Raw genomic sequence first — 72,089 nt, 5'->3', positions numbered from 1 at the left:
CCACGGTAAGTAGTAGACATCTTACTTTTGCTGGTAGATGGTCTATCTTCAGCAGATGATAATGGAGCTTTGCCACCTTCCCCACGGACAAACCCTTTTTTTCCTTTTCCACCACGCCTCTTCCCCTTTCCACCAGCATCTGTCATTTTGCCACTCATGTTGATTGCGACAAGATTGTGCACTGAAAATGTGGTAGTAAAAATTGAGAGGTGGTGTAGATTGCAGCGGTGGTCTAGCTTTATTAACAGCAGAATAATAAAGAATAAATATCCCTGACAATGCAACTACGGCCCTTAAACTGGCAGCATAAATTGCTAGTATAATGGCTTAGTAACTATCAGTTTGAGTGTGCAATGCAGGCAGACGTGCTGCAAATATCTGTGCACTACTGGGACTATACAGAAGTCCAATAGCCACGTTTAGGATGACACTAGGTACACTCAGTGTTTGCTAGTATAATGGCTTAGTTATAATGAGTTGGAGTGTGCAATGCAGGCAGAGGTGCTGCAAATATCTGTGCACTAGTGGGACTATACAGAAGTCCAATAACCACGTTTAGGATGACACTAGGTACACTAAGTGTTTGCTAGTATAATGGCTTAGTAACTATCAGTTTGAGTGTGCAATTCAGGCAGACGTGCTGCAAATATCTGTGCACTACTGGGACTATACAGAAGTCCAACAGCCACGTTTAGGATGACACTAAGTTCACTCAGTGTTTTCTAGTATAATGGCTTAGTAACTATCAGTTTGAGTGTGCAATGCAGGCAGAGGTGCTGCAAATATCTGTGCACTAGTGGGACTATGCAGAAGTCCAATAGCCACGTTTAGGATGACACTAGGTACACTCAGTGTTTGCTAGTATAATGGCTTAGTTATAATGAGTTGGAGTGTGCAATGCAGGCAGACGTGCTGCAAATATCTGTGCACTACTGGGACTATACAGAAGTCCAACAGGCACGTTTAGGATGACACTAAGTTCACTCAGTGTTTGCTAGTATAATGGCTTAGTTATAATGAGTTGGAGTGTGCAGAGGACAGGAGGGTACATTGCCAGGATTGTGGGGCTCTGGGTAGAGGAAAGGAAGCCTGCCTTTCTATTCCCTCCTAATGGGGAAATGCAGCGAGGAAATCCCTGACCTTAGCTACACAGACGCTGTCTCTGTTTTCAGGACCTGTCACCTATGGCTCTGACCCTGCCGGTACGAGCCCTTAAAAGGAATGATAGAAAGTGCTATCCCTAAGCTGTCCAGCGCTGTGTATGGAGCGCATACAGCAGTATCGGCGATAGGACAAAGGACGGAGCTGCGCCAGTGATGTCTGACACCAAGGACGCAGAAGAGATAATGGCGTCCGGACGGGCAGATACTCGTTTTTATAATGCAGGGACATGTGACATGGACATCCTATCACACATGCCGTTGCTTCTCTGGCTAAAAGTCCACTTAGCTGTGTGTGTGTCTGGGATTGGCTGACATGCTGGCCCTCCCCACTACACGCGCGCGCTTAGGGAAGGAAGACAAGGAAAAAAAAAAAAATGGCGATCGCCATTATACAAACAGCAGTGATCTGAAGGCGCTGTTCCCGCACACTATACACTGAAATTTCATAATAGTGTGAGTCACAGAGTGACTTACACTATTACAGCGGAAAGCCAGCTAGGAATTAGCTGTTTTTTTGCTGCTAGAACCGTTCTCGAATGTTTCTAGAACTATCGAGCTTTTGCAAAAAGCTCGAGTTCTAGTTCGATCTAGAACAGGCCCCAAAATCACTCGAGCCTAGAACTGGAGAACCTCGAACCGCGAACCGCGCTCAACTCTAGCGGCTACCACCACAGGGGATCGGCCCACTCGGGGACCGGACGGTACATGGGGTTCTCCTTCCATAGGCAGTTCAGTCCAGAACCACTGATGGCCGTTAGGAACAGTGGCGGGGGCAGCGTGCTCGGTACCCCCTCCTCCATCAGCGGCATTCTCTCTGGACCTCCAGCTGCGGTGCTGGCCCCCGGCTCCCACGCAATCAGGGCTGGTTCTGGAGTTTGGGTGGACTGGTCGCGGCGCGGCACGGTTGCAGCGGCCCCTTGCTCACGGGCCCCCACTACGGCAACCATTCTGCGCATCTCCGCCTTCCAATCCAGCAGCTGCTGCAGGCTCTGCGCCTTCACTTTCAAGCAGAACCGGCTTAGTTCCCGCTCCAGCCATGCAGCGGTCCCGGCGGCGAGCTCACCCGGGCCGCCGTCTTCAAAGGCTACTCCTCCTTGGTTCCCCCAGAGCTTAGACGCCCCGGTGGCGGGTGCTCCCGTGCTCCAATTCGAGGACGCCGCCATCTTTCCATCCGCATACCCCTTAGTCTTTTTCCGGCTCCTCCTCTACAGGTGCGGGGTTTCGGCTTTCGCGCCTCCACTACTCGGGAAGATGCTCGAGTGGGGACTTTTCGCGCCCAAAATGGAGGCTTCTCAAGTTTTTCGGCCGGACACCTACGGCGGTCACAAGGCACACCTCTACCAGACGGCAGAGCGGTAAGATCCTGTTCGTGACGCCAAGTTGTCGCGGGCGGAGGAGGGGACGCTGCGCTCACCCACTGCTCGGGTCCGGCTGCTGCTGCTACTCGGTGTTGGCTCGAGCGGTGGGCCGGATCCCGGGGACTCGAGCAGTGTTCCTCGCCCGTGAGTGAAAGGGGGGTGGTTTGGTTGAGGGATATTGTCTGTGACGCCACCCACGGTTGTGGTGAGATTGGTGACACCACCGCTCCTCTGGACGGGGATCCTGGGAGTGATGACAGGCAGCAGCTTTGATGTTGGTTCTCCCCTCCGTGGGTAGGGGGGTTAGTTGTCCCGGGGCCCGGTGAAGATTAAGGATGGCAGGCGGGTTACGGGGCCTGGTGAGGTGCAGGGTCGCGGGGGCAGCGCTGTGCTGCATGGCACGGTGGTACTCACTCAGCCAGTAATTCAAACGGAGTCTCTAGTCAAACAAACGGCTGGATGGACGGGTCCCACAGGCGGCTGCGGTTGTTCTCCTCCCAGTAGGTTGATGGGGACTGCCTTTCCCTGCACCTGTGTTGTGTTATGGTTCCAATGGCTTCCCACCGGTAACCCGCTCCCCAGCTTGGATGGATGCTGAAGGAGCCCCTTTTGCCTGCAGGCTCTGGCCCTGGGAACTGTAGCCTTGGCGGTGACTGTGTTTCCCTCTACGGTGTGAGCTGTTGCCTTCAATCGGGTCTTGACTGCTGGGAAACCCCGGAGGTTCCCTTCGCTAACGGATTTGACCAGTTTTACGGCGACTCCTAGCCTGGTCGGGGTCCGTAAGCCCTGCCGGATGCTGCTGGCTTCTCTTTGCTCTCCGATCCAGTACCGTCGGGCCACCGCACGTCCATGGTCCTTATGGTTCGCTCTAATAAGGCTCTCCTGCAGACGGTCACCACCGTCTACCAACCTTGCTGTATGTGCCCGGGCCACGCACCCGGATACCGTCAGTCTCCTCTACCACTTCACTTCACTACTCCTCAACTCCTCTCCAAAACTCATATCTCTCCTTTTCCCGCCTCCAGGACTGTGAACTCCTTGGTGGGCAGGACCAACCGCCTGGCCCACCCCCTGGTGTGGACATCAGCCCCTGGAGGAAGGCAACAAGGTTTTTGTGTTTGGCTTCGGTGTGCCTAACCGGGGTGTGGGGTGTGTTGGTGTAGTTCTGTGACGACCTGGCTTGTCCAGGGCGCCACACAGACAGTTTGACCATGATCAAAAGGAACCATAGATGGATTGCCCTAGAGTATCTCAGGCCGCCTGTTAACAATACCCAATAATAAGTGTAGCCTCAAAATTTGTATTTCTTAAGTTCAAATAAGTTCCACTGTTTCTCATTCAAGACTATTTTGGCTTCTATCATCTAATGTCACCGCATGACTAACTTGTTATGCTGCTGCGATGTAATTGTTTGCAAACCAGAGAACAAAGAGAGGGTGAAGGAAAACCCCATAGTATATATTCAAGGAAACACTTGTAAACTGAGTCTGGTGCAAAAAGTCATAGAAAATCTTTATTCAATACAAAAAAGATCCAGATAAAATAACACCAAGACAGTGATCCAAGAGATTATCAACAAACATTAGTAAAACCAGGCAAAAAGATAAAAACCCAGAGCACATATGGGGGCAGTCAGTCCAGAGGAATCACCATGAGAAAGAGCAGTGTCATTAGATCACACATGCGGGGAAAGCTCCCAGTGTATGACACATGTGGATAGGAAAAACCTTAAAGTGATTTACTTACTCATGGTGAAGTCCCAGCTGACCGTGCGCCACCACACACCTGTAGTGTAGTTCTGTGACGACCTGGCTTGTCCAGGGCGCCACACAGACAGTTTGACCATGATCAAAAGGAACCATAGATGGATTGCCCTAGAGTATCTCAGGCCGCCTGTTAACAATACCCAATAATAAGTGTAGCCTCAAAATTTGTATTTCTTAAGTTCAAATAAGTTCCACTGTTTCTCATTCAAGACTATTTTGGCTTCTATCATCTAATGTCACCGCATGACTAACTTGTTATGCTGCTGCGATGTAATTGTTTGGCCCAATCACCCAGGGCAATATTTTTCAAGCCTTTGTACATTATAGTTACATAGTTACATAGTTACTAAGGTTGAAAAAAGACCTAGGTCCATCTAGTTCAACCTTCCTCCACCAGTTCTACATTTGGTCACTAAGTCATTTATAACCAACAATGTTGTGTGTACTGAGGAAATCATCCAGCCCTTTTTTGAAAGCTGTTATAGTATCTGCCATTACTACCTCTTGTGGTAGGGCATTCCACAGTCTGACTGCTCTAACTGTAAAGAACCCTTTCCTATTTAGCTGTCGGAATCGCTTTTCTTCCACTCGCAGTGAGTGCCCCCTGGTCCTTAGTATTGTCTTTGGAAGAAATAAGTCATGTACCAGTCCTTTATATTGACCACACATGTATTTATACTTATAAATGAGATCTCCTCTGAGACGTCTTTTTTCTAAGCTAAACATATCTAACTTTTTCAACCGGTCATCATATGGGAGGCCTTCCATTCCTTGTAGTAGTCTAGTTGCCTGCCTTTGAACTGACTCTAACTTCTGAATGTCCTTTTTAAAATGTGGAGTCCAAAACTGGATCCCATATTCCAGATGTGGCCTTACAAGTGATTTATAGAGGGGTAATAATACGTTGGGATCGCGGGATCTAATCTCTCCTTTTATACACCCTAGAATCTTGTTTGCTTTAGCAGCTGCTGCCTGACATTGAGTGCTGCTGCTCAGCTTATTTGTAATGAGAATACCCAAGTCCTTCTCCTGTTCTGTAGTCCCGAGTTTACTTCCATTTAATGTATACGCAGTTATAGGATTACTCCGTCCTAGGTGCATTACTTTACATTTATCAACATTAAATCTCATTTGCCAAGTATCTGCCCATTCTGACATCTTATCCAGATCTTTTTGTAATATTATACTATCAAGGTCAGTTTTTAATATCCTACATATTTTGGTGTCATCAGCAAAGACTGACACTTTACTATCAATCCCATCCACAAGGTCATTAATAAACAGATTAAAAAGAATTGGTCCTAGCACAGATCCCTGTGGCACCCCACTGCTGACTATGGCCCATTTAGAGAATGTTCCATTTATGACTACTCTTTGTTTCCTATCTTTTAGCCAATTCCTTACCCAGTTGCATATAGTTTCCCCCAGTCCTTGCTTCTGGAGCTTTAGTATAAGCCTATTATGTGGTACAGTATCAAATGCCTTTGCAAAGTCCAAATAAATCACATCAGCTGCATTACCAATATCCAGGTTTGCACTTACGCCCTCATAGAACCCCAACAGGTTGGTTAGACACGACTTATCTTTCATGAATCTATGCTGTCTGTCAGTTATTATATTATTTTCTGCAACATATTTTTGCATGTCATCCCTTAAAATGCCCTCAAAAACTTTGCATACTACTGATGTCAGGCTTACTGGACGGTAGTTGCCTGGATCTACCCTCTTACCTTTCTTAAATATCGGTACCACATCAGCAATCCTCCAATCCTGAGGCACCAACCCTGTTACAAGCGAGTCTAAAAAGATGAGATACAGTGGTCTGTCAATTACGGAGCTCAATTCCCTCAATATCCGTGGATGAATGCCATCTGGCCCTGGGGATTTGTCAATGTTTAATTTACTCAGACGAAGGCGTACTTCTTCTTGTGTTAAATTGATTATATCTGGTGGGGAACTTTGATTTTTCACTTGTTGAATGATTCCTGGTACAGTCAGTTCCTTGGTGAACACAGATGAGAAATGCCTATTTAATATCTCAGTCTTTTGTTTGTCCTCTATAACTAACTTGTTATTATATTTTAAGGGGCCAATACTATCCTTTGTTTTCCTTTTGGCATTAATGTATTTATAAAAGATTTTGGGATTTATTTTAATGACATTGGCGATTTTTGTTTCAGTAGCTAGTTTTGCTTGTTTGATTTCTTTTTTGCATTGCCCATTGATATCTTTCTACTCCTGCAATGCTATTTCTGTATTCTCAGCCTTCAAGATTTTAAACGCACTTTGTTTTTGTTTTATTATACGTTGTACAGTCTTATTTATCCATAGTGGTTTCTTTTTATTCCGGGACGTTTTATTACCAGAGGGTATAAGTTTTTTACAGGACTCTAGCAATATATCCTTAAACTTTCCCCATTTATGCTCAGTATCCCCAGTTACCATGACTTTGTCCCAATCTACACATTTAAGCTCTTCCCTTAATTTGTTGAAATCAGCTTTCCTAAAATTCCAGGTTTTAGCATTTCCCCTTTGAAATGCACTGGCACAATCACTGTCGAGGCTACACTGTCTAGAGCAATTGGTCAGGCAGTCTCTATTTGTGTTCTTTATTGATACTGTGCTCCACGGTGTGTTACACATGGCCCCCTGCAGAATCAGAATTTTTTTTAGCTCCTTGGCATGTTATGCTCTGTTGCAAATCCTACCAGTTTTTTATAAAAAAGATGTTGAGAGTGTGGCGCCCTGGACAAGCCAGGGGCCTCAGAGCAGAACACCACACACCCCACTCTCCCGGTCAAGCACACCGAAGTCAGACACAAAACCCTTGTTGCCTTCCTCCAGGGGCTGATGTCCACACCAGGGGGTGGGCCAGGCGGTTGGCCCCACCCACCGAGGAGTACACAGTCCTGGAGGCGGGAAAAGTAAACAGTTTAGTTTTGGAGGTGAAAGTGAGAGGAAGGAAAGTGGTAGTGGAGCAACTAACTGACAGCGTCCGGGTGTGTGGCCCGGGCGGTACAGCAAGGTTGACAGACGGTGGTGACTGTCTGCAGGAGTGGCCTATCGGAGTCTACCGTAAGGACCGTGGACGGGCGGTGGCCCGGCGGTACCGAACCGGTACACAAAGAGAAGCCAGCACCATCTGGCAGGGGCTTACGGACCCCGGCAAGGTTAGGAGTCGCCGTGAATTTGCCGAATTCGTTAGTGAAGGGAACCTCCTGGGTTTCCCAGCAGCCAGGTCCCGACAGAAGGCAACAGTCCAGCCAAGAGAGGGAGACACCGCCACCGCCAAGGCAACCGTTTCCCAGGGCCAGAGCCTGCGGGCAAAAGGGGCTCCTCCGGCCCATATCCAAGCTGGGAAGCGGGTTGCCGGTGGGAACCCATTGGAACCAACTACCGTACATAGGTGCAGGGAAAGGCAGTCACCATCAATCTGCCGGGAGAAACAACGCCGCAGCCATCTGTGGAACCCGTCCATCCAGCGGTGTGTTTTACCGAGAACTGTGTCCTCATCATTGGCTGAGTGAGTGCCACCGTGCCGTGCGGCACAGCGCTGCCCCCGTGACCCTGCACCTCACCAGGCCCCGTAACCCGCCTGTCATCCATCCCTACCCCATCACCGGGCCCCGGGACAACCAACCCCCTACCCACGGAGGGGAGAACTAACAACAAAGCTGCTCCCTGTCATCGCTCCCGGGATCCCCGTCCAGAGCAGCGGTGGTGTCACCAATATCACCCCAACCGTGGGTGGCATCATGGACAATATCCAATCCCCACAATCAAATCCCCTTTTCACTCACGGGCGAGGAACGCCGCTCGAGTCCCCGGGATCCGGCCCACCACTTGAGCCACCACCGAGCAGCAGCAGCAGCAGCCGGACCCGAGCAGTGGGAGAGCGTGGCGTCCCCTCCTCCGCCCGCGACAACTTGGTGTAACGAACAGGATCCTACCGTTCTACCAACTGGTAGAAGTGCGCCTTGTGTGACCGCCGGAGGTGTCCGGCCGAAGAATTTGTGAGGCCGCCGTCTTGGGCGCGAAGAATTCCCACTCGAGCATCTCCTCGAGTAGTGGAGGCGCGGAGACCGAAACCCCGCCCCTGTAGAGGAGGAGCCGGAAAGAGACTAAGGGGCATGGAAACAAGATGTCTGCGCCCGACAGAGCCGCAGGAAGAGCAGCGGACGCAGCCGCAGGAGCGCCTGTAGAATGGAATGGGCCTGCCCAGGTCCCGGCCGCGCTGGCGGGGGGCGCCGCGGCCCCAGCTCTCGCTCAGGTGATGCCGTTCTCTTTGCCTTATGTGCCCGGAGCTGCCTGGCTACCGCAGTACGATGAGAGACCTGATGCCTTGCAGGTTTTCCGGAAAAAACTTAGTCCGCTACTAGAACTGTACCCCCTGACTGATAAGCAACGTGCAGCGCTAGTGCTGGGGCAGCTAACCGGCGCGGCTGAGCAAGAGGCAGAGACCTGGGCCGAGGGGGACCGGTCCTCTGTAGCCACCATATTTGAAAAGCTGCAGACTGCATTTGAGACCCGTACCGAGGCCGAGTTGCGGATGCAGTTCTATCAATGCCGGCAATGGCCCGCAGATAGCATTCGGGACTATGCTCTGCGCCTGCAAACCGCACTCCGCACACTGAAGCGGGTGGACACCATCAACAGTGTGGACAGTAACAAAATGTTAAGTGAGCAGTTTGTGCAAGGGATGAGGTCCTCGGAGGACCGCAAACAGCTTCGGCTGTGGGCCCTAGAACACCCTGATGTGGACTTTGCCATATTAAAGGAATGGGCCATCAAAGCTCTGCAACCCCCTGCATTTGAAGCTCCTGAGCCAGCCCCGTGGCCGGTCGAGACTGCTCCCGTCGTGGTGGCCCCTACCCCATCAGCACCTCCAGTGCCTGCAGCTCCAAGCGGAGCGATGGAAGAGCTCGTTGCTCAAGTTCGCCGCATGGATGGGGACCTCGCTAAGATCCTTGCCGCACTCCAGCCTCCGACCAGATCCCAGGCCCTGGTGAAGGTGCAGCTCGCCGACAGCCCTGAGGACGTCCCCTGGATGCAGCGGAGAAGGGCCAATGACTCACGGAAGGGACCCCCAATCTGTTACAGGTGCAGCAAACCCAGCCACTACTTCCGACGGTGTCTGTTAAACGAGCAACCCCTGGGGCCACGGGCCAATCCTCAGGAGTAGAACCCCATGGCCCCCCAGACTGGCGGGACCGGTACATCGGGGCCCGGCCCATCATCCCCATGGCTGTGGACGGCATACCGGTGAAGGCTCTCCTGGACACTGGATCACAGGTAACCACCATACCATACACACTGTATCAACAGTATTGGGGAAAAGATGAGCTGGCTCCCCCAGATGCCAGTATAGCACTGATTGCTGCTGATGGACTCCCATTGACCCAAGTGGGATACAAACAAGTGGCCATGACTGTGGGGCGAGCTGAACTGCAACACCAGGGTATGATTGTGATAATGAATGAACCCAGTGATCATAACCCGAAGGTAGTGCTAGGGACCAACGTGATGGAGCACTGTATAAGTGACGTGCTGACCCTACTGCAGCAGCTGGCCGCCACGGCGGCGGGGAGCCGACAGAGAGCTGTACAGCGTGAGATCCGAGCCTTGATGTACCGCCAACATGTGAACTCGACAGGAGGAGAGATTGGTGCGGTGAGAGTGATGGATGTTGCCCTTTTGATTGTGCCTCCCAGAAGCGAGATGATGTTTTGGTGTAGGGCAGCGTTAGGGCCCCAGGGGCGTGACTACCCCACCATGATAGAGCCCTCTGAACACTGGCCCACAGTAATGACCGCCCGAGGGGTGGTAGATGTAAAGAAGGGGAGAGTGCCCATGAGGGTGCTGAACTGCGGGGAGGAAGAAGTCAGGCTTCCCCGGTACGCTACCCTTGCCAAGTTGTTCACCTTGGATCCCCACACCATCCACGAGGCCATTCCCACAACCTCACCACCTACTGCCAGCACTCACCCATCCCAAGGGGAGTTAGACGAGTGATGCCGACAGCTACACGTTGGCACTGACGATACCCCTACACATCACAAAGAAGGGGTATACCGGGTGGTACGGGAGTATGAGCGGGTTTTTAGAAAACATCCCCTAGACTTTGGGCAGATTAAAGGGGTCCAACACCATATCCCCACCGGGGAGCATTCCCCTATCAGAGAGAGGTACAGGCCTATTCCCCCTGCACACTACCAATGTGCCAAGGACATGTTGAGGAACATGAAGGAGGCAGGGGTTAATAGGGACAGCTGTAGTCCCTGGGCCGCCCCATTGGTACTGGTTAAGAAGAAGGATGGCACCATGCGGATGTGTGTGGATTACCGAAAAATTAATCAGATAACACATAAGGACGCTTACCCTCTGCCCCGCATTGAGGAATCTCTGGCTGCGCTGAGAACCGCTAATTACTTTCCCACCCTTGACCTCAAGTCACCAGTGGGTAATGGCAGGTGGCTGTGGCACCAGAAGACCGAGAGAAGACTGCATTTGCTACCCCTATGGGACTCTGTGAGTTTAATAGCATGCCGTTCGGGCTGTGCAATGCCCCTGGAACCTTCCAACGGCTGATGGAATGCTGTCTGGGGCATCTAAACTTTAAGACCGTCCTGCTGTACCTGGATGATGTGATTGTGTACTCTCAGACATATGAAGCCCACCTGGAGCACCTAGCCGAGGTGTTCGCGTCCCTTGCCAAATATGGGATGAAGTTGAAGCCCTCAAAGTGTAATCTGCTGAAACCCAAAGTGCAGTACCTAGGGCATGTGGTCAGTGCAGAGGGTGTCGCCCCTGACCCTGATAAAATCACCGCCATTCAGGACTGGCCAAGGCCGACCACGGTGAAGGAGGTGAGGCAGTTTCTGGGCCTGGTGGGGTATTACTGTCGCTTCATCAAGGGGTACACGAAGATGGCTGCCCCCATGCAAGACCTCCTCGTGGGACAGACCAAAGGTGGTAGACCCCTAGGAGTCCCATTGGTGTGGGAAGAGCGGCCCTGACCGGAGAAGAAATCCTATCATACCCTGATTACAACAACCCCTTCATACTTTACACCGATGCCAGCAATGGAGGCTTAGGGGCAGTCCTATCTAAGGTCCAAGACGGAAAAGAAAAAGTGATTGCTTATGCTAGCCGAAGGCTTCGACCGACTGAGAGGAACCCCGAGAACTACAGCTCTTTCAAGCTTGAACTCCTGGCACTGGTGTGGGCTATCACCGAGCGGTTCCGCCATTACCTGGCAGCGGCTAAGTTCACCGCTTTCACGGATAATAACCCGCTGACCGACCTGGACACCGCTGGGCGTGTTGGAACAGTGGTGGGTGGCTAGGCTAGCCAACTACGACTTCACTATCAAGTACAGGGCTGGCCGTGCCAATGTTAATGCCGTTGCACTCTCTCGGATGCCCCACTTGTTGGAAGAAGGGCCTGAGGATGACGACCTCGAAGAGATTGAACTGCCCGCATTTCATCAGCCACCGACTGAGAAGGTCCATGTCTATCAACAACGGGTAAACCTGGACCCGCTGCCCAGCCAGGAATTGCAAGAAGCTATGGACTAGGCACCCGCTGTTCGCTTAGTCAAGATCTTGGTGGAACAAGGCGCTGCTGGAATAGACCCTGTCGCCCCTGCTGAAGCCCAACGCCTGTGGCGAGAACGGACCCGGCTGTATCTACACCAGGGGAAGTTGTACCATGAGCTAATTAACCCAAAGACTCATGAGAAAATCCACCAGTTGGTGATTCCCCAGGCTAACGTGCCCACCGTCCTGCAAGCATACCATGATGGTGCTGGACACTTCGGATGGAAGAAACTGGAAATGCTGTTGAGAGAGCGGTTCTATTGGAGTGGGATGCGGGAATCTGTAGAGGCCTGGTGCCGAGAGTGTGGCCCTTGCACGCTGAGAAGGAAGGACGAGGCCAGCCAGAAGGTGCCCCTACACCCGATCGTTACACATCAACCGCTGGAGCTGGTCGCCCTGGACCATGTAAAGCTCACCCCCAGCCGAAGTGGGTACACCTACGCTCTAACCATTGTAGACCACTATTCAAGATTCATGGTGGTTGTCCCAGTCAAAGACCTAACTGGCCGTACCGCCGCTAGAGCGTTCCAGGCTTATTTCTACCGACCACATGGATACCCTGAGAAGGTGCTTACTGACCAAGGCCCGGCCTTTGAAGCGGAGGTGTTCCATGAATTTTGTCAGTTGTACGGCTGCAAGAAGATCCGGACCACGCCTTACCATGCCCAAACCAACGGCATGTGTGAAAAGATGAACCACCTGGTCCTGGGCCTCCTCAAGACGTTGCCGCTAGAAGAGCGGAACCTGTGGCCGGAGAAGCTACCTGACTTGGTCGATATGTACAACAATATCCCTTCCAGCTCAATGAAATGCACCCCAGCATACCTGATGAGGGCTCGCCCCGGTCGGCTACCAGTGGATCTGGACATGGGATTGGAAACCCCAGAAGCACTCCCTTCGACAGCTGAATGGGACACTCGGCGGAGGGTGCAGTACCGACAGATTCAGGAATATGTTGAGAAGAACTTGAGTCGGAGTCGGGAACAACAGGAGCAGCGCTTCAACCAGAAGGCGTCTGCTGGCCCTTTCCAGCCTCTAGATGTAGTGCTGAAGCGAAAGAGGAGGACCCACAAGCTGGATGATCAATGGGAGCAAACCCCATATGTCATACAACCCACAGGATGGGAAGATGGGAAGGCCTACCAGATCAGTCGTAACCAAGGGGGCACTTTAGCCACGGTCTCCCGGGACCATCTGAAGAGGTGCCCACCAGCATTGAGGGCAGCGGCTTAAGTTCCGGTTCCTAAACCGGCGGAGAAGGCAAAAGAGGTAATCCACACCATGATGGGTGACTTCCCGGCGAACTGGCCTACACAGAATGGTGCAGTGATTCTTCCAGTGATACTGTTCCCACAACCCGTGGATGAGGAAGTGATGGAAGTGGTCGACCATGAGCCAGTGCCCAGGGATGAACCTGTACCCAGCTCCCCTATGCCTCCGCCTGCCCCACACGATAGCAGTGAAGAGGAACTGATTGTTTCCTCTGCCCCACTGCCTGTCCCCACTGACACTGGACCCCGGAGGTCCACTCGTCCCAACCTAGGTAGACCCCCACTTAGGTACAGGGAAACTGTTCTTTAAAGGGGAAAAATTGTGTGTGTTGAAAGTACCGTTAAAATGTTTGAAAAAGAATGATAAGTGAAGGATCAACCGAGATGTCATCTGATTTGCTACCTGATTGTCAGCCTGATTAGAACCGGTCGTTGCCGGCAACAGGTCCCCGTTGGGACCCCCTTTTCAAATTATGCGTAGAAACTACTACGGACAAGCCCGAGAACAGGCAGGGCAACCACAAACTTGTGGCATGCAAATAATGTTGTTATGGCTTTTACCGTTACCGCCTCCGGAGAGGCAGATTGGAGGAAGGGCCCGCAGTGGAGCAGGCTGGGGCCCAGCCACCACCGGAACCGGTGGCGATCCTCTGGGGGTTTCAGGGGCTCCCCATGGAGTGGGTCCCCTGAAAAGGACAGAACCCGCTCGGGCAACTTGTGCAGGACTGGGGTCAAGGGGTGCTGCCTGTTTGCTTAGGGGCAGCATCAGGGCCAGGTTGCTTGGGTGGGAGAGAGCGGAAGCCGTACCGTTACGCAACATTTAAGTAAGAGTACCTCCCGATGTGGGAAGATGTTATTTTAATTGTAATCCCTGTTTTACTGTTTTTCTATTTTTCAGTTGTGAAAATAAAACCGGTGATGGACGGGCAGCCCGCGGACGGTCTGCATTTAACTAAGGGGGAATGTGGCGCCCTGGACAAGCCAGGGGCCACAGAGCACAACACCACACACCCCACACTCCCGGTCAGGCACACCGAAGTCAGACACAAAACCCTTGTTGCCTTCCTCCAGGGGCTGATGTCCACACCAGGGGGTGGGCCAGGCAGTTGCCCCCGCCCACCGAGGAGTACACAGTCCTTGAGGCGGGAAAAGTAAACAGTTTAGTTTTGGAGGTGAAAGTGAGAGAAAGGAAAGTGGTAGTGGAGCAACTAACTGACAGCGTCCGGGTGTGTGGCCCGGGCGGTACAGCAAGGTTGGCAGACGGTGGTGACCATCTGCAGGAGTGGCCTATCGGAGTCTACTGCAAGGACCGTGGACGGGCGGTGGCCCGGCGGTACCGGACCGGTACACAAAGAGAAGCCAGCACCATCTGGCAGGGGCTAACGGACCCCGGCAAGGCTAGGAGTCGCCGTGAATTTGCCGAATTCGTTAGTGAAGGGAACCTCCTGGGTTTCCCAGCAGCCAGGTCCCGACAGAAGGCAACAGTCCAACCGAGAGAGGGAGACACCGCCACCGCCAAGGCAACCGTTTCCCAGGGCCAGAGCCTGCGGGCAAAAGGGACTCCTCTGGCCCATATCCAAGCTGGGGAGCGGGTTGCCGGTGGGAACCCATTGGAACCAACTACCATACATAGGTGCAGGGAAAGGCAGTCACCATCAACCTGCCAGGAGAAACAACGCCGCAGCCGTCTGTGGGACCCGTCCATCCAGCGGTGTGTGTTACCGAGAACTGTGTCCTCATCATTGGCTGAGTGAGTGCCACCGTGCCGTGCGACACAGCGCTGCCCCCGCGACCCTGCACCTCACCAGGCCCCGTAACCCACCTGTCATCCATCCCTACCCCATCACCGGGCCCCGGGACAACCAACCCCCTACCCACGGAGGGGAGAACTAACAACAAAGCTGCTCCCTGTCATCGCTCCCAGGATCCCCGTCCAGAGCAGCGGTGGTGTCACCAATATCACCACAACCGTGGGTGGCGTCATGGACAATATCCAATCCCCACAATCAAATCCCCTTTTCACTCACGGGCGAGGAACGCCACTCGAGTTCCCGCGATCCGGCCCACCGCTCGAGCCACCACCGAGCAGCAGCAGCAGCCGGACCCGAGCAGTGGGAGAGCGCAGCGTCCCCTCCTCCGCCCGCGACAAGAGCTATTGGGAGTACCTTCTGATGCTGTGCTCCATGGTGTCTGAACCATTATTCCCTGGGGAAACTGAATTTATTAAACTCCTTGGCATGTTATGCCCTGTTACTTATCCTACCAATTTTTTTTTAAAAAAAAAGATGTTTGGAGCTGTTGGGAGTACCTTGTGATGTTGTGCTATATGGTGTTTGAATTATTCCCCCCTGGGGAAACTGAATTTTTTTAAATTCTCGGTGTTAGCTAGTGGAATAAAGCCTGAGTTCCAGAGTGAAAAAACTGCCACTTCCACGGTGCTGCATGCTTCCCAAACTGCGGTCTAGGAAGCAGGTGATGATGCCTCCTGCTCCCAAACTGCTTTTGGGCAGATGCAATCATCATCAACGACATCAGCTTTGATGTGCCAGCGTTGCGTTCATTTGTCCATAAAACATACATTTCTGAATCATATGAATAGAATTTGAATAGAGGGCCATTGGAGCCGGTGGTGTTGGTGGAGGTGGAGGAGGTGGAGGAGGAGGAGGAGGAGGAAGGCAAGACCAACACCCAAATTGAACCTTATCCCCCCTGGGGAAACAGAATTTTTTGAAATCCTTGGAATGAAGCCTGAGTTACAGAGTGAAACAACTGCCACTTCCACCGTGCTGCATGCTTCACAAACTGTGGTCTAGGCAGCAGGCAATGATGCCTCCTCCTCCCAACCTGCTTTTGGTCAGATGCAATTGTACCGCCCCGCGCTCGGCTGCAGCCGAGCTGCTCGGAACCGGGCTCCTTGGTGGGTGGCTCGAGCGCCTACGGACCCAGGGTCACTTCGCTCTGAAAGGGTGCTGGCGCTACTTAGGGGGGTGGTAGGTAGGTGTACGGCCGGAGCCGTGTTTGAGTTCGTGACGCCACCCACAGGATGTGGTGAAGGTGTAGACACCACCGCTGCTGTTACGGGGCACCCGGGGGAGATAGTGATGCAGCAAGATGTTAATCCCTCCGTGGGCAGGGATGATGGCCCCGGGACCCGTTGGGGAGAGAAGCTGGGTGGTGCAGGGCGGTGCGCAGCCGGAATGCACTGTTGTACTCACTGTTATTGACACACACAAGTCTCTGGTAAACAAAGTTGATAGTGGTCAGTGCCCGCAGCCGGCTGCATCTGGTCCCCCACCCGGTTCGGTGGTTTTTGCCTTTCTCCTGCACCATGTAGTGTAGGTTTAGACTGCCTGTGCTTCAGCGACGGGAGTTCACTCCACGGCTGTATGTATGTCGGGTAAGCCCGTTTGCCCACAGACGCTGGCCCGTGGGATCTCTCTGCCTCTGCGGTGGCTTTCTATCCCCCTCGGTGGGCTGTTGTCTTCAGTCGGGGCTTGCATAAGAAAGGACCTATAGTCAGACCGCAATCAGTTAATAACTCAGTCCAGTGGATTCTGGACCTCGTTTCAGGGTCTGAGTACCCCCCTGTGTGCTCCGGTTTCCAGTCAGTTCCCCGGGTCGGTACCGGCAGGCCACTACGCTGTCCCGGTCCACCACGGTTCCACTGAGCTGTCTTCCCGGCTCCTGCAGGCTAGGCCACCATATGCCTCCTAGCCAAGTTGTGCAGGCTACGACCCTCACACCTGTCAGTCTCCTGCACTCTTCACTCAACTGACATTCTTTTCAGACTGCACTTGAACTCAAACTTGAACTGACTGCACTTCCTGCTTCAGGCCCTCTGAACTCCTCGGTGGGCGTGGCCAACCACCTGGCTCCACCCCCTGATGTGTCCATTAAGCTCTGAGGGAGGTTACTAGGGTTTATGGGGTTTGGCTGGTGTTACCTTGTGTGGGACTGGTGTTGTGCGGGGCGCTATCTGTGATGACCTGGCTAGTCCAGGGCATCACACAATCATCATCAACGACATCAGCTTCGATGTCCCAGCGTGGCCTTCATTTGTCCATAAAACAAACATTTCTGAATTATTTGAATAGAATTTGAATAGAGGGCCACTGGAGCCAGTGGTGCTGGTGGAGGAGGAGGAGGAGGAGGAAGATGGCAAGGCCAACATCGAAATGGCTACATTGGCAATAGCACTGTAAAGTGTTATGGAGTACATATTCCAACTTACACACTAACAATATAGGGGACGCAGAAAACTACAAATAACTGCCATCCCGACCAAATTTATGTTACAGGGCCCACCTGAGAGCCCTAAGAAGTCTGAGATTTGAGGACAGCCAGTGGCTCTTTCTACATTTGAATATAGGGCCACTGAAGCCAGTGGTGTTGGTGGAGGAGGGGAGGAGGGCGAGGCCAACACCCAAATGGCCACATTGGCAATAGCACTGTAAAGTGCTATGGAGTACGTATTCCAACTTTCACATTAATGATATAGGGGACGCGAAAAACTACAAACGACTGTCATCCCTCCCCAATGTATGTTACAGGGCCCACCTGAGACCCCTAAAAAGTCTGAGATTTGAGGACAGCCAGTGGCCCTTTCTACATTTGAATAGAGGGCCACTGGAGCCAGTAGTGCTGGTGGAGGAGGAGGAGGAGGGCAAGGTCAACATCTCAACAGGCACATTGTAGCTGACCTTTAAAAGTTCTGTCAAATATGTCCCAAAAAAGGAGGTGTGAGATAGCCACCAATATAATGTATAAGTTACAGTGCTTTCTAATCGAAAAAGAAGGAAAAATGTAAAAAAAACTAAACATGTGAACATATGCTAAAGTGAGTTTTTTTGGAGGTCGGGGCTTGATTTGACGTTTTATTACAGTGAGTAGGCACTAGAAACTGTTTCTTAGCAATTTCCCTTTTTTACTTTGGTTTGAGAGCTGTTCTAGCGACTACGTAAACGCCGCATGCTGCTCTGAGCACGTTATTTCAAGACATCAGAAATGCAGTGAGGCACCTTCTACAGGCTGCGTCCATACTGTTTCAGCCTTTTCCCATCCATTTCAGCCTTTTCCTCAGTCACCATATGTCACCGTTAGGAACAATGTGAAATTATTCTGGTTTCCCATAGACTTACATTGGGGGTTGAATATTCACGAACACTCGAATAGCGGCGAGGTATTCGCCGTATATTCGTCGAAGCGAATAATAGGGTATTCAATCATCCCTAATAATTAAAAATATGGCATGAGATAGAATCATAGAATCATAGAATATTAGAGTTGGAATGGACCTCCTGGGTGATCTAGTCCAACCCCCTGCTCAAAGCAGGATTCACTAACTCATCCCAGACAGATGTCCGTCCAACCTCTTTTTAAAGATTTCCATTGAAGGAGAACTCTCAACCTGTCATGGCAGCCTGTTCCACTCATTGATCACCCTCACTGTCAAAACGTTTTTTCTAATATGTAATCTGTGTCTCCTCCCCATCAGTTTCATCCCATTGCTTCTAGCCTTTCCTTGTGAAAATGAGAATAAAACTGATCCCTCTACAGTGTGACATCCTTTAAGATATTTGTAGACAGCTATTAAGTCTCCTTCAGTCTTCTCTTTTGCAAGCTAAACAATCCTAAATCCTGTAACCGTTCTTCATAGGACATGGTTTGCAGTCCAGTCACCATTCTGGTCACTCTTCTCTGAACTTGCTCCAGTTTGTTGATGTCTTTTTTAAAATGGGGTGCCCAGAACTGGACACAGAATTCCAGATGAGGCCTGACCAAAGAGGAGTAAAGGGGGATAATGACTTCACGTGATCTAGACTGTATGCTTCTGTTAATACATCCTAGAATGGTGTTTGCCTTTTTTGCTGCTGCGTCACACTGTTGACTCATGTTCAGTCTGTGATCTATTAGTATACCTAAGTCTTTTTCACACATGCTTTTGGATAGCTCTATTCCTCCCATGCTGTATATGCTCTTTTCATTATTCTTGCCAAGATGTATGACTTTGCATTTCTCCCTGTTAAAAAACATTCTATTAATTACTGCCCATTGTTCCAGTCTGTTTAGATCTTGTTGAATCCGCTGTCTCTCTTCTTTTGTATTAGCTGTTCCTCCTAGCTTTGTGTCATCAGCAAATTTAATCAGTTTACCCTTAATACCCTTATCTAAATCATTGATAAAAATGTTGAACAACAGTGGGCCCAGGACAGAGCCCTGTTGTACCCCACTTGAAACAGTCTTCCAACTGGACGTACAGCCATTTATGACCACTCTTTGACTCTGATCACTAAGCCAGTTACAAATCCATCTAACAGTTGCCTTGTCCATTCCACACTTGGTCATTTTTTCAATAAGGATTGTATGAGATACTTTGTCAAATGCTTTACTGAAGTCAAGATATACTATACCTACTGCATTTCCCTCATCCACCCAGTGAGTGATTTTGTCATAGAAGGAAATTAAGTTAGTCTGACATGACTTATTAGTTACAAACCCATGCTGGCTTTGGTTAATAACTTCATTCTCATCCAGGTACTTTCATAAATGTTGTTTAATAATTTGTTCAAAGATCTTTCCTGGTATGGAAGTCAGACTCACAGGCCTGTAGTTCCCTGGGTCCACCTTCTTCCCCTTTTGAAGATAGGGACAACATTTGCTCTTCTCCAGTCTTCTGAAACTTCTCTTGTTCTCCAAGAATTTTCAAAAATTATGAAGAGTGGTTCTAATATTTCCTCTGCTAACTCCTTCAGTACTCTGGGGTGTAATTCATCTGGACCTGGGGACTTGAATTCATTAATGTTAGCTAAGTATTCCCTCACTATCTCTTTGTTTATTGATGGCCTGTATTCTTCTGATCCTACAATAGAACAGTGAAGATCAGTTGATTTTACTTTTTCAGAGAAAACAGATGCAAAATAACAATTTAAAAGTTCGGCTTTCTCAACATCATTTTTTACAACTTCACCATTCTCATCCTGTAAAATTCCTATACCATCTTTGACTTTTCTTTTATTTTTGACATAACTCAAAAATCCTTTTTTATTGCTTTTGACATCTCTTGCAAGCCTTATTTCATTATCAGCTTTGGCTAATCTGATGTGTGCCCTGCAGGTTTTGCAGACTGTGTTATATTCTTCTTTAGATATGCCTCCCTCTTTCCATTTAATAAACATTTATTTCATCATTTTTAGCATCTGTTTAAGTTCTGTGTTCATCCAACCTGATTTCCTGAAATGTTTCTTATTCCCTCTTTTAGGGATTGTTAACGATTGCGCTTTGAGAATCTCATTTTTCAAGATGTCCCATCCTTCCTGGGCATTTCTATCCTTAAAGACATACAGCCATTGAACCCCTGCTATTCTCTTTTTGAGTCCCTTAAAATCTGCCTTTCTGAAATCCAGCCTTGAAGTCTGAGTTTTCACTGGTCTTCCTCCTCTAGTTATCCAAAACTCTATGATAGCATGATCACTGCTTCCCAGGGTCCCAGCCACCCTTACCTCCTCCACCATTTCCTCCCTGTTTGTAAGGATTAGATCCAAGGTAGCAGATCCCCTTGTTTTCTCCTCTACCTTTTGGAAGATAAAGTTGTCCACAACAGAGGATAATAATTTGTTGGAACTATTAAGCTGGTGTCACACACACCGACAACGACGTCGCTGCTACGTCACCATTTTCTGTGACGTTGCAGCGACGTCCCGTCGCTGTCGCTGTGTGTGACATCCAGCAACGACCTGGCCCCTGCTGTGAGGTCGCCGGTCGTTGCTGAATGTCCAGCTTCATTTTTTGGTCATCACTCTCCCGCTGTGACACACACATCGCTGTGTGTGACAGCGAGAGAGCGACGAAATGAAGCGAGCAGGAGCCGGCACTGGCAGCTGTGGTAAGCTGTAACCAGCGTAAACATCGGGTAACCAAGGGAAGACCTTTCCCTGGTTACCCGATATTTACCTTCGTTACCAGCCTCCGCTCTTGCTGCCAGTGCCGGCTCCTGCTCTGTGCACATGTGGCTGCAGTACGCATCGGGTAATTAACCCGATGTATACTGTAGCAAGGAGAGCAAGGAGCCAGCGCTAAGCAGTGCGCGCGGCTCCCTGCTCTCTGCACTGTGACATGTAGCTGCAGCACACATCAGGTTAATTAACCCGATGTATACTGTAGCAAGGAGAGCAAGGAGCCAGCGCTAAGCAGTGCGCGCGGCTCCCTGCTCTCTGCACTGTGACATGTAGCTGCAGCACACATCGGGTTAATTAACCCGATGTATACTGTAGCAAGGAGAGCAAGGAGCCAGCGCTAAGCAGTGCGCGCGGCTCCCTGCACTGTGACATGTAGCTGCAGCACACATCGGGTTAATTAACCCGATGTGTACTGTACCTAGGAGCGCAAGGAGCCAGCGCTAAGCGCGGCTCCCTGCTCTCTGCACATGTAGCACAGCGACGTTATGATCGCTGCTTCTGCTGTGTTTGACAGCTAAGCAGCGATCATAACAGCGACTTACAAGGTCGCTGTTACGTCACCGAAAATGGTGACGTAACAGCGACGTCGTTGTCGCTGTCGCTTAGTGTGAACCCAGCTTTACTTTTGCCTGAGAGAGATTCCCAACAAATGTCTGGATAGTTGAAATCTCCCATGATCACAACATCATATTTTTTTATGAAGTTGGTCATCTGATGTATAAAGAGTTCATCCATATGCTCCGCTTGTTGAGGCGGTCTGTAGTACACGCCTACAATGGTGTTCTTTCCCTTGTTTTCTCCTTGTATTCTTACCCAAAAAACTTTCACAGAACTCCCAGTCTCTGAAGCTTCAATCTCTGTGGAGATATATGATTTTTTAACATACAATGCGACACCTCCTCCTCGTTTATTATGTCTGTTTCTTGCAAATAAGTTGTATCATTTTAGCCTTGTATTCCAATCATGTGTATCATTCCACCAAGTTTCAGTGATGCCAATGACATCATATTTCTGTTCCTGAGTTAGTAACTCCAATTCTCCTTGTTTGTTGCCCATGCTCTGTGCATTTATATAAAAACATTTTAGTCTGTGATTGTTTTTTCTTTCCCCCAGATTTTCATTATTCTGATTTTTTTGTCTTAGTTCTTCCTTTCCATTTCTAACAGCAGATTTTTCAATAGTATTTGTCACCTGTATGGCTTTCCCTGGCCTTTTTCTTCCCTTCCCACGCTGCTCTAGTTTAAAGCTCTCTTGATGAGTGTAGCAAGGCGATTTCCGAATATGTGTTTTCCAGTCTTGGTAAGGTGCAGCCCATCTTTAGATCCCCTCTATTTGTGATAAGTTTCACCAGCCATAGTAAAGCTGACAGCTGGAGGTTCTACCCTGTAGCTGCTGCATTACCAGCGCTAGTTATCAAAAATTCTGCGTGAGCTCACATGATTTGTTTTTTTACACTGGTGCACTGGCCAATCACAGCAATGCCAATACTTGACAAAGCTATAATGGGGCTAGAAGTGCCCACACAGGTAAAGCTTGCTGATTGGCTGCTCTGCAAGCTTTCAACAAGCTTTATTTGGATGACAAATCGGAAAAGGAACCAGAGATACAGGTAAAAATCTGTGCTCGGGTCCGAAACCCGGACACCCGATGCTCGGTACAAACCCTGAACTTTACAGTTCGGATTCAATCATCCATAGGAGAGTGTGATTTTTAACCTGTTATCCTGCATAGAGCCTTGTTGTGTTCTGAAATTGTGCAAAGTGACATTTAAGTTTGCAGTCACCATGCCTTTATAATGAGGGAAGCTAGAAAATTGCAAGCACCATTTTTCGTACTTAAAAAGTTGTGTTGCTATATTCTTCATATGAAGATTTTCAGTTGCCTTTATGTGACAACTTTGTAATGCCTAATGATATACTGTATTTTTTGTTCCCCTTTTACCAGAAAGTTTAGACTCCCTTTGTCATGTTCATTAAAGGCTGGAGAACCGTTATCCTAATGATGATGCCTTCGCCTATTTGCAGTGTCACTTGATAACATCAGAAATTGCCAGTTTGGTGCCTAGTCAGCCAGCGAGGAGAACTTTGGAGACTGTGATAGAGGTTAGAGAGTGATTGGAGCTTCAAGACATGAGTCATAATTTTAATTGAATGTTGAGAATGCAATATTCAGGGTATTTATGCGCCATCTACAAGACAACCCTAAAGGCCCCATTACACGCAACGACGTATCTAACGATATAGTGCCGAGGTCATGGATTCCGTGATGCACATCCGGCGTCGTTAGCGACGTCTTTGTGTGTAACAGCTCCTAGAGAGTGTTAACGATCAAAAATACTCACCTTATCATTGATCGTTGACACGTCGTTCATTTTCATAAAATCGTTGCTGTTGCAGGATGCTGGTTGTTCATCATTCCTGCGGCAGCACACATCATTACCTGTGACAGCGCAGGAACGAGGAACATCACCGTACCTGCGGCCGCCCACAATGAGGAAGGAAGGAGGTGGGCGGGATGTTCGGCCAGATCATCTCCGCCCCTCCGCTTCTATTGGGTGGCCGCTTAGTGACGCCACTGTGACGCCGCACAAACCGTCCCCTTAGAAAGGAAGCGGTTTGCCGGCAATGTCGCTAGGCAGGTAAGTCCCGTGTGACGGGTCCTAACGCTGTTGTGCACCACGGGCAGCGATTTGCCCGTGACACACAAATGACAGGGGTGGGTGCTTTCACCAGCGATATTGCTAGCGATATCGCTGCATGTAAAGCCCCCTTTAATGTCCAGGAAGGCCTATAAACAAGCTAATTTTGTGTGTTGTTTCACTCACCTCCATCCTTTTGTTGCCTGGTTCACAGCACAGTCGCAGGCATAATAAAGGCCTCAATAGTCTTATCATAGATCATTTTACTAAAAATTTGTCCCTAAATTGCATATAAGGGACCTAAGGGGGAAGTTTCTTCTTCTGGAGAGTAATATGCCTGGGTGGAACTAGAGTTAAAGTCCTCTTATTCTCTGAATAGGCAATTTGCATACACCCTTTAGATCTCAGTCAGAAGCTTCTCATACAGCCAAATCAGATCTTATGTTTTACACTGATGAAGGGCATCACCTCCGAAGCACACGCTTGCAAATTGAGATTACTGTTTGGCTTTTATCCTAAGTAATACACAGCACAACAAATAAACACTTTTTGTCTGCTACTTGGCAAAAACCATGTGCGCTATACTAAATCGAATGCGCTGAATCCAAATCTGAAGTTAGTTTTTTTGTAGCACGTCAGGATATTAAGTTATTCCAATTTTTGTGAAAATTAAAATAAGCAATTAATAAAGATACGGAATCGTTATGTCCCACAGTTTCACAACATGTATTATCATTTTTATTGAAAAAGAAGTATAGGTAAATAAACCAAAAAACTTAAAAATCACTTGTAGCTTAAGAAATCGCCTTGAACTCAGCAGAGTACTTTTAAAAGTGCTTCAGGCACTTGCTTTTGCGCTTGTGAGTGGTCCTAGTGGCCCGTTGCAAAAACCAGCAGTAATCGCCCATCATGTTGGGGTTAAAGCGACCTGGGTATCTTTTTTCCATAGTAGAAATGTCCTGGTGGAATCTCTCACCATGTTCGTCACTGACATTACCCATATTTGGAGGAAAGAAGTCAAGATGTGAATGTAGGAAATGCATTTTCAATGACATTCGGGCACCATGCATTTCGTATGCTTGAAGCATATTGTCTATTAGTTCAGCATAGTTTTCTGCTCTTTCGTTTCCAAGGAAGTTTTGAACTACTAATATAAATGCATCCCATGCAGTTAGTTCAAGTGGGGTGAGTTCTTTCTTGAAGATTTCATCATGGATTAGTTGGTGGATTTCAGGACCAATAAAGATTCCTGCTTTGAGTTTGGCCTCAGTTTTCAATGCACTAAACTTTTCCTTCAGATACTTAAATCCATTCCCTTGACGATCCATTGCTACTACAAAATTTTTCATTAGTCCTAGTTTAATGTGAAGAGGTGGAAGATACACTTTAAGTGGATCGACAAGTGATTCGTGTTGAACATTGTGCTTACCAATCTTATGTTCATCTCTATTGGGCCACCGTTTAATTTTATAATGGTTGTTGTCATCTCGACTGTTCCATAGGCACAGAAAGCACATATGCTTAGTGTAACCTAACTGCAAACCAAGGACTAGTGCAACAACTTTGAGGTCAGCACAAATGTTCCAGGGAGGTCAACGAATGTGTGTAAGAATATCTTCAACAATGCCTGAATAGGCGTATGGCCTTTTCTAAGTATAACTCAAAATCTGGACGTGCTGTGCAAATTCTGAGTTCATATTTGGAATCAGCATGTTCAAATTAGTAAAGAACACATGTTTTACCCTCAGTAGCAAAAACATTGTTGTGCTGTGATATAGCAAGGCTTATTTAAGGTTCAATATTAACTTTTAGAATCATCTACTTCCAATAGGTGGCACCAGATAGTACTTGAGTGTACAAAGGAACTTGTCTTGTAAACAAAAAGAAAACATATGACACTCTACAAGGCTTATGTTGATTGTGTTCATGAGCTATGTATACTCTGATGGTGCTCACTGGCCACTGGGGCAGTCCAACCACAAGAGAAAAAAGTAAAAGGTGGATTCTTTGCGACAGAATCACTCGGGGGGTAAATTAGGTTAAAATCCAAAGTCATCATGAAAAAATTGTTAAAAATCTTACACTTTCTGGCACATCCTGTGCCTTTGATCTTGGTATTAGACACAGATATCGTAGGAAATCATTTAAAGTGTCATCCACCAATCACAAACAACATGAAAGCAATTAATGTAGGTGTAAAACAATTAACATTGATGTTGTCAGCAAAGCACATATATTTATACATATTATGTACATTAAAGCAAGGTACATACATTTATATATAATATACACAACAGAGACAACAGTTTCAATACCTCTATTTGCTCAAACAACACATATATAAGCTAATAAATGTAAAAGAAATAATTCTTATAGTTCATGTCTGCTGGAAATTTAGTACCTGATGTTAGAATCACTGGATTTTACGCTAATTTACGTCTGAGTGATTGTGCCAAATAATCCACCTATTTTAAACTAGATTTGAGTAGGACACTCACATATAGTTCACCATTGAGACCACCATCAATCTGATACAACCGCATATCATCAGGCTTCCGCCACCGAACTTAATAGTTCCATCAATTTCTCTATTTATTAGCGCCTTTTTTCATACTTTCTTCCAGACCCATTTGCACCCATTTGAGACTATGTGAATATATTAAAACGTGCAGATGGTACGAAGGTTAGTCCTCTTAACAGAACTGAAATATCAATTGGTGTTAATTGTATATTAGATAAATTGATTACCTTTAATGGATCATTATTCAAATCTTTCCTTCCCTGTTTGTTCTTATTTGTCTGTTTTGTTTCAAATTTCCTTTTCAGACTCAGGGTAGTAGCACCCATATTTTGAGAAATATCAGAAGCATACTCCAATAACGATACAGAAGTCAGAGAGGGTGTCTGACTTCTTTGACCCGCCTTCTGTAAACCCCTTCTCCTCCAACGATATGCTTGATTGGATTGGAAGTCATTGAGATCTCTAGCTAGTTTTTTGGACTGATAATCTTGTATTGTCTTTTCCCTTTCATCAAAATGTTTCTCCATTTGGGAATTAAAATTAGACATATCACTATCAGACGTGTTTATTAACTTATTGAAATCCTCATCTATTTCTTTTTCCAGATTAGTAATAGTCTTGCTATTGAGGTCAATTAACAAGTCAATCAACTTTAATGAACTAGTGGTACATACATCCTCCCACCGAGAGATGAATTCCTCATCCTCTACTTGAAAAGAAGGGAAAATCTGTATTCTTAGGCCTCTGGGCACCAATTGTTTTTGTTCGTAATTTTTATGAAATGCACCATTCCACCACAATCTGGTGCGCTTATGTAACTTATTTTTGACAACTTTTTGAAACTGCATCATATCCTTCTGATCATTATTAAAAACAGATGCACCATCCCTATTAAATAACCCATCAATTTTTGCGGTACAGGAAGAATCCCTAGATTTATAATCCATTTCAATGGCTGCCAACTCTGTAAAACAGAAAACAGTAATCTATACAAAACGTCAGCCTAAGTTATAGAATAGAAAGGTACAAATAAGTGGTCACACCAATGTGAGACTGTATACCACCATCCACTATTCTACAATAAGCATGGATAAGCTGATTCAAGAAAATGTGAAACCAATTTACAAAAAAGAATCAGAAACATGTCATAAAATAAATAATCTTTATTATAACAAAATCAATCAAAATACAGGATGAGGTGCAATAACAGGGAAAGAGCACAAGGTGGCATACCAGATCAGCAGGGAGAAGAGGGCTAGGTAAAAAAGATCCATTCAAATGTCAATACAATTTTTTAACCTAATCACTGGTTAAATCTAACAGCGTTTAGCCCACAATTTGGCTAATATATAGGAATCCCAGTGATAGAAAGATAAATTGTGATGACAAAAGTGAAACAAAATGTAAATAACCGACAGACACTTACTCACCACTGGAATGGCGCCAGGTCCTGACCAACACACGTTTCGGCGATAGCTTTCGTCAGGGGGCATGGCGTCATACCTGCAAGGCAAGCCCTTAAGTACAGGATATCAGCCAATGCCAATTCATTGTGGTGGTGCATGCGCTGTGCACATCGGCAAAGAGTGTGGACAGAGAAGCGCGTCACCGTCATGGGGATGTTAGAGGCCAGCCCCCCGTGAGTCATAGCACCACGTGAATCAAGTTATGTGACACAACAATGTAGAGGAGAAGGACTCAAAAAACACCTGAGCGATAAAGTAACGCCCCCTGACAACACACTGCCCAGAGACAGCGCATGCACACTGATCTGAGGCAAAGATGACAGAGATCACATTATATGGAACTTCCAACAGCCAATAGTACATATCTCACAAGCGGGCATGGATTTCAAAACAATCTAATTGCATATACATGGAAACAATCAACAAAAAACAACTTCTTTATTCATATTATCAAGAAAAAAAATATATATTATACATATAATTACTAATTAATACAAATATATGAAATATAGTGCCAATATATGAATGTGATGTTAAAAAGATTCATGAATTAATATAAGTGAAGGTGCATAGAAAAAATATATCATATATACATGCAATTTACATCTAATCGCAAAGTGCAAGTGTATATAAATAATGTGTAAAACATACATAAATAATTAATAATAATATATAGGACATGCATAATTACATGTGATCATGAAGTGTAAATACATAATGTTTCATGTGGAATTTATGCATAAAATAATACATACATACATACACAAACATAAACAAAACCAAACGCATATACAGCCAAATACAAAACCAAAAGCATATTTACATACACACATACACATACTGTATATCAAAGCCACAAGAATATAATACATATAAAGATCAGTTATATAATCAACAATTGTTGGATCCTAAAGAATTTTTTTTTTATTCCATCCTAAATTGAAGTCCATGGATAACTGTAAAGAAGTAATTCATATGTGATGTAAATTTCTAAGAAAGAACCAAACATAAAAACAATTAAAACCATGTAAAATACAATAAAAATTACTACATAAAACTGTTTAAATATGACTATGATCAGAATGATATGAGACATTAAATAACAATATCAAAAAACATCTAAGATTCATAAGAATGGTGTAAAACTTAAATTCTCATTAAGACCTCTAGGGTGGAGTGTATTTAAAGTCCAAATCCACCGACTTTCACATTGCGATAATTTTTTAGCTACATTTCCCCCACGTATATTTGTTTGGGGAATGTATTGTGTGATGGAATTCAATAGGAATATTACATTTCACAGACTGATTTTTTAGGAACTCAGATAAAATCTGTCCCAGTTTTATGTAGTAATTGTTATTGTATTTGACATGGTTTTAACTGTTTTTATATTTGGTTCTTTCTTAGAAATTTACATCACAAATGAATTACTCCTTTACAGTTATCCATGGACTTTCAATTTATATATGTATATATATGTATATATATATATATATATATATATATATATATATATATATATATATACAGTCAGGGCCAGAAATATTTGGACAGTGACACAAGTTTTGTTATTTTAGCTGTTTACAAAAACATGTTCAGAAATACAATTATATATATAATATGGGCTGAAAGTGCACACTCCCAGCTGCAATATGAGAGTTTTCACATCCAAATCGGAGAAAGGGCTTAGGAATCATAGCTCTGTAATGCATAGCCTCCTCTTTTTCAAGGGACCAAAAGTAATTGGACAAGGGACTCTAAGGGCTGCAATTAACTCTAAAGGCGTCTCCCTCGTTAACCTGTAATCAATGAAGTAGTTAAAAGGTCTGGGGTTGATTACAGGTGTGTGGTTTTGCATTTGGAAGCTGTTGCTGTGACCAGACAACATGCGGTCTAAGGAACTCTCCATTGAGGTGAAGCAGAACATCCTGAGGCTGAAAAAAAAGAAAGAATCCATCAGAGAGATAGCAGACATGCTTGGAGTAGCAAAATCAACAGTCGGGTACATTCTGAGAAAAAAGGAATTGACTGGTGAGCTTGGGAACTCAAAAAGGCCTGGGCGTCCATGGATGACAACAGTGGTGGATGATCGCCGTATGCTTTCTTTGGTGAAGAAGAACCCATTCACAACATCAACTGAAGTCCAGAACACTCTCAGTGAAGTAGATGTATCTGTCTCGAAGTCATCAGTAAAGAGAAGACTCCATGAAAGTAAATACAAAGGGTTCACATCTAGATGCAAACCATTCATCAATTCCAAAAATAGACAGGCCAGAGTAAAATTTGCTGAAAAACACCTCATGAAGCCAGCTCAGTTCTGGAAAAGTATTCTATGGACAGATGAGACAAAGATCAACCTGTACCAGAATGATGGGAAGAAAAGAGTTTGGAGAAGAAAGGGAACGGCACATGATCCAAGGCATACCACATCCTCTGTAAAACATGGTGGAGGCAACGTGATGGCATGGGCATGCATGGCTTTCAATGGCACTGGGTCACTTGTGTTTATTGATGACATAACAGCAGACAAGAGTAGCCAGATGAATTCAGAAGTGTACCGGGATATACTTTCAGCCCAGATTCAGCCAAATGCCGCAAAGTTGATCGGACGGCGCTTCATAGTACAGATGGACAATGACCCCAAGCATACAGGCAAAGCTACCCAGGAGTTCATGAGTGCAAAAAAGTGGAACATTCTGCAATGGCCAAGTCAATCACCAGATCTTAACCCAATTGAGCATGCATTTCACTTGCTCAAATCCAGACTTAAGACGGAAAGACCCACAAACAAGCAAGACCTGAAGGCTGCGGCTGTAAAGGCCTGACAAAGCATTAAGAAGGAGGAAACCCAGCGTTTGGTGATGTCCATGGGTTCCAGACTTAAGGCAGTGATTGCCTCCAAAGGATTCGCAACAAAATATTGAAAATAAAAATATTTTGTTTGGGTTTGGTTTATTTGTCCAATTTCTTTTGACCCCCTAAAATGTGGAGTGTTTGTAAAGAAATGTGTACAATTCCTACAATTTCTATCAGATATTTTTGTTCAAACCTTCAAATTAAACGTTACAATCTGCACTTGAATTCTGTTGTAGAGGTTTAATTTCAAATCCAATGTGGTGGCATGCAGAGCCCAACTCGCGAAAATTGTGTCACTGTCCAAATATTTCTGGACCTAACTGTATATATATATATATATATATATATACACACAGTATATACACATTGATATTATTGGAACAAACGAAGTGGAGGAAAGCTTGACACGCAAAATGGAATCCTATTCAAATTGATATTATTGGGTGACACTTCCCTCTACACAACCTTGTTCCTAGTAGTGACCTGGGAGTCAGAGATGTGTCCAGGCCCACCTCAGGCCTCTCAAGGGTCTGCCAGAAAAATACTTGAATTTCCCATTGACTTCCATTATGCTAATTACTCGAGAGGAGCATCTTAGTATTACAAATTGCTTGGCTGAAGTAACGAGAACCCAAGTATGTTAGTGCTCCCCTATCACTACTTATGAACTAATCAGGCACATTTTGTTTGTAGTGATGAGCGAGTACTAAAAAGCTCGGGTGCTCGAAGCTCGGGCCGAGCCTCCCAAGATACTCGTGTACTCGGCCCGAGCAACGAGCCCAATGTTATCCTATGGGAGACCCGAGTATTTTTGTGAAATGACCTCCCGGCAGCATGGAGAAACCCTAAAAATGGCACAAAAGTCTCAGAAGAGTGCTCAAATGACATGGCAACAGCATGGGGAAGACCCCTTGAAGCATTTATCACTCAAAAGTCACAGCTGTGAACAATTTTGTCCGCGTTTTACGCCATTTTTATGGACTCACCAGAAAACCTTCCAAAATGACCCCAAAATGATTTTTCATGGCAGAAATGTTAAGGGCACATACCCAATAGTGAGATAGAGCTGGTGTATGTTACTTTTTGAGATTAATACATGAAAGATTTTACGTGAAAACATTGTGTGGCACTCCGATGTCCCTGAGAAGAGACGTACATGAAGGCCTCTTGAGTCTAATGTGCCCATTTTGAGGAAGTGAGTCTTTGTAGTATTTTCCTTTGCCAGGGCAGTCCAAAATTGTGAGGTTCACCAATGTCCCTGGATAGAGACGTGCATGATGGCCTGTAAACCTGAAGTGCCCATTGTAAGGAAGTGGGTCTATTTTAGTATAGCCCTTTGCCAGGGCAGCCAAAAATTGGGAGGCTCCACATTGTCCCTGGATAGAGACGTGCATGATGGCCTGTAAACCTGAAGTGCCCATTGTAAGGAAGTGGGTCTATTTCAGTATAGCCCTTTGCCAGGGCAGCCAAAAATTGGGAGGCTCCACATTGTCCCTGGATAGAGACGTGCATGATGGCCTGTAAACCTGAAGTGCCCATTGTAAGGAAGTGGGTCTATTTCAGTATAGCCCTTTGCCAGGGCAGCCAAAAATTGGGAGGCTCCACATTGTCCCTGGATAGAGACGTGCATGATGGCCTGTAAACCTGAAGTGCCCATTGTAAGGAAGTGGGTCTATTTCAGTATAGCCCTTTGCCAGGGCAGCCAAAAATTGGGAGGCTCCACATTGTCCCTGGATAGAGACGTGCATGATGGCCTGTAAACCTGAAGTGCCCATTGTAAGGAAGTGGGTCTATTTCAGTATAGCCCTTTGCCAGGGCAGCCAAAAATTGGGAGGCTCCACATTGTCCCTGGATAGAGACGTGCATGATGGCCTGTAAACCTGAAGTGCCCATTGTAAGGAAGTGGGTCTATTTCAGTATAGCCCTTTGCCAGGGCAGCCAAAAATTGGGAGGCTCCACATTGTCCCTGGATAGAGACGTGCATGATGGCCTGTAAACCTGAAGTGCCCATTGTAAGGAAGTGGGTCTATTTCAGTATAGCCCTTTGCCAGGGCAGCCAAAAATTGGGAGGCTCCACATTGTCCCTGGATAGAGACGTGCATGATGGCCTGTAAACCTGAAGTGCCCATTGTAAGGAAGTGGGTCTATTTCAGTATAGCCCTTTGCCAGGGCAGCCAAAAATTGGGAGGCTCCACATTGTCCCTGGATAGAGACGTGCATGATGGCCTGTAAACCTGAAGTGCCCATTGTAAGGAAGTGGGTCTATTTCAGTATAGCCCTTTGCCAGGGCAGCCAAAAATTGGGAGGCTCCACATTGTCCCTGGATAGAGACGTGCATGATGGCCTGTAAACCTGAAGTGCCCATTGTAAGGAAGTGGGTCTATTTCAGTATAGCCCTTTGCCAGGGCAGCCAAAAATTGGGAGGCTCCACATTGTCCCTGGATAGAGACGTGCATGATGGCCTGTAAACCTGAAGTGCCCATTGTAAGGAAGTGGGTCTATTTCAGTATAGCCCTTTGCCAGGGCAGCCAAAAATTGGGAGGCTCCACATTGTCCCTGGATAGAGACGTGCATGATGGCCTGTAAACCTGAAGTGCCCATTGTAAGGAAGTGGGTCTATTTTAGTATAGCCCTTTGCCAGGGCAGCCAAAAATTGGGAGGCTCCACATTGTCCCTGGATAGAGACGTGCATGATGGCCTGTAAACCTGAAGTGCCCATTGTAAGGAAGTGGGTGTATTTCAGTATAGCCCTTTGCCAGGGCAGCCAAAAATTGGGAGGCTCCACATTGTCCCTGGGTAGAGACGTGCATGATGGCCTCAAAACATTAAGTGTCCATTTTAAGGAAGTGGGTCTATTTCAGTATAGCCCTTTGCCAGGGCAGCCAAAAATTGGGAGGCTCCACATTGTCCCTGGATAGAGACGTGCATGATGGCCTGTAAACCTGAAGTGCCCATTGTAAGGAAGTGGGTCTATTTTAGTATAGCCCTTTGCCAGGGCAGCCAAAAATTGGGAGGCTCCACATTGTCCCTGGATAGAGACGTGCATGATGGCCTGTAAACCTGAAGTGCCCATTGTAAGGAAGTGGGTGTATTTCAGTATAGCCCTTAGGCAGGGCAGCCAAAAATTGGGAGGCTCCACGTTGTCCCTGGGTAGAGACGTGCATGAGGGCCTCAAAACATTGTTCCCATTGCAAAGGAGCGGGTCTCCTGTCGTTGTAATGTCCATTCTGCAAAGAATGGGCGAAAAAATTTACCACTGGGGGTATACCTGAAACAAAGACCTAACTATTGTAACGGTCATCATGATGGCGCATGAGGAGAAGGAGGAGCAGTCCAGCGATTATCCAAAGTCGAGAAGTGTACCCATGGGTGAGTGGAGGTACATGGCAAACTTTAAACTCCGCTCTCATTTGCTGGTGGTGTGGTGAAGTCTGGCCCAATCCAACCCTTGTTCATCTTTATCAGAGTCAGCCTGTCAGCATTTTCAGTTGACAGGCGGGTGCGTTTATCTGTAATGATTCCACCTGCGGCACTAAAAACACGCTCTGACAAAACGCTAGCAGCAGGGCAGGCCAGGACTTCCAAGGCGTAGAGAGCCAATTCATGCCACGTGTCCAGCTTGGATACCCAATAATTGTAAGGCACAGAGGAATGTCGGAGTACAGTTGTTCGATCTGCAAGGTACTCCTTCAGCATCTGGGCAAACTTAGGATTTCTTGTGGCACTACCCCCCACCTCAGGGGCTGTGGTACGTGAGGGGCTGAGAAAACTGTCCCACATCTTAAAGACTGTTCCCCTACCTCTGGCGGATTGGACTTGTGCCTCTCTCGGCTGTACGCCTCGGTTGTCCACTGATTCCTGACCTATGCCGCTAGCGTTTTGTGAGGGGAATGCTTTGCCTACTTCCGTGAGTATGGCCTTCCGAAACTGCTGCATTTTGGTTGACCTCTCCTCCACGGGAATAAGAGACAAAAAGTTCTCCTTGTAGCGTGGGTCTAACAGTGTTACCAACCAGTAATGATTGTCGGCCAAGATGTTCTTAACGCGAGGGTCACGAGACAGGCAGCTTACCATAAAGTCAGCCATGTGCGCCAGACTCTTAACAGCCAGGACTTCAGTAGCCTGACCAACAAGATGACTGAACATGCTGTCCTCCTCCTCCTCCTCCTCCTCCTCCTCATCTACCCTGTCCTCTGGCCAGCCACGCTGAATCGAGGATATGACTGGTGTGCATGTCATATCCTCAATTTGGCCGGAGAGTTGCTCCATGTCTTCATCCTCCTCCTCGTCATAGTCCTCCACTGCACGTTGTGATGAGACGAGGCTGGGCTGTGTGTTATCACCCACACCCACTACTGTTTCTTGCTGCAACTCATCGCGCTCCGCCTGCAATGCATCATGTTTGTTTTTCAGCAGGGACCGTTTTAGAAGGCAGAGTAGCGGTATGGTGACGCTAATAATGGCGTCATCACCACTCACCATCTTGGTGGAGTCCTCAAAGTTTTGGAGGATGGTACATAGGTCTGACATCCATCTCCACTCCTCAGGTGTTATGTGTGGAGTTTGACCCATTTCCCGACGGCTTAGGTGATGCAGGTACTCAACAACTGCCCTCTTCTGCTCACATATCCTGACCAACATGTGCAGAGTTGAATTCCAACGCGTGGGGACATCACACACCAGTCTGTGAGCCGGAAGATGCAAACGGCGCTGAAAGCCGGCAAGGCCGGCTGAAGCAGTAGGTGACTTTCGAAAATGTGCAGACAGGCGGCGAACTTTTACCAGCAGATCAGACAGCTCTGGGTATGACTTTATAAACCGCTGAACCACGAGGTTGAGCACATGGGCCACGCATGGAACATGTGTCAGCTGGCCTCGCCTCAAAGCCGCCACCAGGTTCCGGCCATTGTCACAAACGACCTTTCCTGGCTTTAGGTTCAGAGGTGTGAGCCAGTGATCTGCCTGCTGTTTCAGAGCTGTCCACAGCTCTTCTGCATTGTGGGGTTTGTCACCTATGCAGATTAGCTTCAGCACAGCCTGTTGCCGCTTCGCCGAGGCAGTGCTGCAGTGCTTCCAGCTTGTGACTGGTGTGGAGGGCACAGTGGATGAGGATGCGCAGGAGGAGGAGGAGGCTGAAGAGCATGACATTCCGGAGCTGTAGAGTGTGGGTGAAACACTGACTGAGGTAGGGCCTGCAAACCTTGGTGTGGGAAGGACGTGTTGCGTCCCTCGCTCAGACTGGGTCCCAGCTTCCACAATATTAACCCAGTGTGCCGTCAACGAGATGTAGCGGCCTTGCCCACAAGCACTTGTCCACGTGTCTGTGGTTAGGTGGACCTTGGGTGAAACAGCGTTGTTCAGGGCACGTGTGATGTTTTGTGACACGTGGTTATGCAACGCGGGGACGGCACACCGGGAGAAATAGTGGCGGCTGGGGACCGAGTAACGTGGGACAGCTGCCGCCATCAGGTCACGGAATGCTTCTGTCTCCACCAGCCTAAAAGGCAACATTTCCAGCGCAAGCAGTCGCGAAATGTTAGCATTTAGAACTGTGGCATGTGGGGTGTTGGCAGTGTATTTGCGCCTGCGTTCAAAGGTTTGCTGAATGGATAACTGAACGCTGCGCTGGGACAAGGACGTGCTTGATGATGGTGTTCTTTCTGCGTAGGCAACTGCAGGTGCAGGAGTGGAGGAGGCTTGTTCGCAGGCAGCATGGACAGAGGATTGGCTCGCATGCACAACCAGCGAAGACGTAGCAGTGACATCAGCAAGCACTGCTCCTCGACTCTGTTGTACTTCCCACAAAGTCGGGTGCTTGGCTGACATGTGCCTGATCATGCTGGTGGTGGTCAGGCTGCTAGTTTTGGTACCCCTGCTGATGCTGGCACGGCAGGTGTTGCAAATGGCCTTTTTTGAATCATCTGGATCCAACTTAAAAAACTGCCAGACTCGTGAAGACCTAACATTTGTACAGGCACCTTGTGTCGTCGTGTTGTTCCGGGGAACGGTTGCCTGACTTCTGCCTGGGGCCACCACCCTGCTTCTTACTGCCTGTTGTGATGCTACGCCTCCCTCCCCCTGTGCACTGCTGTCCTCGCTCTGCATATCCTCCTGCCAGGTTGGGTCAGTTACTGGATCATCCACCACGTCGTCTTCCTCTTCCGCACCCTGCTCCTCCTCCTGACTTGCTGACAATTGTGTCTCATCATCGTCCACCACTTGTTGAGACACGTTGCCAACTTCGTGAGAACGTGGCTGCTCAAATATTTGGCCATCTGTACAGACGATCTCCTCATGACCCACTTCAATATGAGCTGGCGAGAGGCCAGAATGTGTGAATGGAAACGTGAACAGCTCTTCCGAGTGTCCAAGTGTGGGATCATTAATGTCCGAGGAGGACGTGTACTCAGCCTGGTGGTAGGAAGGAGGATCAGGTTCAGAAATGTGCGGTGCAGTATCACGGCTACTGACACTTGACCGTGTGGAAGACAGAGTGTTTGTGGTGGTGCCAATCTGACTGGAAGCATTATCCGCTATCCAACTAACAACCTGTTGACACTGGTCTTGGTTCAAGAGCGGTGTACTGCTGCGGTCCCCAAGAATTTGGGACAGGACGTGCGAGCGACTAGATGTGGCCCTTTGTTGTGGCGAAATTAGAGCTTGCCCACGACCTCGGCCTCTGCCTGCACCACCATCACGTCCACTTCCTTGTTCCTTGCCAATGCCCTTGCGCATTTTGCAATGCTGTGCACTGCTGACGTGTATATTCACTACTTGTGCGTTATATCAAAGTTTCTGGAAATTGCACACAAGTGCACCTGTACGCTGCCACCGACAGGCACACACGTGCGGTTTTTAAATGCAAGCACGGACGCAATAATAACCTAACACAGGTTTTAGGAGCAAAAATTAAGAACTCTGACACTATCAGCCACTGCTGACTGACGTGTATTATACACTACACTTGTGCGTTATATAATAGTTTGGTAAACGCACACCAGTGCACCTGTACGCTGCCACCAACAGGCACACACGTGCGGTTTTAAAAACCAAGCACGGACGCAATAATAACCTAACACAGGTTTTAGGAGCAAAAATTAAGAACTCTGACACTATCAGCCACTGCTGACTGACGTGTATTATACACTACACTTGTGCGTTATATAATAGTTTGGTAAACGCACACCAGTGCACCTGTACGCTGCCACCAACAGGCACACACGTGCGGTTTTAAAAACCAAGCACGGACGCAATAATAACCTAACACAGGTTTTAGGAGCAAAAATTAAGAACTCTGACACTATCAGCCACTGCTGACTGACGTGTATTATACACTACACTTGTGCGTTATATAATAGTTTGGTAAACGCACACCAGTGCACCTGTACGCTGCCACCAACAGGCACACACGTGCGGTTTTAAAAACCAAGCACGGACGCAATAATAACCTAACACAGGTTTTAGGAGCAAAAATTAAGAACTCTGACACTATCAGCCACTGCTGACTGACGTGTATTATACACTACACTTGTGCGTTATATAATAGTTTGGTAAACGCACACCAGTGCACCTGTACGCTGCCACCAACAGGCACACACGTGCGGTTTTAAAAACCAAGCACGGACGCAATAATAACCTAACACAGGTTTTAGGAGCAAAAATTAAGAACTCTGACACTATCAGCCACTGCTGACTGACGTGTATTATACACTACACTTGTGCGTTATATAATAGTTTGGTAAACGCACACCAGTGCACCTGTACGCTGCCACCAACAGGCACACACGTGCGGTTTTAAAAACCAAGCACGGACGCAATAATAACCTAACACAGGTTTTAGGAGCAAAAATTAAGAACTCTGACACTATCAGCCACTGCTGACTGACGTGTATTATACACTACACTTGTGCGTTATATAATAGTTTGGTAAACGCACACCAGTGCACCTGTACGCTGCCACCAACAGGCACACACGTGCGGTTTTAAAAACCAAGCACGGACGCAATAATAACCTAACAGGTTTTTTTGGGGAGCGACAATTACAGTACAGACAAGTCAGACACTATCTGGACTGTTTTACACTGTGTACACCAGCCCCAGATATGAAGGCTGGTATACGGTCACCACTACCCTGCCTGCCTGCCTGCCTGTATACTGCTACAATAGTCCTGACAAGGACTCTTTTGGTCACTAGCCTGTATTCAGACCTGGCTATACCCTGCCTGTATATAGCAACAATAGTCCTGAGAAGGACTCTGCTACTGTACGCCGACCTGGCTATACCCTGCCTGCCTGTATACAACTAGAATAGTCCTGAGAAGGACTTTTGGTCACACTGTTTGCAGCCCTGCAACTGAAAAAGCTATAAAGGGCCGCAAAGCTTTCCCTGAATCAGCGACACTCTCCCTACACTCACTGTCAGAATAGCTGTGAGCAGAGCACAGCGCGCCGGCCTATATAAAGGCTCGGTGACGCTGTGCAGGCCGGCCAATCACTGCAATTCCACAACTAACAGGGCTGTGGCATTGCAGTGGTCTGCCAGCCAATCCCTGCATGAGGGCTGGCTCTCAAAAGAGCGCCAACATGCAGAAATGAAGACCACGAGTAAAGCACGAGTATCGCGAGATTACTCGTTCCCCGCCGAGCAGCCCGAGTACAGTGATACTCGTGCGAGTACCGAGTAGTGACAAGCATGCTCGCTCATCACTATTTGTTTGATGTTTAGTCATAAAGTCTTAGAAACTATGTGCTCATGTAGAAGACAATATAATCAATGAACAACACTAATTAAATTTTTGTCTAAAATTATTGAACATATTTTCTTTTTGGAGCACGTTGTTACAACTTTTTAATGTATTAATACTTGTGTTAACACTTCTTATTGTTGAATGAACAGATATCTTCTACTTTAATTTGACTTTAATATACAAAAGCTTTGTAGATTTATACTTGCTATATGACAGATGAAAAAAATGGTATTCAAAATGAAGACTATGTTTATGAAGCCCCCTCCCTTCACAATGAATATAAATACATGACAAATGGACAGTCCAGAAAAGAATAAATGAAGGTTAAAGTTCTAACAGGATTATGATAAATAGCGGGACAACTGAAAAATTGATATTCATTGTCATTGAATAGCGTAGGCATGAGGGATAAAAATAAGTGATCTGTATAGTAGAGGATTACCTTGTGTCATAATCAATACTTTAAATGCTAGAATAGGAAAATGTCTAATCCATAATGATTGAAAAAAGATGAATTAATGAATCTGCTAGAGCATTGGTGACATGAAAATTGTATTTAGTGGAAGATAACATTATCTCTGAGGAATCATGACAGCAGTATGCAGAGGCAGGAGGAGTGACCTTTGATTATCATTTTCACCAAGGCTTGGCTGTCAAAAAAGATTACAGCTTTATTGGTTATATTGGTGAATGCAGCTGATACCTTAGGATACTTGTAAAGTCAAAACGCGTCAACGTGTTCACTCCAATGCAATCACTTTTTAATGGAAATTTAACAATCTGAAAAATTATTTTATTGGAGCAACCAGTTTTCTTCTCTTGCATTACATCCACATAAATTATTAACTTTATCAAATTTACAGTTGCATTAAGTTTGCACAATAGAGTGTTTGTATATATAGTAAAGGAGATTTTTTTGATAAGGTCAAAACAATCAAGATTTCAAGGGAGAACAAGTTTGGAAATTAAAAAAAAAACACATCAAAACACCCCCCAATGAAGGAATGAAGTTGTTTTGAAAAGTTTTTGAAGGTTTTCATATTTTATCTTTTTTTTTGCAACCTTTTTATTGGACAGTGACTAGTTTGGAGTGAATGCTATTAGAAGCTTTTTCAAAGGCGTGACTTTTTTTGCTGAGGTTTATTTTAGTAGAATCTCTCCAAAATACTCCTTAACAAAATAGAAACACCTTAAACGGTACCTGTCAGGTGCAATATGCACCCAGCACCACGAGCAGTCCTGGGTGCATATTGCTAATCCCTGCCTAACCGTCCCTGTATACACTAACATAGATAAAGATATCTTTAGAAAAAGTATATCTAAAGATCCTTCATAATATGCTAATGAGCGCAGGGACTAGTCACAAGGGCGCAAGTTCCTGCGCTCATTCCGCCCTTTTAGCATGGCAGCATGCCCACCCACAAGGGAGTTCTAGGCAGCATCATCAGCCTTGAGGGGCGTACCTGTGTCTGCTGTCACCGCTGATCAGAAATCCTGGCACTTCACAGTCATGCGCACTAGACCTCTCTGAAGCTGGGACGCGTACACCCAGATTCATAGTGCGCATGACCGACACTTCTGATCAGCAGTGACAGCGGACACAGGTAAGTGCATCACCGCTGATAATGCTGCATTGAATAGCATGTTAGCACACCCACAGGGGTGTGCTACCATGCTAAGAGGATGGAATAATAGCAGGAACTAAGGAGTACGTTACACGCTGCAACATCGCTGCCGATATATCGTCTGGGTCACATCATTAGTGATACACATCCGGCGCCGGTAGCGTCATTGCAGCATGTAACAAAAATGAGCGATGATCAATGAGCGCAAAAACATGCAAAATCGTTGATCGTTGACACGTCGTTCATTTCCATAATATCGGTGCTGCTGCAGGTACGATGTTGTTTGTCATTCCTGCGGCAGCACACATCGCTATGTGTGACACCGCTGGAACGTCAAACATCTCCTTACCTCCATCCACCGGAAAAGGAGGAATGAAAGAGGTGGGCGGCATGTTCCGGCCTCTCATCTCCTCCCCTCCGTTTCTATTGGGCGGCGGTTCAGTGATGCTGCTGTGACGTCGCTGTGATGCTGAATGAACTGCCCCCTTAGAAAGGAGGCAGTTCGCCGGTCACAGCGACACCGCAGAGCAGGTATGTGCATGTGACGCTGCCATTGCGATAATGTTTGCTACGGCAGCGATCACCACATATCGGCCGTGCGACGGGGGCGGGTGCAATCGCGCTCGACATGGCTAGTAAATGCTAGCGATGTCGCAGCGTGTAAAGTACCTCTTACACCCTTGGGACTAGTGCCCTCGCTCATTAGCATACCATAAAAGACCTTTAGAAATACTTTTTCTAAAGATCTCTTTATCTTTGCTAGTGTATACAGGGACAGTTAGGCAGGGCTTAGTAATATGCACCTAGAACGTCTCGTGATTCTGGGTGTATATTGCACCTGACAGATTCACTTTAAAAGTTGAAATTTCTGCTTCAAAAATTCTGCAAATAGACTCAGTATGAACACACCTCAAAAAAGTGAAACACACTTTCTTCTTTGCCACTAGACAGTAACAAACACTAAAAAGGCTGATCATATGAGCAGCAAAGTGGTTTTATAACAAATTATATAGAAGTGAAAAGGACGAGTCTTTAAAGTAGTTTTGAGTGACTTTTAAAGGCATTTTTGAAGTGGATCCTCTAAAAAAAAGTGTGCATATCCACTTTGGAAGCGATGGATGAATGGATGGGACATTCTAGTTTTCTGGAAACAGACCACATAACAAGTTATAAATTGGCTGATGGATTTTTTTAGACATTCTTTGGACCTTTCAAAATGAAAGGAGCAGCCATAATGAATTATCTCTATGGCAAAGTCCAAATCAGGAGGTTAAGACTGAGCTACAGTTGTTTTAGTGCAGAAAATTTTCTTGAAAAAGTCAAAGGTAACACATGATACTATTTCATATATTTCATTAGATTAAACATAGAGCTGGATTTATATGACAGAGTTGTCAGAATTCTTTTTATTAATTTCTCTTCAACTCATTGAAATTATGAACAGTCGAGTTTTTTGATTAGGATTTTGCAAGAACGAGAACATATCAGATACAGAACAAAGATATGCAATTTAGAAAGTCATAAAATGACTGTAGTTTGAATGAATAACTTGTGTCAGTTCTCGGCAATGTCTTTAAATATAGTTTAAATTTTAAAAGGGATTTCTCTATCTGATATATAAAGCTGTGTGAATGTATGTGTGTGTGTGTGTGTGTGTGTGTGTGTGTGAGTGTCAGCTAAAGGAGTTCGCACCCTCGCATTTGCCATCATGAAATTTTGCAAAGAAATCTCATTTGGCTCAGGGAACGTCATAGACTATGTTTTAGGGGAAAATTTAACCCTGCACTTTACAGTTATTCAACTAAAAAACTGCCTCCATTAAAGTCAATGGAGCTGGGAATGGTTATGTTATTTTAGACTCCTTTTATTGACAGAGAAAGAGACACACAGAGAGACCCAGACACATATATAAAGAGACACACATATAAAGAGACACACATATAAAGAGACACACAAACATAAATAGACACACACATAGACACACACACACACACACACACACACACACACACACACATAAATAGACACACAGAAAGAGAAACACACATACAGAAAGAGACACAAACAGAAAGAGACACACAGAGAAAGGAACCCACACACAGAAATAGACAAAGACACAGAAAGAGAGACACATACGCAGAAAGAGACACAGAAAGAGACAAACATAGAAAGAGACACACACAGAAAGAGACAAACAGAAGGAGAGACACTTACACAGAAAGAGACACATACATAGAAAGAGACACAGAAATACACACACAAAAAGAGACACACAGATAGAGACACACACAGACACACAGAAAGAGACATATACATAGAAGAGAGACACACAGAAAGACAAACATCGAAAGACACATACAGAAAAGAACACACACACACACAGAAAGAAACACACAGAGAAAGAAACACACAGAGGAAGAAACACACAGAAAGAGAAACACACAGGAAGAGACACACACACAGGAAGAGACACAAGTTAACCAAGTGAGCAGGGAGATTTTCATAGAAATAAACTACAACATTGATGAACTCAGCATTGTTTACTTTTTTAGTTTTAATAATAACATTTCTGTCTGTTTAGTTTGTGACTTTTATGTGCAAAATATTTTTTTGTTAACACATTTTATTTTGTTATAGTAAGGCCTATTTCACATGTCAGTGATTCTGGTACGTTTGTGCTTTTTTTTAAGCGTACCAGAATCACTGACATACGCAGACACATTATAATGAATGGGTCTGCTCACACATCAGTGATGTTTCACTGCACGTGTCTCCGTGCGGCATACCCGCGTGTGCGTGATTGCCGCACGGAGACATGTCCATTCTTTTCTGGCATCACTGATGTTCCACGGACCACGCAGTGGTGTGGTCCGTGAAACACGTGCCAGAAAAAAACGTGCTTATAAAATAAAAATAATTTTTACTCACCCGGCTCCAGCGATGTCCTCTGCAGCCCGTGCAGCCTGCTGCTTCTGAGCCGGCTCATTACTGTCGCGCATATTCATGATGCACAACACAGCCGACCCGGAAGCAGCTGCTGCGGGGGTCAGCGCCAGCCGGATGCTGCACCACAGGAGTGATCAACACCATGGACAGCGGGAGCGCGCACAGGTGAGTTAATCTCTAAGTGCAATCACGGGCCACGGAGAACGGAGCCCGGATTGCACTTAGACAACCCACGTGTGCCGTGCTTCACGGCACACGGAGGGACATGTACGTGTTTTACACGCCAGTGAAAAACGTCAGTGTTTTTCACTGACGTGTGAAACGGGCCTTAAGGATAGTTAGTTACAATCTTGGGCAACATCAGGTAATACAGCTAGTTATTGATAATGGTGACCTATTTGCAGAATAGTCCTCAATATTAGATGAGTGGGGTTCTTGCCAACATGGATCAGTTGTTTTTAGACAGATATGTTCAGTGAATGTTTCTGTTCACTGTTTAGTGGTCATTACTGAGAACTGTAGCCTTGCTTCTATTAAATTCAATAGGAGCTGAGCTGTATCTCTCAGCAACAGCCATTACACAGTGAATGTAATTGTGCCGTTTAGCTCCAAGCACTGTTTACATCCCCTCCAGAACTACAGACAGCTGACCAGCAGGATGCCAAGTGTCAGGCTCACAATAACCAGATACCAATGACCTATTCTAAGGATAGGTCATTAATATTGTTATGGATTAGATAAATAAAAATCCAATATCACTGCACACCTGAAATCTTCTCCTATGTCAGTATATAAATAAATTATCAAGGAGAAAACAGTCTCAAGAGGAACAATTTTTTTTGTGTACTTACTGGTCATCAAAGAGTTGCTAGTAATATGCAGGTGAAGATAATTGTCCATAACGTAGACTTATCTCCAGTCCATACCAGGGACAACACATGGCATACCAGAAATGTAGCATTTATGTGATGCCCTGGCAAAACCAGGTAGTCACAGAGGTTGTACAAATCTCTCAGGTACAAGACTCCATCCTCCTTGGCATACCAACACAAAACCCACACCCAGGTGCACAAAACCAGCCAGTAAAGCCTAGTCACCCCCCATGACAATAGGGACACATCAGTGGGTGGGACCAGGTGGATGGGAGCGCCCACCTAGGGGTCCTGAGGTGTTCGGGGAGGGAACAAGACAGTTTAAGTGGAGAGTTGAGTACTGACAGTTGAGGAGAGAGGAGTGTGGAGTGACAGCGGAGTCAGGGGTTGGGGCCCCTGGACTACCAGACTACGGACTAGGTGGCAGACAGCAAGCAGGACCACAGGTGATGGAGATCCGGTCGCAGGAGACCTTAAGTGGACCGGGGCAGGTTTGTAGCCCGCCAGTGTCGACAGCAGGAGTCCGGTCCGGAGGCCGTGCACAGTCGGCGTGACTGGATCCTAGGGCGAGGAAGGTTTCAAGCCCCTTGTCAATTGACCAGCCGAGGAGAAGGTTCCAGATCTTGTTCCACAGTAAGCCCAGAGAGCGAAATGGAAGCCCAACGAATAGGGTGTCTGCCAGAACCCACAGAGTTCCCAAGGGTCAGATTTCGCGGACCACAGCTCCCAACATACAAAGTACTGGGAGTGGACTTCCCTGTTTCAAGTGGAGTTGTCCCATTGAAGACACAAACACTGAGTGCAGGAGGAAGGGACCCCTGTTTGCTACATCAGGGTGTGGGACCCAAATACACCCGCTGGAGGCAACCGGTCACTGGCAATTTGGTTTACCACTGGACTTTGTGTGCAATTCTTTGGAACTGTGAGTGCACCACCCATTCCCTGTCCAACCCTGCATGACACTCTCTGCAGTCATAACTCCCGTTCACCTGGGCCCCAGGACTACACCTCCCCTACCCGTGGAGGGTATTCCATTCTGCTGCCCCGCTCCACCAGCCCCGGGCGACCCATCACCAGGCAGCGGCGGTGCTACCAACTATCACCGCAACCCACGAGTAGCGTCACTGATAGACTTTTCCCCTGTAAATATCCCCTTTTATTAGTGTTATGGGCAGCGAGCCGCTGCTTGAGCCCCGGATGCGGTCGCCACCAAAGCCGCAGCCACAATCCCGGATCTGAGCACCTCGGGAAGCCCCCGCCTGTGACATTTAAATGCCCTCCCTATAATAATCTGATGTCATCACAAACCATGGATGTAACTGTTGTTGGGGACATAACTCCATCTGCATTTTCAGAGTTATGTTTTTTCTTGTTTGTCTATATCTGTTGGTTTAATCACACTCTTGTCCCGATCCTCCCCTGGGGTAGGGGTGAGGAAAAATAAGATCAGGGCTTGTCAGGTGCAGGGTCAGGAAGGTAGCTCAGACATCCTCACTTGCAGAGGTAACTGCGAGATTAGGGATAGCTAGGGCCCCCTTAGCTTGAGGGTCAGTCTAGGAACCCCTGTCCCTGTTTTCTCCTTAGCTACTGTGACATTATAGTCAGCCCAACCTTTTTATTCCAGCATGCACCCAGTTGCTGTACTAACAAGACATTTGCAGACAAAGTCAATTCAGGTGCCTGAATTAAAGGAAGCTGTACAACAGCAAGCTTAGCTTTTAACACCCAAGCAATCTGTCCAGGCCACTGGTCGTCTGAACCTACACTGCCTCTCCCTGATAGATTAGGGGAGCACAACCGGTATTCTTGCTTTTAGAGTGACATCTAAGTGGTATTTTTGTTTAAGTCCTCACTCCTCTGGAGTTGAGGAACCATGGGTGGGAATTATTGTTTCATTCTTGAGTGGGGACTCGTAAGCATGGGTCTTTTCCCTGTCTGCTGATTCCCATGTTTTTCCTAAGGTGGATGCTTTTTTTGGCACTCACACTCATTTATGATGATCCAGATAAAACATCTTTTGCTGAGTCTAAAATCCGTTCACTACAACAGGGGAATTGGCCTGCAGAAGGTTACTGTGTCAAATTCCGGAGCTGGTTCGTGGACACTCTGTGGGAGACCCTGTGCTTAAAAGCTATTTTTTTCAGGGTGTATCCAAGAGCATCAAAGAGGCATTGGTTATGTATGAAACTCAAGCTTGTGAGGAACATGTCCCAATCCTTCAGAAGGGAGTGATGTTTTTGCTACTCAGTACCGAGGTTGAATCTAAAGGGTGCTTTACACGCTGCGACATCGCTAATGATATATCGTCATGGTGTTTGTGATGCACATCCGGCGTAGTTAGCGACATTGCAGCGTGTGACAGCTAGGAGTGACGATCAAAGATCGCAAAAATGGAAAAAATCGTTGATAGTTGACACGTCGCTCCAAATTATAATGTCGTTGGGGTTTCATTCCGCAGGTTGTTCGTCGTTCCTGCGGCACCACACATAGCTGTGTGTGACACCGTAGGAACGACGAACATCATCCTACCTGCATCCACCAGAAAGGAGGAAGGAAGGAAGTGGGCGGCATGTTCCGGCCGCTCATCTCCTCCCCTCCTCTTCTATTGGGCGGCCATTTTGTGACGCTGCGGTGACGTCGCTGTGATGCCGACCGCACCTCCCCCTTGAAGGAGGGATTGTTCAGCGGTCATAACGACGTCGCTGAACAGGTATGTGCGTATGACGCTGCCGTAGCGAAATTGTTCGCTATGGCAGAGATCACCACATGTCGCACGAATGACGGGGGCGAGTGCTATCACTTGCGACATCGCTAGCAATCGCTAGCGATGTCGCAGCATATAAAGCACCCTTAAGATTGCTTAGGCCCAAAGTGAAGCTCCGCCTGGGATTTCAGCTAACAAGTCATTTATTCCCCTGAATCTTTGCCTTAGGGCTCTGGGTGGAGCATCATTCTGTCCTAGCTGGTCATCCCGAAGTAAAGAGTGCTCTGGATCTCATATAGCATCACTTTTGGTGGCCCAGAATCCAAAGGAATGTGGTGTCATATGTGTCTGCGTGTGCCATCTGTGTGCGCCCAAGGGCATCGCACTCTCGTCTATCTTGTCTGCATCCTTTGAGTTTCCCTAGTCAACCTTGATCAAATATTTCCATAGATTTCATTACAGAACTACCCTCCTCTGCTGGTAATATGGTTATTTTTGTTGTGACGGATAGGTTTTCTAAAATTACACATTTGACACATCACCTAAGGGGCACTTTGCACACTACGACATCGCAGGTGCGATGTCAGTGGGGTCAAATTGAAAGTGACGCACATCCGGCGTCGTAGGCGATATCGTAGTGTGTAAAGCCTTTTTGATACGATTAACGAGCGCAAAATCGTCGTAATCGTATCATCTGTGTAGTGTCGGTCATTTCCATAATTTGGAAATGACCGATGTTACGATGTTTTTCCTCGTTCCAGCGGCATCACACATCGCTGTGTGTGAAGCTGCAGGAGCGAGGAAAATCTCCTACCTGCGTCCTGCGGCTCCCGCCAGCTATGCGGAAGGAAGGAGGTGGGCGGGATGTTTACGTCCCGCTCATCTCCGCCCCTCCGCTTCTATTGGCCGCCTGCCGTGTAACGTCGCTTTGACGCCGCTTGACCTGCCCCCTTAATAAGGAGGCGGATCGCCAGCCAGAGCGACGTCGCAGGGAAGGTGAGTGCATGTGAAGCTGGCGTATTGATAATGTTCCCTACGCCAGCTATCACCATGATATCGCAGCTGCGACGGGGGCGGGGACTATCATGCTCAGCATCGCAAGCATCGGCTTGCGATGTTGTAGTGTGCAAAGTGCCCCTTACTGTCATTTCCCAATGCTGTAACTGTAACCCAGGTACTTATACTTTTCGATTTTCAGACTCTATGCAGTCCTTTCTAGTATTTTTTCTAATACTGGAACTCAATTTATTGACATTTTTGGAGGGCTTTCTGTTTTTAGGTAGGGATTAACCCCTTAAAGTCATTGGACGTATATATACATCCTAGGGCGTATTCCTTTGGTAACCGTAATCCACGTACATGTCTACTGATCCAATCAGCTTACCACTTACCACTTACTGACAGCGCAATTTAAATGACCGTGGCAGGGATCGCGCTGTTCCCCGCCGCCATCGGCGCCTCCATGATGCGATCATAAGGCTCCAATGGATTGCCATGGTAGCATGGTCAGATGATGATCCTTGATGCTAGTGTACCACCCCGGGCCGAGCCCCTCAGATCCGTGCTCGTCGGTGGGTGGCTCGAGCTCTTCAGGGACCCGGGGGTCACATTGCTTTGAAAGGGGGTTGGCGCTACGCGTATGGACTTTGGTGGGGAGGTCCACAGCCGGAGCCGCGGTTGTTTGTAGGAGATTTGAGTTTGTGACGCCACCCACGAATTGTGGTGAATGGATGGACACCACCGCTGCAGTTGATTTGATTCAGCCTGGTTGTTTCTAGGCCTCGTACTGGGACTGAGCACCCCACCTGGTGCTCCGGTTTCCAATCGGTTCCCCGGTTCGGTACCGGAGGGCCACCGCCCATCCCCGATCCCTACGGTTACACCAGCTGTAATTCCAGCTCCTGCAGGTGGCCATCACCATCTGCCTCCTTGCCAGAGGTGACTGGGCTCCAACCCAGACACCTGGTGTATACTATGGCAGAACTGGACACAGGTCTGCCCTTGAACTTCACTCCACTCCACTTCACTGTCAAAGCTCAACTATTCTACTGTTTTTCCCGTCTCCGGGCCTGTGAACTCCTCGGTGGGTGGAGCCAACCGCCTGGCTCCGCCCCCTGGTGTGAACATCAAACCCGGAGGAGATAGGTGACAAGGATTTTGTAGTTTGGCTGCTGTCACCTTATTGGGGGGGGGGGGGTGTAAGGGCCTACCTGTGACAACCTGGCAAGACCAGGGCATCACATTCCCCCTTGGTTTAATGCAGACCGTCCGCGGGCTGCCCGTCCACCATCGGTTTATTTTTGTTACTTTAACCGTAAAAGAGTAAAACAGGTTACAAGTATAATAAACTTTGTACAATTCAAGCATTTTTTAAATCTTCCCATACAGGAGGCATATTCTTAAACATTGCAATAATCAAACATTTTTATTATTACGGGAACGGGAACGGGTCCTTCAGTCACCCACTCAAACAAACCTAGCCTTGATGCTGCCCCTAAGAAACGGGGGACCCTTGATCTGGAGGATCGCCACCGGTTGCATTGGTGACGGGGCCTTGGCCATCACTTTACCGCAGGCCCTTCCTCCAGTCCGCCTCTCCGGAGGTCGTGAAACGGGACTGGCCGGTCAAGGGATTATTTACAAACGGGACTTTGCTACCAGCGCAGCCTCCTTCAGTCACTTTCCCACAGTCCACTACAAGGCAGCACGGGTCCCCAATGCCACATTTACTCGCAGTGACACTGTCCACAAAGACCCCATCTTCCACTGCCTGCAGTGCGGGTACGGTGAACTGGGCTCTGAAACGGGAACTGTCCTCGCTCCTCACAACTCCCTGCCATCCTCCACCATTGGCTTCGACCCCTGATGGCACCCACCGAGGCTTCGACCCCGGCGGCGTTCAACAAGTCAGGCAGGGTCATCCTCCTTCCACCCGTGTGCTGGATGGCGTCTCCCGGGAACATGAAGACGTTCAACAAAGGTGGGAGGTTATTGCAGGAGCAGGTCCTTTAAAACTTGCAACTTTAAAACGCTGAAACTTCAGGGGTTAACTTGCGGTACTTCTCACCATTGCAGGGGACCGTAGTGCGCCATCGTCGGATGGGTTATCGGGCTCCCCTTCCAGGTGCAGTAGGTTTCGGGACTGTAGGCTGCTACCGGGAGCGGCGACGGGGGTAACGTACATGGTGCCTCTTTCTCCATAAGTTGTGCCACACTGGGCTCGCTGTTCACGGTACTGGCGGGCTCCAGCTACCTGCCGATGAGGGACGACATGGGGGTCCGCGCGGCTCTATCTCGACACTGCACAGCTGCGGCGGCAGCCTGCTTATGGGCCCACACCACGGCAACCATCCCCCGCACCTCCGCTTTCCAGTCGAGCACCTGCCGCAAACTTTGCGCCCTAACCTTCACGCAGAATCGACCCAGCTCCCGCTCCAACCAGGCAGCGGTTTCGGCGGGGAGCTCACCCGGGCCACAGTCTTTATCCTCAAAGGCTACTCCACCTCTTCTCCTTCTGGGTCCCGCCACTCCATCCGAGAACGCCGACATTTTCCCATGTGTCCCCCTGTGGTCTTTTCGGGGCAGTCTGCTTTCCTTTTTGAACCGCTCTTCTCTCAGGAGGAGGGGCTCTACTTTTGCGCAATTTTTGCTTGGAGAAGACAGCTTGGGCGGGAAACTTCGCGGCATAGGATGGTGACAAGATGGCGGATTCTGCAATTTTTCAACGGGGACTCAGCTGACAATAACTTCAAGGCGCACTTCCACAGGTAAATAGATGGGTTCATTCCTGTTCGTGACGCCAGAAGAGTCGATGTGTACCGCCCCGGGGCACGGCCGGCTGCCGAGCCGCTCGCATCCGTGCTCGTCAGTGGGTGGCTCGAGCTTCTCACGGACCCGGGGGTCACGTCACTCTGAAAGGGGGTTGGCGCTATGCGTAGGGACTTCGGTGGGGAGGTCCACGGCCGGAGCCGCGGTTGTTTGTATGGAATTTGAGTTTGTGACACCACCCACGGATTGTGGTGAATGGATGGACACCACCGCTGCCGTTGACTAGGCTCCCGGGGATGGTGTTGCGCAGCTTGGTGTTGACCCCTCCGTGGGTAGGGGGATGATGGTCCCGGGGGCCCGAGGGAGGTGCTGAGGCGGGGGATTGGATGCGTGCTGGGGTGTCGGTGCGGTTCGGCGCAGTGCGCGACCCAAAGGCACTATTGTACTCACTATTACAAACATGCTGGAGTCTCTGGTAAACCAAACAAGATGGTGAATGGTACCCGCAGCCGGCTGCAGTTTTTCCCCTTAACAGGTTGGTGGTTTCCGTCTTTCTCCTGCACCTCGCTTATGTAGAAACTGTCGACTCCTATGCCTGAGCAACGGTAGTCCGCTCCCCAGCCTGGAATGTGCCGGGAGAGCCCTTTTTGCCCACAGACGCTGGCCCCTCGGGTCTCTATATCTGGGCGGTGGCGTTACCCTAATGGTTGGGCTGTTGTCTTTAGTCGGGTCTTAGGTGGGATAGGTCCTTAAATCCAGTCCTCAATCAGTTGATTTGACTCAGCCCGGTTGTTTCTGGGCCTCGGTCTAAGTACCCCTCCTGGTGCTCCGGTTTCCAATCCAAACTAAGGTAAATATCGGGTAACCAAGCGCTTGGTTACCCAATATTTACCTTGGTTACCAGCGCACACTGCTTAGCGCTGGCTCCCTGCACTTGTAGCCAGAGTACACATCGGGTTAAAAAGCAAACCGCTTCGCTTATTTACCCGAGGTGTACTCTGGCTACGAGTGCAGGGAGTAGGGATGCGGCACTGGCAGCCTGAGAGCGGCGGACGCTAGTAACCAAGGTAAATATCTGGTAACCAAGCAAAACGCTTCGCTTGGTTACCCAATATATACCTTGATTACAGCTTACCGCAGGCTGTCAGAAGCCGGCTCCCTGCACATTCAGTTTGTTGCTCTCTGGCTGTCACACACAGCGATGTGTGCTTCACAGCGGGAGAGCAACAACTAAAAATGGTCCAAGACATTCAGCAACAACCGGCAACCTCACAACAGGGGCCAGGTTGTTGCTGGATGTCACACACAGCAATATCGCTAGCAAGATCGCTGTTGTGTCACAAAAACCGTGACTCAGCAGTGATGTTGCTAGCAATGTCGCTTAGTTAGCCGTGGCCTTTAGCCACATGTCTGCTGTTCAAATCAGCAGACACATGCAGTAATTGCTGCCAGCTGACAGCAGGAGCCAGTGGAGATTACTCACTTCATGATTAAGGACATACTGATATGTCCTTGGTTGTGAAGGGGTAAACAGAGGAGACTTTCATAAAAATTACTTATTTTACACTGAAAAATTATGTTGTAAAGACCTAACTGAAAAATGTAATTTAAAAGCATGATACAACCCATAATTCTTTCTTTTCATACTCTGCTATATAATAAAAGGAATCAAACAGGCAGCCTAAAAGTGAATAAAGTAAATAAACAGCAAAGAAAACTTAGTTTTTCATCTCAACAGCATTTACTAGTGGCTTTTCTCACTGTCAATATTTCCCAAAAATTACTATTTCCTCTTCCATTTTGAAGAGCAATACCAATAATACCATGTTATTAAGGCTACACGTGTTCAATTGACCAACTAACCTATTGCTTGTGTTATTTTTTTGGATGAATTAGAGTGACTCTTTTTCTAAGGTCTTAGTCACATGTCCATGTTTAAACACAAACCTGAAATTATATTACCTGTGTTCTCATTGCTTTAGAGCAGTGTGTCACCCATGCAACATCCTTGTGTCCATTTTTATCATCAGTGTTATCAGGGTTTTACGGATGGATAAAGAAATTACACATACTTTGCAATGTTTAACATGTACAGCACATGGCCATCCGTGTGTCATACGTGTCGTCCACAAACCCATAGACTTGTCTTGGCCCTTTTGATCCGAGATACTGGAAAAAAAATCAGAAATGTCTCTCTACGAGTATTGCCCATTTACATGGTCTGGGAAAAATGCTGACATGTGATTAGCACCATTAATTATAATGGACTTTAGTGATGTGTGCGCATCCGGAAAATGAACCACATTCAATGGTATTACATAGGAACATAGGTACACTGCTGCCATTAGAATTTTATGAGTCACTCATAGTGTATGACTTAGATTGCTTAGGGTCATTTAGTATTTTTTGTTATGTTTGTTATATACAGTAGATCTGAATTTTTTTTTCAGAGCATATACCATAGACCTCATTGTATCCTGTGATCAGTGTATATTACATATCTATTAATTTTACTGTTATCTGACAGACTTTTTACTATAAAAAAAACTTGGTGGTGAATTTGGTGCTGAATAAAAAGAACTAATACAAAAGAGATCATGTGATTATGGAAAATTAAAAACCTCGTGAATAATTGTACAAAATCTTGGAAAAAGTATTCAGATGCCTGCACAATACTCCAACAAGAGCTAATACAGTCATATGAAAACGTTTGGGCACCCCTATTAATGTTAACCTTTTTTCTTTATTACAATTTGGGTTTTTGCAACAGCTATTTCAGTTCCATATATCTAATAACTGATGGACTGAGTAATATTTCTGGATTGAAATGAGGTTTATTGTACTAACAGAAAATGTGCAATCCACATTTAAACAAAATTTGACCTGTGCAAAAGTATGGGCACCCTTATCAATTTCTTGATTTGAACACTCCTAACTACTTTTTACTGACTTACTAAAGCACTAAATTGGTTTTGTAACCTCATTGAGCTTTGAACTTCATAGGCAGGTGTATCCAATCATGAGAAAAGGTATTTAAGGTGGCCACTTGCAAGTTGTTCTCCTATTTGAATCTCCTACGAAGAGTGGCATCATGGGCTCCTCAAAACAACTCTCAAATGATCTGAAAACAAAGATTATTCAGCATAGTTGTTCAGGGGAAGGATACAAAACGTTGTCTCAGAGATTTAAACTGTCAGTTTCCACTGTGAGGAACATAGTAAGGAAATGGAAGAACACAGGTACAGTTCTTGTTAAGCCCAGAAGTGGCAGGCCAAGAAAAATATCAGAAAGGCAGAGAAGAAGAATGGTGAGAACAGTCAAGGACAATCCACAGACCACCTCCAAAGACCTGCAGCATCATCTTGCTGCAGATGGTGTCAATGTTCATCGGTCAACAATACAGTGCACATTGCACAAGGAGAAGCTGTATGGGAGAGTGATGCAAAAGAAGCCGTTTCTGCAAGCACGTCACAAACAGAGTCGCCTGAGGTATGCAAAAGCCCATTTGGACAAGCCAGTTACATTTTGGAAGAAGGTCCTGTGGACTGATGAAACAAAGATTGAGATGTTTGGTCATACAAAAAGGCGTTACACATGGAGGCAAAAAAACATTCCAAGAAAAACACTTGCTACCCACAGTAAAATTTGGTGGAGGTTCCATCATGGTTTGGGGCTGTGTGGCCAATGCTGGCACCGGGAATCTTGTTAAAGTTGAGGGTCGCATGGATTTAACTCAGTATCAGTAGATTCTTGACAATAATGTGCAAGAATTAGTGACGAAGTTAAAGTTACGCAGGGGATGGATATTTCAGCAAGACAATGATCCAAAACACCGCTCCAAATCTACTCAGGCATTCATGTAGAGGAACAATTACAATGTTCTGGAATGGCCATCCCAGTCCCCAGACCTGAATATCATTGAAAATCTGTGGGATGATTTGAAGTGTGCTGTCCATGCTCGGCGACCATCAAACTTAACTGGACTGGAATTGTTTTGTAAACAGGAATGGTCAAATATACCTTCATCCAGGATCCAGGAACTCATTAAAAGCTACAGGACGCGACTAGAGGCTGTTATTTTTGCAAAAGGAGGATCTACAAAATATTAATGTCACTTTTATGTTGAGGTGCCTATACTTTTGCACCGGTCAAATTTTGTTTAAATGCGGATTGCACATTTTCTGTTAGTACAATAAACCTCATTTCAATACAGAAATATTACTCAGTCCATCAGTTATAGATATATGAATCTGAAATAGCTGTTGCAAAAACCCAAATTGTTATAAAGAAAAAAGGTTAACATTAATAGGGGTGCCCAAACTTTTTCATATGACTGTATGACCTTCCATTCTAATTCCATACGCATTAATGCAGAGTTGCTCCCCCATTTAAAGCTGAAACAGTTTCCATTATTTTGGGAAGGATTTCTACAAGATTTTATTGTGAGTCTGTGGGAATTTTTGGCCACTAATTCAGAAGAGCATTTCTGACTTTAGACACATATTTTGGTCAACATGAACTGCCTTGCTATATCCATCATTATTCATTCCAAAGGTGTTGGTTGAGGTCGAGATTAGCAATCTGTGCAACCAGCCAAGGTTTCCCACACAAAACTAACCCAACAATGATTTTATAGATATTGCTTTGTACACTGGAAAAAGAAAAGGGCCTTCCCAAAAATGTTCCCACAAATTTTAAGCTAAAATTGATGAACATTTTGGCAAATTGATATACTGAAGCATTAAGATTTTACTTCACTAGTATTAAGGGGCCAATGATAACTCCTGAAAACAACCAATAACATTACCTCTCCTCCACCAAACTTTTCAGTTGGCACTAAACATACAGGGAAGTAATGTTCTCCAGGCATTCATCAAACCCAGACTCATTCATCAGACTGTCAAATACATTTTGACTTCTTTTGGGTCCAGTGTTTCCACTTTATGGTACTCACCGTAGATGGTAGAATATTTGGAAGGTAAAAAAAAATCATAAACTGGCTTGTTGAAACAATATTGTCGAGAGATGAGTGAACCCAAACTCAAAAGGTCGGGGTTCATACTAAACACTGGGTGTCCGGGACTCAAATCCAAACATGGTGTCATGACTGTCACAGCCATCTCCCTGTTTTTGGAGACTAGTGGCAGCTTGAGGACTGGAGCTCTTTATCTCTATCTGGGACTCTGCATTTAAATGTTGTTTTGTTTCCTTTGGTTCAGAAGTAGTTAGGACCCTTTCAGATGTCCGTGTTTACTCAGGTACAAGCCACACACATCAGTATGGTCATATGTGTGTCATATGTGTGTCACGTGTGTGTCACATGTGTGACATCCGTGTTTCTCCGTGTGTGACACCGGAGAAAACACGTGTCTGTAAAATAAAAAAAAAAATTCTATATTCACCTGTATCCAGGGCTGTTTTTTCAGGTCTGTTTTCTTTTGCTTCTGACCCCCATTCATTAATTATTCACTGCACTGAGGACCTGGAAGCCATAGCATTGCTAGGGACAGGTGACATCCTGATGACACTCCCGCGACACCCACACTACAGCAGATGTCACCATGGTAACTTCATAGGTTCATCAGAGTTTATTGGGAACTCCAATAACCTCCTGGATGTCACTGCACACACACACTGGTTGCTTGCTGAATACTCATCTGTCACCAGCGATGCTGGCCCTGGTGCTGTCCTTTGTGGTGTTGTCCTCCAGGATGTTGTTCCCCGCCATGCTGTACATGATGCTGTCCCCAGCGATGCTCCGGCTTTCAGGTCCTCAGTGCATTGAATAATCAATTAATAAAATGGGTGGGGGTCAGAAGCAGGAGACGAAAACAGCGCTGGATACAGGTGAATATAGAAAATCTTTTTTTTTCATAGACCCGTGTTTTCTCCAGTACATGTCACACTGATGTCACACGGATCACATCAGTGTGCGATCTGTGTGACACCCGTGCTGCTGGAGAAAAAATGAACATGTCTGCAGGTGTGCGACGGGAAGTCACACAGTCCGTGTGAAAACACGGCTATGTGAGTAACACCAGAGAATAACATGGGTACGTGTGGCATCTGTATTAAAAACGAATGTCCCACATACCTGAAACACAGAAGTCTGAAAGGGGCCTAAATGTCAGGTTTTCTGCTAGCAGCTCTCCTGCAGTTAAGGTCAGCTGCACTTGCTCATTTGAAACGCACCCTTGTGTTTAAATTGCTTGGTCTCCCAGCAAGCTTTGCTGAGTATACAGAGCCATTTATATGCAAGCCAACTTGGTGGAAGGAGCGGCTGTGGATTCTCCTGAAGTTGTATCCACTCCAGTTTGGTTGTTTATCCCCTTTTTGTCTCCCCTATCATCTTGTCCCATTAGTGCAGCAGTTGGTCTAATGAGTCTCACCCATCTCTCACTAGTTATTAGAGATGAGCGAACCTCTAGAGGCTCGAGTTTGGTTCGGTTCGTCGAACGGAGGCCGCATTCGAGTTCTGTTCGGCGAACCATGCGAAGAACCTCTCGAACCCCATTGACAACAATGGGAGGCAATCACAAACACATAAAAACACCTAGAAAAACCCTCAAAGGTGTCCAAAAGGTGACAAACAACTCCCAAGACAACATAAACACATGGGAAAGTGACAAAGACAAATACTCATGCGAAAACTAAACAGCTGGATGAGGAAAAAGAGGAGGAGACACAGATATAGGCATGGCATGCCCTTCTAAAATCATGTAAAACACAGCAAGGGGACTCCAAGCAGACTCTCCCTTTTTTAAAAAAATTGGACCCCACAGACACCACTTCAGTGGCAGCACTTGTGCCCCAGTTGTACACGTCACAGGTACATTTGCATCAAGCACATTCAAAAATGCGCCAGCCTTAACTGTCCCCAGGATGACACCGGCGTCGGTAACAAAGTCCTTGCTAAACCAAGACTTGGTCATCTGGGCTCATTTTTAAAAACACCGCAAGGGGACTCCAAGCAGAGTCTCCCTTTTTTCCAAAAATTGGGTCACACACACCACTTCAGTGGCTTCACTTGTGCCCCAGTTGCAAACTGGACATTTTGATTTGCAAGAAGCACATTCAAAAATACGCCAGCCTTAACTGTCCTCAGGATGACACCGGGGTAGGTCTAGCAAAGTCTTTGCTGAACCATGACTTGTTCATCTTGGCTCATTTTTAAAAACACAGCAAGGGGATTCCAAGCAGAGTCTCCCTTTTTTTTCAAAAAATTGGGCCACACAGACACCCCTTCAGTGGCATCACTTGTGCCCTAGTTGCAAAGAGGATGCTTTGATTTGCATGAAGCCCATTTAAAAATATGCCAGCCTTAACTGTCCCCAGGATGACACCGGGGTAGGTATAGCAAAGTCTTTGCTAAACCATGACTTGTTCATCTTGGCTTATTTTTTAAAAACACAGCTAGGGGACTCCAAGCAGAGTCTCCCTTTAGTCCAAAAATTGTGTCACACACACCATTTCAGTGGCATCACTTGTGCCCCAGTTGAAAACTGGACATGTTGATTTGCATGAAGCACATTCAAAAATACGCCAGCCTTAACTGTCCCCAGGATGACACCGGGGTAGGTCTAGCAAAGTCTTTGCTGAACCATGACTTGTTCATCTTGGCTCATGTTTAAAAACACAGCAAGGGGACTCCAAGCAGAGTCTCCCTTTTTTTCCAAAAATTGGGCCACACACACCATTTCAGTGGCATCACTTGTGCCCCAGTTGCAAACTGGACATGTTGATTTGCATGAAGCACATTCAAAAATACGCCAGCCTTAACTGTCCCCAGGATGACACATGGGTAGTAAAGTCCTTGCGGATCCAAGACTTCATCTTGACGAACGTTAGTCTGTCCACATTGTCACTGGACAGACGCGTGCGCTTATCTGTCAGCACACACCCAGCAGCACTGAAGACACGTTCAGAGACAACGCTGGCTGCGGGACACGACAAGATCTCCAAGGCGTAAGTGGCAAGCTCAGGCCATTTTTCAAAATTTGAAGCTCAAAATGAGCAAGGCTCCAGTTGCAAAGTTATGGCATCGATGTTCATTTGGAGATACTCCTGTATCATCCTCTCCAGCCGTTGACTAGGTGTCCGACTTGTTGTCTCTGGTGGCCTTGCAAAGGATGGTCTAAAAAAATTATGAAACGATTCAATAAAATTGCTGTTACCAGCCCCAGATACGGTAATGCTGGTACGGTTAGACTGTTGATGACAAGACAGTCCCATATTTGTCAAGTTACAACTGGGAGATTCACTGTGTGCACCGCTGGTGTTTGGTGGAAAAGCCGAGCTAAGATTGAGTAACAGCTTCTGCTGATACTCCTGCATACGTGCGTCCCTTTCTATGGCTGGAATTGTTTCACAAAATTTGGACTTGTACCGGGGATCTAATAGTGTGGCAACCCAGTAGTCATCATTACTTTTAATTTTGACAATCTGAGGGTCATGTTGTAGGTAGTGCAGCAAGAAGGCGCTCATGTGTCTTGCACATCCATGCGGACCAAGTCCTCGCTGTGTTTGTGGCATAGAGGTGCTAACCGTGCTTTCTTCCTCTGACATCTCCCCCCAACCTCGTTCAACCGAAATTTGACCAAGGTCTCCCTCATCTGCTGAGTCTTGCATGTCCATCGAGAGTTCGTCCTCCATTTCTTCCTCGTCTACTGCACCTTCCTTAACATTTTGGCTGCTACCATGCTCCCTTGTTAATCCGTCTCCCCCACCGTCCGATGCCTGCCTCCTTAGTGATGATGAACGTCTGGACCTTGTAGATGTTGTTATCCATTGCGCATATGAATCCTCCTGTACTTCCTCCCCTTCCTCTTCTCCCACCCCATGACTCTGAATAGTGTTTAGCGTGTGCTCCAGCAAATAAATCACTGGAATTGTCATGCTGATAATGGCATTGTCAGCGTTAAACATATTCGTCATCATGTCGAAACTGTGCATCTGAGACAACTCCATTGGCGGGATCTGCCCAACCTCTGCATCTCGTTGGCCCAGGCTATACGTCATAACATATCGCACCAGGGCTCAACGGTGCTGCCACAGTCACTGTAACATGTGGAGAGTCGAATTCCAGCTTGTCGGCGCATCGCATTTCAGGCGATGAACCGGCAGGCCGAATGACTTCTGGAGTGATGCAAGTCGGTCAGCTGCGGCGATTGAACGGCGAAAGTGAGCAGAGAGTGACCGTGCCCTTTGCAGAAGCCCATCTAGGCCGGGATAGTTGGTTAAGTATTGCTGGACAACAAGGTTCAACACGTGAGCCATACAAGGCACGTGTGTCAACTTGCCCCGGCAAAGGGCCTCACCCAGGTTTTCAGCACTGTCGCACACGGCCTTCCCTGGTTGCAGGTTGAGTAGAGACAACCATTTACGAAACTTGGACCGCAGAGCTGACCACAACTCATCCGCTGTGTGACTCTTATTTCCAAGACATTTCAAGCTAAAGACCGCCTGATGCTGTTGAGCTCTGCTGCCAGCATAGTAGGGAGGTGTGCAGGATTCCTTGTGCGCAGTTGCAACGCGGGTGGCCTGACCAGGGAGGCTTGGGGCGGAGGTGGAGGACCAGACAAGGGTGAGGAGGCAGAAGCAGTGGAGGAACTTCTACATACAGAGGACAGACGCACAGGTCTTGGGGACAGCAAGACTTGTTCAGGAGACCCTTCTCCATCTCTCACCATAGTAACCCAGTGCCCAGTCAGCAACATATAACGCCCCTGTCCATGCTTACTGGTCCAAGTATCGGTGGTGAAATGCACCCGTTCACACACAGAGTTTCTCAAGGAAGCCGTGATGTTGTGTGCGACATGCGGGTGTAGTGCAGGCACACCTTTCTTGGGGAAGTAGTGGCGACTGGGCATCTGGTACTGGGGCACTGCAACAGACATAAGGTCTCGAAAATTCTCTGTGTCCACCAGGCGGAAAGGCAGCATTTCGGTAGCCAAAGAGCTTACAGAGGGATAAATTCAACCTCTTAGCTTTGTCATGCCTCGGAGGAAATGGCCTTTTATTTGTCCACATCTGAGGGACCGAGATCTGGCTGCTGTGCGGAGACGGTGGTGAGTAGGATGTCCCTGCAAAACTGCAGGTCTGTGAGGAAAGTGCAGGCGGAGACATGTTGTCTTCATCCAAAGTTGGTGCTCTCGATGTCTGAGAGAGCTGTACACCAGCACTTGTTTTCTCTTCCAAACCAACTGACGACCTACCAAGCAAACTGCCTGTTGTGGTTAAAGTGGTGGAAGGTCTGCGGGGAAGAACAGATCTGACAGCTGTCCCCACAGTCATAGAAGATGAAGAACGCGCAGATGCACTGGAAGGGGCAGGCGGTGGATGGCCCGCTCTGCTAGGCCGCATTGCAGCATGGTGAGCTTCCCACTGGGACTTATGCTTGTTATCCATGTGACGATTCATGGAAGAAGTTGTCAAACTGGTAAGGTTTTGGCCTCTACTTAAAGATTGCTGACAAATTTTACATATCACATGATTTGGGAGATCCTTTACAAGGTCAAAAAAGGACCAGGCTAGACAAGGCTTAGAGGACATGTGACCTGAAGAGCCACCCCGACTTGTGGTCAGAGGCAGAGCGGTGGCTGAGGATGCACTTGTTGACGTGCTTCCAGTACTCCGACTCTGTCCAGGAAGGCGCAAGGTTACTTCATCGTCAGTTGCATCCTCCTCCACCGCCTCTGGTGACCTCCTCGAGTGCCCGACTGAGGATTGACAGTATGTTGCATCTAGAACTTCATCATCAAGCGTTGTGTTTGCACTGCCTTCGCCCTCAGACCTAACCTCTTCCTGCCCTGACTGAATAGTTAAGTTGTCATCCCGATCTGGTATCTGCGTCTCATCGTCATCTTTATGTTCCTCATTGTCTCCACCAACAGGTGTTAAAATTTGGGAATAAGGGTCTACATTATACTCAGAAACTTGGTCATCGGGGCCTGAATATGACTCGCAAAGCTTCTGGGCATCACTGCAGACCATTTCCTGGTCTGTACTCACTGTAGCTTGGGAGCAGACCTCTGATTCCCACCCTATAGTGTGACTGAACAGCTCTGCAGACTCAGCCATCTCTGTTACACCATACTCTATAATTAATAAACAACAACCCACTGCACATGGTGGACAATATATCATTATCCAGTGCATGGATAATACATCAGATTAAATCAATATATGACATGTGACACCCACTGTGCAGGCCTGGACAAATAGGGCTAATCGCTAATTAAGCAGTACAAAAGAAGAAAGGAAACACGATCAAACGCCCAGATGTATAATAAGAATAAATATATTGTCATAAAGTGCACATGCAATAGTGGAACAAGGACAGTGCAGGACTTAAAAGCCCCAAAGAAAGGTCACGGAGCCCTCCTATATTCGTGCTATATATGCAATACAATTGACACCTTCACCAGATTATAGCAAAGGGGTCCACTAGATGTCACTAAAACACCAGTGGCAATCCCTATATGCATGTGAAATTTAACATGAGCAAGGATTTAAAGCAAGGAACTCAAAGGTCCATATATTTACCTAATAATGCCCACAACTCAGGTGCTGGATGTCAGATTGGGAGAGGGAGCTGCGACCCACCTGACGGCCGTTTCAGCAACACTCTGCAGGGCGGGTAGAGACTTGAGAGCTGGGAGAAAGCAAGTGCGATTGGGATGACAACTCAGAGGAATGTTGTTTTTTGGATTTTTAAGTTTAGGTGCAGGAGAGGCAACTTGTTGTAGCACTTGAGATCCATTCAAGCATGTGGTTTTTTTTGTGCATCATCTACCTTTGTTCCAGTTGTTTGGTTCCGTAAAAAAGGGAGCTTATCGGATTGGCCACGGAAAGAAGTAGACATCTTACTTTTGCTTGAAGATGACCTATCTTCAGCAGATGTTAATGTACCTTTCATACCTTCCCCACGGACACAAACTTTTTTTCCTTTTCCAACACGCCTGTTCCCCTTTCCACCAGCATCTGTGCTTTTGCCACTCATTTTGTTAGCGACAAAAATGGCTACTTAAATTGTGGTAGCAAAAATGTGCAGGAGGGTAGACAGCAGAGGTGGTGGAACTTGCTTGGCACCAGTGGGACACTAATTTAGTATAGCAGATACTTTTTGGATGCCACTAAGTTTCAGCACTATTTGCTATAAAAATAGCTTGGCAAAAATGTGCAGGAGGGTAGAAGGCAGAGGTGGTGGAACTTGCTTGGCACCAGTGGGACACTAATTTAGTATAGCAGAAACTTTTTGGATGCTCTTTGGGCAAAAAAAATAGCGTGGCAACACTGGGCAGGTGGGTACAGTGCCCGGGTTCTGTGGGTCAGTGGACAGGAAAGGAACAGTAACTTAGTATTCCGGACACTTTTAGGATGGCAGAAAAAGTGTCAGCTCTTTGGGTAAATAAAATAGCATGGCAAAACTGGGCAGGTAGGTACAGTGCCCGGGTTCTGTGGGTCAGTGGACAGGAAAGGAACAGTAACTTAGTATTCCAGACACTTATAGGATGGCAGAAAAAGTGTCAGCTCTTTGGGCAAATAAAATAGCGTGGAAAAACTGGGCAGGTGAGTACAGTGCCCGAGTTCTGTGGGTACAAGGACAGGAAAGGAAGCCTCACTTTCTATCCCTCCTAATGATGAAATGCAGCAAGGAATTCCCAGAGCTGAGGTACACAGACGCTGTTATCTAAAGCTGTGTACAGCGTTTGCACGGACCTGCCTTGCAGCTATGGCTATGAACGCCTAGAAATCAACCCTGAAAAGGGCTCAAATAAACAGCAGTCCCTAATCTCTACAGTAGAGATGAGCGAATCGGTCCCGGTTCGGCTCGAGGTCGGTTCGCCGAACGGAGGTCCCGTTCGAGTTCGGCTCGTCGAACGTTCGACGAACCGAACTCGAACTGCATAGGAAACAATGGCAGGCAATCACAAACACAGAAAAACACCTAGAAAACACACTCAAAGGTGTCCAAAAGGTGACAAACAACTCACAACATAACACAAACACATGGGAAAGTGACAAGGACATATACTCATGCGAAAACAAAACAGCTGGACAAGGAAAAAGAGGAGGACACACAGATATAGGCATGGCACTCCCTTCTAAAATCATGTAAAACACTGCAAGGTTACTCCAAGCGTAGTCTCCCTTTTTTTCCAAAAATTGGGCCCCACACACACCCACCCCTTCAGTGGCAGCAGTTGTGCCCCAGTTGTACAATTCACAGCTAGATTTGCATCAAGCACATTCAAAAATACGCCATTCTTATCCGTCCCCAGGATCACACCGGGGTAGGTAGCAAAGTCTTTCCTGACCCCAGCTCTGTTCATCTTGGATCATTTTTAAAAAACACAGCAAGCAAGGGTTACTCCAAGCGGAGTCTCCCTTTTTTCCAAAAATTGGGCCCCACACACACCCACCCCTTCAGTGGCAGCAGTTGTGCCCCAGTTGTACAATTCACAGCTAGATTTGCATCAAGCACATTCAAAAATACGCCATTCTTATCCGTCTCCAGGATCACACCGGGGTAGGTAGCAAAGTCTTTCCTGATCCCAGCTCTGTTCATCTTGGCTTCTTTTAAAAACACAGCAAGCAAGGGTTACTCCAAGCGGAGTCTCCTTTTTTTCCAAAAATTGTGCCCCACACACACCCACCCCTTCAGTGGCAGCACTTGTGCCCCAGTTGTACAATTCACAGCTAGATTTGCATCAAGCACATTCAAAAATACGCCATTCTTATCCGTCCCCAGGATCACACCGGGGTAGGTAGCAAAGTCTTTCCTGACCCCAGCTCTGTTCATCTTGGATCATTTTTAAAAAACACAGCAAGCAAGGGTTACTCCAAGCGGAGTCTCCCTTTTTTCCAAAAATTGGGCCCCACACACACCCACCCCTTCAGTGGCAGCACTTGTGCCCTAGTTGTACACTTCACAGCTAGATTTGCATCAAGCACATTCCAAAATACGCTATTCTCAACCGTCCCCAGGATGACACCGGGGTAGGTAGCAAAGTCTTTGCTGAACCATGACTTGTTCATCTTGGCTTCTTTTAAATACAATGGAAGCAAGGGTTACTCCAAGCGGAGTCTCCCTTTTTTCCAAAAATTGTGCCCCACACACACCCACCCCTTCAGTGGCAGCACTTGTGCCCTAGTTGTACACTTCACAGCTAGATTTGCATCAAGCACATTCAAAAATACGCTATTCTTAACCGTCCCCAGGATGACACCGGGGTAGGTAGCAAAGTCTTTCCTGATCCCAGCTCTGTTCATCTTGGCTTCTTTTAAAAACACAGCAAGCAAGGGTTACTCCAAGCGGAGTCTCCCTTTTTTCCAAAAATTGGGCCCCACACACACCCACCCCTTCAGTGGCAGCAGTTGTGCCCCAGTTGTACAATTCACAGCTAGATTTGCATCAAGCACATTCAAAAATACGCCATTCTTATCCGTCCCCAGGATCACACCGGGGTAGGTAGCAAAGTCTTTCCTGATCCCAGCTCTGTTCCTCTTGGCTTCTTTTAAAAACACAGCAAGCAAGGGTTACTCCAAGCGGAGTCTCCCTTTTTTCCAAAAATTGTGCCCCACACACACCCACCCCTTCAGTGGCAGCAGTTGTGCCCCAGTTGTACAATTCACAGCTAGATTTGCATCAAGCACATTCAAAAATACGCCATTCTTATCCGTCCCCAGGATCACACCGGGGTAGGTAGCAAAGTCTTTCCTGACCCCAGCTCTGTTCATCTTGGATCATTTTTAAAAAACACAGCAAGCAAGGGTTACTCCAAGCGGAGTCTCCCTTTTTTCCAAAAATTGGGCCCCACACACACCCACCCCTTCAGTGGCAGCACTTGTGCCCTAGTTGTACACTTCACAGCTAGATTTGCATCAAGCACATTCCAAAATACGCTATTCTTAACCGTCCCCAGGATGACACCGGGGTAGGTAGCAAAGTCTTTGCTGAACCATGACTTGTTCATCTTAGCTTCTTTTAAAAACAATGGAAGCAAGGGTTACTCCAAGCGGAGTCTCCCTTTTTTCCAAAAATTGTGCCCCGCACACACCCACCCCTTCAGTGGCAGCACTTGTGCCCTAGTTGTACACTTCACAGCTAGATTTGCATCAAGCACATTCCAAAATACGCTGTTCTTAACCGTCCCCAGGATGACACCGGGGTAGGTAGCAAAGTCTTTCCTGATCCCAGCTCTGTTCATCTTGGCTTCTTTTAAAAACACATCAAGCAAGGGTTACTCCAAGCGGAGCCTCCCTTTTTTGCAAAAATTGTGCCCCACACACACCCACCCATTCAGTGGCAGCACTTGTGCCCTAGTTGTACACTTCACAGCTAGATTTGCATCAAGCACATTCAAAAATACGCTGTTCTTAACCGTCCCCAGGATGACACCGGGGTAGGTAGCAAAGTCTTTCCTGATCCCAGCTCTGTTCATCTTGGCTTCTTTTAAAACCACATCAAGCAAGGGTTACTCCAAGCGGAGCCTCCCTTTTTTCCAAAACTTGTGCCCCACACACCCACCCATTCAGTGGCAGCACTTGTGCCCTAGTTGTACACTTCACAGCTAGATTTGCATCAAGCACATTCCAAATCCACAAACATTTACTCTCCCCAGGATGACACAGGGGTAGTAAATTCCTTCTGGATCCATGACTTGTTCATTTTGATGAACGTCAGTCTGTCCACATTGTCACTGGACAGACGCGTGCGCTTATCTGTCAGCACACACCCAGCAGCACTGAAGACACGTTCAGAGACAACGCTGGCAGCTGGACACGACAAAATCTCCAAGGCGTAACTGGATAGCTCTGGCCATTTTTCTAGATTTGAAGCCCAAAATGAGCAAGGCTCCATTTGCAAAGTCAAGGCATCGATGTTCATTTGTAGATACTCCTGTATCATCCTCTCCAGCCGTTGACTATGTGTCAGACTTGATGTCTCTGGTGGCCTTGCAAAGGAGGGTCTAAAAAAATTATGAAAAGATTCCATAAAATTGCTGTTACCAGCACCAGATACGGTCCTACTGGTACGGGTAGACTGTTGAAGATGACGAGACCGTCCCATGTTTGTCAAGTTACAACTGGGAGATTCACTCCCTGCACCTGCACGGTTGTTTGGTGGAAAAGCGGATCTAAGATCGAGTAACAGCTTCTGCTGATACTCCTGCATACGTGCGTCCCTTTCTATGGCTGGAATTATGTCACAAAATTTGGACTTGTACCGGGGATCTAATAGTGTGGCAAGCCAGTAGTCATCATCACTTCTAATTTTGACAATACGAGGGTCATGTTGGAGGTAGTGCAACAAGAAGGCACTCATGTGTCTTGCGCAGCCATGCGGACCAAGTCCACGCTGTGTTTGTGGCATAGGGGTGCTAACCGTTCTTTCTTCCTCTGACATCTCCCCCCAACCTCTTTCAACTGAAATTTGACCAAGGTCTCCCTCATCTGCTGAGTCTTCCATGTCCATAGACAGTTCGTCCTCCATTTCTTCATGTCCTCCTGCACCTTCCTCAACATCTCGCCTGCTACCATGCGCCCTTGTTGATCCCTGTCCCCCATGGTCCCATGCCTGGCGCCTTGGTGATGATGAACGTCTGGACCTTGGTGATGTTGTTGTGTCTTGCGCATATGAATCCTCCTGTAGTTCATCCCCTTCCTGTTGTCCCACCCCCTGAATCCGAATAGTGTTTAGCGTGTGCTCCAGCATGTAAATGACTGGAATCGTCATGCTGATAATGGCATTGTCAGCGCTAAACATATTCGTCGCCATGTCGAAACTGTGCAGAAGGGTGCATAGGTCCTTGATCTGAGACCACTCCATCAGGGTGATCTGCCCCACCTCTGCATCTCGTTGGCCCAGGCTATACGTCATGACGTATTGCACCAGGGCACGGTGGTGCTGCCACAGTCGCTGTAACATGTAGAGAGTTGAATTCCAGCGTGTCGCCACATCGCATTTCAGGCGATGAACCGGCAGGCCGAAAGACTTCTGGAGCGATGCAAGTCGCTCAGCTGCGGCGCTTGAACGGCGGAAGTGAGCAGACAGTTTTCGTGCCCTGTTCAGAAGGCCATCTAGGCCGGGATAGTGTGTTAAAAATTGCTGCACGACAAGGTTCAACACGTGAGCCATACAAGGTACGTGTGTCACCTTGCCCAGGCGAAGGGCCGCACCCAGGTTTGCAGCATTGTCGCACACGGCCTTACCAGGCTGCAGGTTGAGTGGAGACAACCATTTATTAAACTCGGACCGCAGAGCTGACCACAACTCCTCAGCTGTGTGACTCTTATTCCCAAGACATGTCAAGCTAAAGACCGCCTGATGCCGTTGCGCTCTGCTGCCAGCATAGTAATGAGGGGTGCATGATTCCTTCTGCGCAGTGAGAACGCTGGTGGCCTGACCAGGCAGGCTTGGGGCGGAGGTGGAGGACCCAGATGAGGTGGAGGATGCAGAAGCAGTCGCGGAACTTGGACAGACAGAGGATTGACACACAAGTCGTGGGGACGGCAAGACTTGTGCAGCAGACCCTTCACCATCTATCACCATAGTTACCCAGTGCCCAGTGAGCGACATGTAACGTCCCTGTCCATGCTTACTGGTCCAAGTATCGGTGGTGAAATGCACTCGTTCACACACAGAGTTTCTCAAGGAAGCGGTGATGTTGTGTGCGAGATGCTGGTGTAGCGCGGGCACACCTTTCTTAGAGAAGTAGTGGCGACTAGGCATCTGGTACTGGGGCACAGTGACAGACATAAGGTCTCTAAAATCCTGTGTGTCCACTAGGCGGAAAGGCAGCATTTCGGTAGCCAACAGCTTACAGAGGGATAGAGTCAACCTCTTAGCTTTGTCATGGGTCGCAGGAAATGGCCTTTTATTTGACCACATCTGAGGGACAGAGATCTGGCTGCTGTGTGTAGACGGTGTTGAGTAGGGTGTCCCTGGAAAAATACAGGTTTGTGAGGAAAGTGCAGGCGGAGACATGATGTTGCCTTCATCCAAAGTTGGTGCTATCGATGTCTGAGAGAGCTGTACACACTCAGTTGTTTCCCCTTCCAAAACAACTGACGACCTACCAAGCAAACTGCCTGTTGCGGTTACAGTGGTGGAAGTTGTGGGTGGAAAAACAGGTGTGACAGCTGTCCCCACAGTCCTAGAAGATGACAAGCGTGCGGATGCACTGGAAGGGGCAGGCGGTGGATGGTTCGCTCCGCTAGGCCGCATTGCAGCACGGTGAGCTTCCCACCGGGCCATATGATATTTATTCATGTGACGATTCATGGAAGAAGTTGTCAAACTGCTAAGGTTTTGACCTCTACTAAGAGAACCATGACAAATTTTACAGATCACATAATTTGGGCGATCTTTTTCTATGTTAAAAAAGGACCAGGCTAGGCAAGGCTTAGAGGCCATGCGACCTGTTGATCCACCCCGAATAATGCTCAGAGGCAGAGTGGTGGCTGAGGATGCAGTTGTAGACGTGCTACCAGTACTCCGACTCTGTCCAGGAAGGCGCAAGGTAACTTCGTCATCAGTTGCATCCTCCTCCACCACCTCTGTTGACCTCCTCGAGTGCCTGACTGTGGGTTGACAGTAGGTAGGATCTAGAACTTCATCATCAATTGTTGTGTTTGCACTCCCCTCCCCCTCAGACCGAGCCTCTTCTTGCCCTGACCGAATATTTAAGTTGTCATCGCAATCGGGTATCTGAGTCTCATCTTCATCAGTATGTTCCTCATTGTCTATAACCACAGGTGTTAAAGTTTGTGACAAAGGGTCAACATTATGCTCCGAAACTTGGTCCTCACGGCTTGAATCAGAGTCACAAAGGTTCTGGGCATCACTGCAGACCATTTCCTGTTCTGTACTCACTGTAGCTTGGGAGCAGACCTCTGATTCCCAGGCTATAGTGTGACTGAACAGCTCTGCAGACTCAGCCATCTCAGTTACACCATACTGTGCAGGGCTGATGGAGACTTCAGAGCTGGGAGAAATCAAGTTTGATTGGGATGACAACTCAGAGGACTGGTGTTTTTTGGATGCGGTACTTGAAGTGGCTGAGAGGGCACTTGTTGGACCACTTGAGATCCATTCAAGCATTTTCCTTTTTTGGCCATCATCTACCTTTGTTCCTGTTGTTCGTGTCCGTAAAAAAGGGAGCACATCGGATTGTCCACGGTAAGTAGTAGACATCTTACTTTTGCTGGTAGATGGTCTATCTTCAGCAGATGATAATGGAGCTTTGCCACCTTCCCCACGGACAAAACCTTTTTTGCCTTTTCCACCACGCCTCTTCCCCTTTCCACCAGCATCTGTCATTTTGCCACTCATGTTGATTGCGACAAGATTGTGGACTGAAAATGTGGTAGTAAAAATTGAGAGGTGGTGTAGATTGCAGTGGTGGTCTAGCTTTATTAACAGCAGAATAATAAAGAATAAATATCCCTGACAATGCAACTACGGCCCTTAAACTGGCAGCAAAAATTGCTAGTATAATGGCTTAGTTATAATGAGTTGGAGTGTGCAATGCAGGCAGAGGTGCTGCAAATGTCTTTGCACTAGTGGGACTATAGCAAAGTCCAATAGCCACGTTTAGGATGCCACTAGGTACACTGAGTGTTTGCTAGTATAATGGCTTAGTTATCATGAGTTGGAGTGTGCAATGCAGGCAGAGGTGCTGCAAATGTCTTTGCACTAGTGGGACTATAGCAAAGTCCAATAGCCACGTTTAGGATGCCACTAGGTACACTGAGTGTTTGCTAGTATAATGGCTTAGTTATCATGAGTTGGAGTGTGCAATGCAGGCAGAGGTGCTGCAAATGTCTTTGCACTAGTGGGACTATAGCAAAGTCCAATAGCCACGTTTAGGATGCCACTAGGTACACTGAGTGTTTGCTAGTATAATGGCTTAGTTATCATGAGTTGGAGTGTGCAATGCAGGCAGAGGTGCTGCAAATGTCTTTGCACTAGTGGGACTATAGCAAAGTCCAATAGCCACGTTTAGGATGCCACTAGGTACACTGAGTGTTTGCTAGTATAATGGCTTAGTTATCATGAGTTGGAGTGTGCAATGCAGGTAGAGGTGCTGCAAATGTCTTTGCACTAGTGGGACTATAGCAAAGTCCAATAGCCACGTTTAGGATGCCACTAGGTACTCTGAGTGTTTGCTAGTATAATGGCTTAGTTATCATGAGTTGGAGTGTGCAATGCAGGCAGAGGTGCTGCAAATGTCTTTGCACTAGTGGGACTATAGCAAAGTCCAATAGCCACGTTTAGGATGCCACTAGGTACACTGAGTGTTTGCTAGTATAATGGCTTAGTTATCATGAGTTGGAGTGTGCAATGCAGGCAGAGGTGCTGCAAATGTCTTTGCACTAGTGGGACTATAGCAAAGTCCAATAGCCACGTTTAGGATGCCACTAGGTACACTGAAGCGGGCTTTACACGCTGCGACATCGCTAATGCGGAGTCGTTGGGGTCACGGATTTTGTGACGCAAATCCGGCCGCATTAGCGATGCCGTTGCGTGTGACATCGATAAGCGATTTTGCATCGTTGCAAAACAGTGTAAAATCGCTAATCGGCGACACGGGGGTCCATTCTCAATTATCGTTACTTCAGCAGTAACGAGGTTGTTCGTCGTTCCTGCGGCAGCACACATCGCTGCGTGTGACGCCGCAGGAACGAGGAAGCTCCCCTTACCTGCCTCCCGGCCGCTATGCGGAAGGATGGAGGTGGGCGGGATGTTACGTCCCGCTCATCTCCGCCCCTCCGCTGCGATTGGGCGGCGGTTCAGTGACGTTTCAGTGACGTCGCTGTGACGCCGCA

The sequence above is a fragment of the Anomaloglossus baeobatrachus genome, chromosome 11 (genome assembly GCF_048569485.1).
Source record: "Anomaloglossus baeobatrachus isolate aAnoBae1 chromosome 11, aAnoBae1.hap1, whole genome shotgun sequence".
In the NCBI taxonomy this organism is placed as follows: Eukaryota; Metazoa; Chordata; class Amphibia; order Anura; family Aromobatidae; genus Anomaloglossus; species Anomaloglossus baeobatrachus.
This window is presented reverse-complemented; position numbering follows the sequence as displayed.